The sequence below is a fragment of the Panthera tigris genome, chromosome A3 (assembly GCF_018350195.1).
Source record: "Panthera tigris isolate Pti1 chromosome A3, P.tigris_Pti1_mat1.1, whole genome shotgun sequence".
Classification (NCBI taxonomy): Eukaryota; Metazoa; Chordata; class Mammalia; order Carnivora; family Felidae; genus Panthera; species Panthera tigris.
The window spans coordinates 31272011-31343011 of NC_056662.1; the positions used below are offsets into that span (position 1 = coordinate 31272011).

Here is a 71001-nt window from a genome sequence, read left to right on the forward strand (position 1 = left end):
ATTCTCGATTCTAGCTGCCCATTAGAAACACCTAGGGAGCTTAACAACAACCAAAAAGCCTATTTCCTCTAGGCTCCATCTCAGAGATTCTTATTTAGTTGGTCCAGGGTGGGCCCTCCATTAGTATCTTTTAGAAGCTCTCCAGGTAATTCTAATAAATAATGAGGCCTGAGTAGTACTGTCTCTCACCATGTGTGATCAATAGATGAATATTTGCTTAAAGCTTAAAGCTCCTCCATGTAGACTGTTGGTTTGAAAAAAATCAGACCTACAATTTGCCGAGAGGAAACTGACATTATAGTTTAAATGGACTAATGATTGACTAAGTTTGTGGGAGGGCAGGATTTGCATTTTTGAAGCTTTAAGAAGTTTGACAATTCTGCAGAGTGCACTCGTAATTCCATTTTGCATGTTACCTCATTATACTGAGTAAGGTTTCCCTGAAAACACTCGTCAGGCTAAGAACTAGAAAGGCGATATGGAGGGCAAGATAAAAAGCAGATAAAGCCTGTATTTGTTTATTGACAATTTTTAAAAGAAGTTACTGTTTAAAGAATTATTAATTCTTCCGATGTAATAGAAGAAAATTCTTCAGGTAACTGAAGAATTATCTTGCTTGTACCAATGTAGTTTTCAAATATCAGAAAGGGGGGAGGTGTTTTTATCGTAGAATAATAATTATAGCAATAGCTGTCCACTTACACTGAGTTCACAGTCAGCCTGAATATTCGGGGGGGGGCGGTTTAAGAATCTCTTGTTAGTGACCTCAACTAATTTAAGTAACATCTAAAAATAATGGAACTAATGAAGGAATGCAATGAAAAAGTCACTGTAAACAAGATATGCTACAAGCCCAGAAGAAATGACCCTAGGGAAAGAGCTATTATGAGGATTAGAAAAGAAAAATCAGGAATAGAGGAGGAGGTGTAAGGTAATGTAAAGGAACAAAATCTTTCTTCAGGCTGGAGATAAGGGGAGATTTTTAAAAATTTCTTTATTTTTTTATTAAATTTTTTTTTAATTTTTTTTTTTTAACGTTTATTTATTTTTGAGACAGAGACAGAGCATGAACAGGGGAGGGTCAGAAAGAGGGAGACACAGAATCTGAAACAGGCCCCAGGCTCTGAGCTGTCAGCACAGAGCCCGACACGGGGCTCGAACTCACAGATCGTGAGATCATGACCTGAGCTGAAGTCGGCCGCTCAACCGACTGAGCCACCCAGGTGCCCCTAAAAATTTCTTTCTACAGTTAAGAGAGAGCTAGACCCTAAAGCTTGCCTAAAGGCCTATTAGTATGACTTTCAGAGGTCTGAGTACCTGTTCCCTGCTCTCTACAGCACTGATTTCATTAATGTACTTGGTCTAAGATCAGTTAGCCCGGCAGGGCTGAGAGCAATGGCTGAGAAGTTTGTTCAGGCCAAATTGTAGGGGCTTATCTACCCTAGTAATCATACTGTCCATTCTGAAACTCTGATTTGTATGCACAGCTCTCCAGCCTCCTTTATATTAGGCTGGGTTTGAAAGGCAACAGCTGAGCTGGAAGGACTGCTGTGATGCTTACTTCTCAGTTGTGACCTTTCAATTATGTAAGTACCCTAACAGTAATGATCTGGATACAAACACCTGCTGTCTCAGAGGATGACCTTGTTGGCTCTCTGTGTTGACATCCTTCTACATCCTTTAGATAATAAACCTTGGTTAATTTACTCAATACGTGTCTGATGTTTAGATGAAGAAGTAACCGCTGACATTGGTCAAAATGGTGGTCACACAGTCCTCAACAGATTAAAAGAGTTTTAAAATTACCATTAGTATGTTATTTACTTTTATAAGTAATAAAAGACAAAATACAAAAGCAAATTTTTTTTAATGTTTTTATTTATTTATTTATTATTATTTTTTTGAGACAGAGAGACAAGAGTATGAGCAGGGGAGGGGCGGAGAGAGAGGGAGACACAGAATCCGAAGCAGGCTCCAGGCTCTGAGAGCCTGACGCGGGGCTTGAACCCACGGACCATGAGATCATGACCTGAGCTGAAGTCGGAGGCTTAACCGACTGAGACACCCAGGCGCCCCAAGCAAAGCTTTCTATAAAGTATGGCTTAAAAGGAGTGGTCTGTTTCTCCCCTTCCCCCCCCCCCGCCCCCCCCCCCCCCCAAAAAAAAACCCACCAAGTATTTGTGCAACACTGTTGGTAGAAAACAAAGCACACCTAGGAGCGCCTGGATGGCTCATTCGGTTAAGCGACCAACTTTAGCTCAGGTCATGATCTCGTGGTTGGTGAGCTCGAGCCCCGAGTTGGGCCCTGTGCTGACAGCTCAGAGCCTGGAGCCTGCTTCGGATTCTGTGTCTCTCTCTGCCTCTCCCCTGCTCACGCTGTCTCTCAAAAATAAATATTAAAAAAAAAACAAAACACACCCGGATTCAGTATTCCTCCATACCTATTTTACTGTCACTCTCAAGCACTGTTAACAGGAGCTTGGGAATATACTTATACAAATCAAGGAAACAACGCCTTTCTCAGAATTTTGGCTACTTCATCCAAAACTAAGGTCAAAATTGCTAATACGAAGTTGCAACTCCTACGTGTGCAAGTTTCTCTCGCTAAATTACAGTATATTTATAGGAAGGCATCCCATTTCATACTTGTTTTACATCACTTACAAAGCAGAAAATAGGAACCGCTGAAAGAAATGTTTGAACCACACAGGTATGAATGAATTTAGGAAGGCAGGCAGTATGTACAATGGTTATCGTGGACTTTGGTAACAAATAGATCTATATTCTAATTCCTAGTGGGCACTTTCTAGCTGTTGAGACCTTGGTTAAATCATTTTTCTCTAGAACTTTTAAATCCATTCAAGTACCAAGGATGTGTCAGGTACTTCGGGGATGCACTGTGAACGAAGAAGGCAGCATTCCCGTCCAAGAAAAGGTCTTTCAACAGTCCAGAAGACAGAAGTTTGAAAAGCCGTGTAAGAACTCTGTAAAACGAAAATCATATCCACTTCCAAGCAGATTGAGATAGATAAGGCGATTACTTAGTTCAGTGCCTAGCATAATTAACACTCAATAAGTACTAGAGACAGCTTGGAGAGGCAAAGCCGACTTAAGTTTGGGTTTTACTTCCTTATCACGTGAGTCTCTCCTACACAGGTGGGCTCCGCAGGCCTTTCCACTCAGGGCCTAACAAGTATCTGCTTATACGTGTGAGGGACGCGCCCCGGTTACAGAGGACGCGAAACTAAGATCAACAAAACACCACCCACACAAGAACCTCGAGGCTCCCACCTCTAGCCCCCGGCTACCAGTTTTACTTCTAGGATCCTGGGCGCCAGCGCCAGTCGACCAAGGTCAGGCCCGAGCTGCCATTGGCTAGTCTCCTTCGGAAACACACGCCTTTTCCCGCTTCCTCACGTTGATAGTCCAATGCACGCCTCTCCGCTCCTCCCCGGTCCTCTCGGCCCCGCCCCTACCGCCCCGCCTCCCTGGCGGATTCACGCCATTGGTGGGTCTCTGGGGCCGTGATGGCGGCGGTGCGCGTGCGCGCTCGCTCCAGGGCCGCCCTCTCGAGAGGAGCTAGCGGGCGGGTGGTGGAGCAGGCTGACCGTGCTTCGCCTGGGTGAAAGGGCGGCGGCAGCACTGGGCGGGGCAGAGTTCCACGGCGGGCGGCAGGGCTGTGGTGGGTCCTGCAAGCGGCTCAGGCGGGGCGGGGCCGGCCCAGCGGAGTCCGCGCGCGCCCGCACTGAGCTGCCCGCTCCGGCGGCTGCGCTGCTCGCCTGCTGCGGCGTCGCGCCGGGGTCTCCAAGCATGACCGAGCTGAGGCAGAGAGCGGTCCGCGAACCGGACGCACCGCCAGAGGACAAGGTAGCGGCGGCGTCGGAGTGGGCGCGGACGGGCAGCGGCGTCCCCCGCAGGTTCGCGGGGCGGGGGGGCGCGCTGGGGGTCGTCTGGCTCTCTGACCCTTTGTCGTGGCCCACGGCGGCCCCGGGCCTGGGTAGCGCCCAGGGTCTTTGGGTGGGGGCCCCGGCGGAGCGCGCATCAGGGGGCGGAAGGTCCGGGCCCCGGGATCTGGTTGGGGGGGTGGCATCTCCCGGGCGCAGGAGGGAGCGCGCGGGAGGTTGCGCGCGGCCACCTGCCTCGCAGGGTTGGTTGGGGTCCCCCTCCAGTCTCTCACCTCCCCGAGGCCTTCCTGGTGTGGAGACGTCAAGACCCCGTAAAGCCTTCTTTGGCAGGAGACTCCCCTGAGTTCGTCTGAGGCTCTCTCCTCTCCTTTAAAATGTTATTTGGGCAGGGAGGCGGCTATCAAGACAAGGCCATGGGCTTTGCTTCTTAGGAGATTTAAATCCTTTCTTGAAAGTTGAATCCCGTGGCTTTCAATTAAGCAGAGAAGTCTCTTGACTCACGTCTTCAGCAGGGGATGGAAGGTATACTCCCCGTATATCTTCCTTCCTTCGAGAGTGGGCATTGATGGGTTAGAGCAGGAAGGTAAAAAAAGAGGCCATCTTGGTGGGGATGCAGCTGGTTGGGGGGTGAGGGATGAGGGGAGTAGACACCTCCGACTGAAGTGCAAGATTTGTGTAGGGGAGCTGAGGAAGGTGGAGAGTGGTTTGTTCTGTGGAGGTGGAATGACAGCCTAAGGATTGGGACTTCGCGGTAGTATTTCGAGCTTCAGGAGCAGTGTATTTGGTAAATTCATCTGGCAGTGATGTGTAGAATGGACCGAGGGAGCCTGGCCCGGAATCGAAGACACTGGTTAACGTGGAGGTTGCCAGTGTGTGACCTGCACATGTTTGCTTTGGTTGACGTGCTATTTTAAAAACCAGAAGGTTTCTCCCAACTTTCTGAACTTCGGGCCTATGTGGAGAGTTGGAGGGTCTGCCGTCATATTCCCACCTGATTAACGTGGGGCTGGAGCTGAGAAACAGCAGTTCCCACCAATCCCTGTTGCCCTACACCATGCCTACAGCACCCACTTATGTATGTTGCTTGCCTGGTAACTGGAGGAAAGGGGCATTAGGGAGACGCCAGGAAGGAAGAAAACACAAGATTTGGTGACAGTGTTAACAGAGCAGTTACACTAGGAGCAGTGTTTTGGGTGAAAGATAATAGGGTGTTAAACAAGTTTTTTGTTCTTGACAGTGGATCGTCCAAGGGCAGATTTTGGAGAAAATTTAGGGCTTCATCAGAAGTTTAGGAGTCACTTGCAGAGAAACGGTACTTTGAAGTCTCTTTACCTTCCCATTAAATGTTCTGGTTGGGCCTAAAAGAACTCTGTGCTACCCTGCTAGTTGGTGAATATTCAAATGTTTGTAGGTGTGTAGCCCTGTTTAAGCGTGAGAGATCAGACCTCATGTTAATGGGACTTTGTGGCCTAAAAGGTGGGAAGAGAGGGAGATAAAAAGAAGGCATGATAGCCAGTGGGTTATAATTTTTGAAAAGCTATTTGTAATAGACATACTTACTGGTGAAAACAAAACCGCCTACCCATGACCCTTGGGATTATGAGGTGAAAGTTTTTAGCCTCCCCACCCAACTCCTTGGGTCCACCTCTCAGAGAAAAAGTGCCGGTTGAGTCTTAATTACTTTCTCCTTCCGTGTTTTTAGGTAGGGAGGACAGGAGGAGCTGTCCAGCTAAAGATACCTTAAATTTTCACAGCTGCACTTAAGCCACTTATACAATGACAATGCCTGGGGTGGTGAGCTCCACTAAGTGCTTGTTCCTAAATCACAGAGGCTACTGCATTCAGTTAAAAGCTGATTGATGTAGTCCATTAGCCCAGAACAGGGCACTCAGCATCTCACCCAGTCGCTCAGTATTTCTGAACTATCACGTATGGTATTTTTAATAATAAAGGTACAGTTTAACAACCGTGAAATGTTTTCTTTGCCTTTGATGAATGCATATAGTAGAGTCTTTAATAATATTTACTCTATTTCAGAGTTTGAAACACCTATTTCCGTGACTCTGGCTTTGCTGACATTCTTGTGTTAAAACAAAATTAGAAGTAATAAAACAAGTATATCTCTTTAAAAAAAATTGAATTGTGAAATGAGGACTTTCTTATTTCATGGTAGAAGAATCCAGAAAATAATACCAGGTCAATTCATTAAAAGAACTGGAACAAATTTAAAAGGCTCTTTAAAATGTTCCAGTTGCTTAACGGTTGTGGCAAAATTGTTTTGTAAATAAGCAATCATTAGTTTCAAAATAATCTGGAGAATGTGTTTATTAGAAGTCAGAAGGTATTTTGTTATATTTAGCATCCTAGAATGGAATTTTCAAAGCCAATTGCTAATAAAGGAAATGTTTTCCTCTGGGAGCCGTGCTTATAATTTTAAAGTCCCAAAAGCACAGTATTGTTGCCAAATTTAAGAAACTTGGAATTTAAGCTTTGGGAATGATCCTCTTTCCGACCAACCACGTTTTTCCAATGGAGGTTAGAAAAGAAAAGGATGAAACGTGGGCCAATGAAAAGGATGAAACGTGGGCCAAAAGATTGGCATCTTACAATTTATGTTTGGGTTGACATTTCAAGAGACTTTGTTTTGAAGGTTAGAGTGAAGGCTGCTGTATTTAGGTGCTAGAGTGCTACTTAAATTAGAGCTTTACTTGTTTCAAAGCTTCCTTTGATGGATGAAACCAGAATGGGGAGGAAATAGTGACATCATTTGGAAAGGGGCTGTGCCACTTTGAGCACAGCAGGGTAACTCTGAGCAAGGCACTTGTATAAACACCTCAGTTTGTCCATTCCTAAAATGGGGGTGATAAAATTAGTATGTGCTTCATAGGATATTCCTGTGGATTAAATGAATATGCATGTTAACGTAGGGTAGGGCAGGAATTGTCACATTGTGATAATGGGTTAGCTAATGTTGTCTTTGGCTAAAATACAGTTTTATAGAAAAAATAATCTTCACCTTCCACTCTTGTAAGATAATTAAACCATCAAGTTATGACTTTTTGGAGTAGTCTTTCCCTATTCATCACTTTTTAAGGAAAGTGTTACAGACAGGGCTTGGCCTTCCTTGACCTATCTTTTTGACTTCATTTTCTTGCTGAATTTTTCGGTGCTCAGAAACACAGGCTGTAGAAGCAGCATCGCTATATGCAATTATCTTCCCTTTACTGCACTAACTATAATATGTTTTAGGACAGTGGTTAGTAATTAAAAATGTTTTATTGATTTTTAAAAAAATGTTTATTTATTTTGAGAGAGAGAGCACGCAAGCGCCCTTGAGTGGGGGTGGGGGTGAAGGAAGGAGGGTCAGAGAGAGGGAGAGAGAGAGAATCCCAAGCAGGCTCTGCGTTGTCAGCACAGTTCCTGATACTGGGCTCGATCCTACAAACCGTGAGATCATGACCTGAACAAAATCAAGAGTCAGATGCTTAGCTGGCATGCAGGCTCCCCTGTTTTTCTGATTTTTAAGAGTGAACTACTGAAATAATATCTTATTTTAAGAGCTATAAAACTACAGATGTAGGAGAAATGCTGTATTTCAACTTTCTTTTTTTTAACATTGAGAAATACTTTGGTATTGAAAAATCAGTAAACTTTAACTATGGTTCTTCTTTTTTTGTTTTTTTTTACGTTCATTTCTGAGAGACAGAGACAGAGCACAAGTGGGGGAGGGGCAGAGAGGGAAGGAGACACAGAACCTAAGCAGGTTCCAGGCTCTGAGCTGTCAGCACAAAGCCCAGTGCGGGGCTCGAACTCACAAGCCGTGAGATCACGACCTGAGCCGAAGTCAGACACTTAACTGACTAAGCCACCAAGGTGCCCCTCGACTATGGCTCTTAAACAGGGAGAGAAGGTGCAAGATTTGTCATATAACCTGCCATTTTAAGTTTCTTATTTATGTTGATCAAACTGTAATTTTAAAAGCTCAATTACCTCCCATTTTATGACTACTCAATATTAATTTTTTTTAAAAAGCTAATTTTGAGGCACTTAGCTGGCTCAGTAGGTAGAGCGTGTGACTCTTGATCTCAGAGTTGTTAAGTTTGAGCCCTACTCTTGGTGTAGAAATTTACTTAAAATCTTTTTTTGTTTAAAAAGCTAATTTTGGGGGCGCCTGGGTGGCTCAGTCGGTTAAGCGTCCGACTTCGGCTCAGGTCATGATCTCACCATTGGTGGGTTCGAGCCCCAAGTCGGGCTCTGTGCTGACAGCTCAGATCCTGGACCCTGCTTTGGGTTCTCTCTCTGCTCCTCCCCCACTCACGCTCTGTCTGTCTCTCTCTCTCTCAAAAATAAATAAACATTTAAAAAAAATAGCTAATTTTGTTTGAAATGTTTTGTGTTTGCACACATTTGTGATATTTCATTAGAAGAATTTATATCTTTTAAAAAGTTTAAATTATTCTCATCGGGTGTTAGAACTAGAAGGATCTCAGGGGTCATTATTTTATACAAGAGGATACCACATCCCAGGGGGTTTACTTGCTGAAGAGCACACTGCTCGTTAGAGGCAGAATGGGTCCTAGTATGAAGGTTTTCTAATTTCTGTTTTTTTCTCATGTTGCATATGCTGCCTTCACAGGTATAGACTTAATTTACAGACTTTAAAAGCTCTAATACAGATTGGCTTTGATATAAAACATGCCCAGATATCACCTGTTTTTCTTATGTGGCTATAAAAATCAGAAAAATGGCAACATTTTTCGATGTGTGTGTGTATATGTATATATATGCATGAAAATTCTCAAATGTGGAGATTCTGAGGGAAAAAAATTGGCAGAAAAAGTTGATTAGGCCTAGTTTTCCCCGTTACTGGATGACTGGTGATTTCTAGATTTTTTTTTTTAATTTTTTTTTTTAACGTTTATTTATTTTTGAGACAGAGAGAGACAGAACATGAATGGGGGAGGGTCAGAGAGAGAGAGGGAGACACAGAATCTGAAACGGGCTCCAGGCTCTGAGCTGTCAGCACAGAGCCCGATGCGGGGCTTGAACTCACCGCGAGATCATGACCTGAGCTGAAGTCGGCTGCTTAACTGACTGAGCCACCCAGGCGCCCCGTGATTTCTAGATTTTGAAGCCCATCCTTTGGGGGAGCCATTTGGGTATCCTTGGAAGGAGCTCCCGGTGTGGTGTGGGTTTCTCCTTCTGAGCTGTCTATGAGCCTGCTTTCCGGATGATGACTCATAGTATTGGAACTGTCTGTTCCAGCAGTAATCAGTCACTCAGTATTCAACATACCTTCTCCTTAGAACATCCCCTGAATCCAGGGTCTGCTGTGTTCAGTCTTTGTTGTCTCCGAGGGAGGAGGGCTGGTGTCTGTGTTCGTGAAGAAAATGTTCAGGATTTTATACCGGTTCGGGCTCCAAATATTTGGGGAAATCTAACTTTGCCCCCAAATGAATCTTGTAACTAATTTCACAGTTGCAAAAGGATGCAAATGATCCTCCTTTAAACTGTTGGAAAGAATGTGAGCATCAGTACAGTAGCCCCCCACCCCCTATCTGCAGGGGACGTGTTTCAGGACCCTAGTGGATGCCCACAACTGCAGATCTCACCGAACCCTGTATATACTGTGTTTTTTACTATACATACATACCTATGCTAAAGCTTAATTTGTACATTAGGTGCAGTAAGAGATTAACAACAGTGTTAAAATAGAATAATTATAGCCATGTACTATAATAAAAGTTATGTGTGTTCTTTCTCTCAAAATACTGTTCTGTACTTGCCCTTCTTGTGACAATGTGAGATGATAAAACGTCAGCGTGATGAGGCGCAGTGAGGTGAACGATGTAGGCACTGTGACTTGGCAGTTGGCTACTGTTGACCTTTTGACGATACCTCAGGAGGATCGCCTGCTTCCAGACCCTGGTTGACTGCCGGTAACTGGGACCTGGGAAGGCAAAACTGCAGACTAGGGGACTACTGTGTTTCTGATTTGTGTGCCCTTCCATCCGTTCTCGGATCCACACAGGTGGAGTATGTTGAACTTGTTTGCAACTTGCAGAGTAACTTCCTGCACACAGCTTCTTGTTCCCTGTGCTCTGACAGCCTCCCTGACTTTCCTGACTGGTGCTGGAGGCTGCTGGGTGTGAGAAAGCATGGCCTTTCATGTGCTGTACTGCCTCTGGTTTGTGAAAGAGACATAGAGACCCTGACTCTTGACTGGTATTTTTGCCAGGGTCTTTTTGGAAAAATACGAATTTGTTCCCGACATTGGGCAGAGTTCTTGCCTTCCAGGCCTTGTCACGTGGTGGTGCAGTGCCAGTGATGGTAGGCTGGTTCCACTAGGCAGCTCGCCCTGCTGGTCCCTGATCTTTGTTCTTCTGCTGTTTGCCCCAGCAGTGGGGATGGCATAGGGCCCATTCAGTTGAGTGACCTTTTCAAGACCTTATTGTGTCATTTTGACTGGACAGTGCATGGTTCAGAATTCAAAAGGTGCAAAGGGTACACTGTGACTTGCAGCTTCGCTCCTACCCAGTTCTCCGCAGAGGCAGCCTCTCGAGCCAGGTTGTGGGGCTCCTGAATGCCTGCTGTTGGTGCGGGACCTGATCAGTCTTTCCAAAGTCGGATGTCCTTTGTATTAGGGTCACCACAGGGCCAGTCTGGGGCTTCTCTGGGGACTCCGCTGTGTTTTTGAAAGAGCCCTTGAGTCTAGGATTTCCTGACAATGCTCTCTGCTCCTGGGTCTCTGATGTTGAGAGGATCTCTGTCATTGACCCCAGATTCCTCAGTGGGTGATTCTCAGAGCCTCCTCCCCACAATCTGTGTCCTGCTAGTCCTGGTGGTTCCAGGGGCTTAGAGGACATTCCCCAGTGCACATCCCTTAATCAGTGACTATCTCAAATCTGACTTGTCTTGTTCTAGACATTGACCCTCTTTCTGTCTCCTGTGCAAGTAGAATCCTATCTCTGAGTTGCTCCAGCTTAAAACCCGTTGGTCCCTGTGTCTCTGCTCCCTCACCGCATCTAGGTCACAGGTTCTACCCACGTGTTACCCAGATTCCTTACCTGTTGCTCTTGTGCATTTCACATAATTCAGCACTATTGTGAACCCTTCTAATTGAGCTCCGTTCTTCCAGAATTTGCATGGTCGGTTCTAGTCCATCTGTCCTTTCTGTCCTCTGACAGCTCTGAAACCATCCTGTAAATTACAGGGGAAAAAAGAATTCTGGCCCCTTTTTCAGCTCTCTTAAACTTGGTCCTTCATAGCCTTCTCTCTTAACTGGTCCCTCCTCTTGCTTGGTGACCCTATGGTATCAGTCTTGGCTCTTGCTGTCTCCGACCCCTGAATTGTGCTCTTTCTCTACACTCTACCTATTTAAATCTTATTTTCTCAAAATCCATTTTGGATCTTCTCCATCTCAATACTTTACCAGGCATATATTTATTGTAGAAATCACAGAAATGTATACATAGGAGAACAAAATCCATCTGTAATCCTGTAATGCAGAGAAACAACCATTGTTCAAATGCATGTTGCTACACATGGCTGTAATTGTAGTTACCATGTATGATCTGATAGCTTCCCTTTTTATGCTGTCAGAAGCATTTTCCCACATCGTTAAGGTTCATTAAGTTCTTTGTAAACAATATATCAAACTTTTTCTCATTATGAAAGAAACAGATGGAAATAAAAAGATATTCATTGTAGAAGCACCAAAAAGAAAAGAAATCACCTTCAGCCTGCCATTCAGAGATAACCAACCACTGTTGGTGTTTTGGTGTATAGCCTTTCTTTTTATACACATTGCACCTTCCTGTATTATATATACTACTGTTTTATAACTCCGTTTTACTTAAGAATATGCCGTAAACATTGTACGAGTCTTTAAACAATGAACCAGTGTCCTTTCTTTGGCCATGTGTCATTTCACTGTGTGGCTGTACCTTAACTTATCGAACCAATCAGGCTCTTAAGTTGTTTTAAATGTTTTTGCTATTGTAAGCATGCTGCAGGAAGTACCCTTGTTAAAACAAAACAACACAAAAAACCCTTTCTGCACTTGCATAAAACCCTTTCTGCACTTAGATAAGTTCTATGTTTAGAACTGCTGATTCAAAAAGGGATGTACGTTGTCTAAGCTTTTAACACAATGTTTCCTTCCTGCAGTAAATTTGTAGCACCCTAACTTCATGAGAGTGTCTATCTTTGTGGTCTCTCCTCTCCCACAGAGACATACGGAGTATTTATTTGTTTCTTGATCTTAGAAGAGGCATTATAGCCTAGTGATTATAAGCACTGACTCCTAGTTGGACTGCTTGGTTTATAACTTGGCTCCCCCAATAATTTGACTCAGTTTTCTCATCTGGATAATGGGGCTTAGAATGGGGTTTGAGGCATTATCATGCTTTTCCCATAGGAACTGTACCTTAGAGTAACCAAATAGTTGGTTAGAAGTTTCTCTTTACAGGCCCCCCCCCCCCCCCCCCCCCCCCCCCCCGGGTGGCTCAGTTAAGCCTCCGACTTGGCTCAGGTCATGATCTCATTGCTTTGTGAGTTGAAGCCCTGTGTCAGGCTCTGTGCTGACAGCTCAGAGCCTGGAGCCTGCTTCAGATTCTGTCTTCCTCTCTCTGTGCCCCTTCCCTGTTGGCACGTGCTCTCTCTCTCAAAAATAAATAAGCATTAAAAAAAAAAAAAGAAGTTTCTTTTTATTGGATAAATAAATGGAAAAGGAGTTATAGAATATTAATATATTCAACTCCCCATTGAATTGATAGAATGAGACCATAACCATCAATGCTGCTACCATGACAGAGACAGCCAGACATTGTGGATCTCCTGATGGAAGTACACAGTACTACTGATGGAGGAATCTTGTCCAAAAATCATACCTGAGCCTGATCAAGACTTTAGTTCTAAGTGCTAGTTGACAGGAAATTCAAAGGACAGGAGAACACGTTGAAAAACACCACTGGACAAATGACCTGGTTACTTTAAAAAATACATGGCAAGAGACATCTTGACCCACTTAAAAAAAGGGTGTGTGTGTGTGTGAGCAATAGATATGATAAAACCTACAGATTAGAAGACTTGAGGCATGTTAATGATTTCTGGACCTCATTTGGATCCTGATTTAATGAAACTGCTATGAAAAGAAAAGAATTGAAAATTTTCTGTAAATATGAATATTGGAGATTTAATATAAAGGAATTATGAATTTTTATAGGTATGATAATGGTATAGTGATATTTAAAAGTCCCTAATGAAAACACTATAAAAGAAACAATCTATAAATAGAGCTACCTTAAAATTAAGAACTTCTGTTTATTAAACTAAATGAAAAGGAAGTCTACAGATAAGAAGATATTTATAAAAAAGATACTTGACACAAGAGTCATATCTAGAATCTGTATAAATAATTTCTACAAAATGAACATGTAAAAAAGACAACTCAGTTTTAAAAAGGCTCTTTAGACAGTCAATAAATATATGAAAATGTGCCCAACATCATTAGCCACAATGAGATTTCCACTGCACACCCACCAGCATGGCTGGGATTAAGAAGACTGAAAATACTAAGGGACGGCACGTACGTGGAGTTCATATACTGTTTGGGATAGTATAGACTGGTACAATTACTCTGGGAAACTGTTTGGCAGATATTTACTAATGCCTATTTTATACACAAATCTTACGAGCTAGGATAGATCCTAGGTGATTACCTGATAGAAATCTGTATATAATGTTCACTAAAAGATAAATTCTAGAATATCGAAAGCAGTGTTCTTGGTAGTAGCCCCAGCCTGCAAACCACCCAAATTGGGAATAATGCTGCCATAAACATGGGTGTACAAATATCTGTTGGGATCTCTGCTTTCAGTTATTTTGGGCAGAGACTGCAAAGTGGAATTGCCGGATCATATTGTAATTCCGTGTTTAATATTTTTAGGAACCGCCACATTGGTGTATTCTTATATTTTAGGGATTTCTGTTTTAATTTCCAATAATGGCAAATATTGATGCATATAACCTACATAGAGAACTATTGAGGTCCTCAGTAATTAAGAGTGTAAAGAGGTCTTGAGAATTAAAAAAAAAAGCAAAAAAAAAAATCAAGAACTGCGGCTTTAATGAACTGCATTATTACTCACCAAGGAAGAGAAGGATTGAAGCAGTCTTTGCTAATGGATGTAGATGAGGTGGGTGACATTCTCCTTTGCCCTACAGTGTCCCAGTTTGGAGGATACGTTATATGGTCACCCTAATGACGGGATCCATTATTAGGTGGATGGTCAAACTGGGCAACCCACTCACCTTTGCCTGGTGTTGTAGCGGAGCTTCCTAAACTGGCCAGCTTTCATCTTCTTGTGGACCGTGCTTTAGGATGAAAAAACTACAGAATGTAGCTACATTACATTCCTGGTTGTTACATTAAAAATTTCTTTGTATGATGCTGTAAGACATCATGTCATTTTTTTTTTTCTAAAGGAAAACCTCTTATATATTCACAAAGCATATGTTGCCAGTGCGACTCTAAAATTCCAGTAATTCTGGAGACTGTACATTCCTTTTGAATTTTGACTAATGACTTGAAATTTATCTAATGATTCTGACCTCCTCCCAGTGTTATTTGGAATGTAACTTGAACATTTCCCCATGCACTGTTTTGTTTCCTACTTCAGCTCAGGTCATGATCTTGCAGTTCATGGGTTTGAGCCCCACGTTCGGCTCTGTGCTGACAGTTCAGAGCCTGGAGCCTCCTTTGGATTCTGTGTCTCCCTCTCTCTCTCTGCCCCTCTCCCGCTTGTGCGCGCTCTCTCTCTCAAGAATAAATAAACATTAAAAATATTTTTTTAAATGCCAAATGGATTTCTGAGACATAAATATACATTTGTTTCTTACATAAACATTGACTGAAAACCTCATGTTGAAGATCATGTGCATTGTTTGAAGTTTGCATATTAACAATCTGTGCCTATGTTCCCAGGCAAACACCAACTGGGGAGGGTTCGCAGGGTGTGCTTGCTTGAAACAGTCTCTTCTTCCGGCCTGCAGAACACCTCACTTCCTCCCAAGACAGGCGGCACCAAGCCCATCCAGTTGTTAGTCCTTCTACGCAGCCCAGAGTTCCGTGTCACCATTTTATGTCCAATGGTCTCACTGGGTCTGGTGACTACGAACTAAAGGTTATCTTCCATCCCTCTCTTCTTCAAGGACAGCTGGGACAGGAGGAAGGAGGCAGGATAATCCAAATAAGTTTTCCCATTTGGACAAGGAGAGGATGAGGAGGACACATAGCAATGTCTTGGCTCACCTCTCTCCAGACTGGGAATTTGTCTGAGACTCTGTTGTGCTTAGATGGGGCCTGTTGTGCGATAGACTTCATTTTAGGTTGAGCGATTAGGGAGTGGGACCTCCTAGATGCCATCCACCATCCCATATGTCAGATCTCAATCCAGAACCCTCCAGGGTGGTGGAGGGCAGAGGGCTTCTACTTTCTCTGCAGCCTTCCTGAAGTGTATACTCTTGTCTACACTTTGTTTCATTTCCTCCATCTTTGTTCTTCAGTTTACTTTGTTATCCAGAAATTTGTTAAAATCTCACATCCATGGATGGTCCCAGTCCCCTACTATTTCTGCCTAAAAGGCCATGGTTTTATTCCTTACTGTGCTTAATGACATTCATTTCAGTGGGATATGGAGGTCAAAAGGCATGTGCTCTGTCTGCTTTTACCAACAGGAAGTTTTCAGTTTTGAGAGACTGAGTTGATCTTACATTAGAAGCAGGCTGTTGCAACCCTTTGTTGTTCTGTGTTGGGGGCGAAGGATAAAAATGGTTGCTCTTGACTGATGACACCTGTGAATTCCGGGCTTCTGCTCTTGACATTAAGAAGGGCAAGAGCTGACGAGCGACCCTAGGAAGGGCCTGTGTTTGACTGGAGTTGGCTGGTGGAGGAGATGAGACTGGGCAGGGGACCAAGGAAGAGTCAGGAGAGAGGTGTGCTACCAGATCCTGAAAGAACAAGTTTTTGAGAAAAAAGAAACACAGCTTTTCAAGTAGATCAAGTAGAATGAGTAGTAGACAAGGTTTTACCTTGCCACCATTGTTTCCCACAATGGTCCAAAAATCCTTTCATGGAAGATGGTATCTCAGAAGGTGATGGGGCCTAAATTTTTCTGAACTGCAAACTTGTATACATGTATACAAATATAAAAGCTTTATACGTGGCCCATTTAATGGATTTTGTTAAACTTTTATAATATTTATTAGCTTCTATCATCTTATGAAATAACCAATACTGTGTGTGTTTATAACCTATTTCTTTAAGCATTACCACAAAGTCTCTGGCTTCTGTACCAAAAAGTAGTTGCTGCCCTGTTAAGCTACACGTGACTGAAAACCAAAAATGATAGTGGCTTAAACAAGACAGAAGTATAGATACACTTCTTCCTCACACAAAAGAAGTCTGGAGGTGGGCACTCCAGCAGCTTCACAGTGTCAAAGATTCAGGTTTCTTCTCATCTTGCTGTTTACCATCATGAGTCGGGTGACTTCCACTCCTGGTACAGGATGGCTGCTGGAATTCCAGCCATCACATTCATATTCCAAGAGGAAGAAGGGAAGGAGAGAGTCCTTTCCTGTAAGGACTCTTTCTAGGAAATGCACTATTTCTGCATCTATCCCATTGGCCAGAACTCTCACATGTCCTTGTCTGGCTGCAAGGGAAACTGGGAAACGCCCCCTCTTGGTGGTTGTGTGCTTGACTAAACCTTGGGGTTCCTATTACAATGGAAGGAAAGGAGAATGGATGTTGGGACAAACGGAGAACTGTGAGCACTTCCATGGGCCTGAAGATGCCTATGAAAAATTGGCATAGCAGTGAAGAAGCAAAGCTGTGGGAGGACGAAGGTAGAGAGTAGAAAAGTCCAGTTTTTGTGGCTCAGGGTCTCCTCTGGTGGTGGTAGACAGCCGAGTCACTGACAGCCGGACAAGGAGAAAAGAGGGGCTGTTTCACAGGTGTGGGAATGCGAAAGAAGGGCCAGGGGATCAAGCACAAGGAGCTGCCTGCTGCTTAGTGGGAGAACCGTCCAGGCACAGGCCTTGGGTATTTATTGGTGAGTGGTCCATAAATGTCTGGCAAACAAGAGTAATATCCAGAAAACTCCCTGCATCCCAGTAGTTCCCAACTATGTCCAGCAACATTTTTTCTGAAGGTAGAGGAAAAAAAAACAGGCTCTCAGTTTCATATCCCTCCTCTAATTTATATCTTGTGATCTCTCTCTAGGGAAGAGCAGTAAATGTTACCTAAAATGACAATCTTCTTGTTCTTTTTTTAAGTTATCTCTCTCCTCAACGTGAGGCTTGACCTCACGACCCCAGATCAAGAGTTGCATGCTCTACCGACTGAGCCAGCCAGGTGCCCCTAAAATGATGATCTTAATTCTTATGAAATTGTACCTGTTCAAGATAGCCAGCGGTGGTGCTGCTTTAACAAGATGGTTTCAGAGAAAAATGATTATCGCACATGTAGCCTCTTTCCACCATTGCAGCGGAAATGTATGTTCCCTAGATGTTGGAACAGTCAATTGCTGGAAATCCTGGCAGGGCTGTCTTGCTACCTGAAGGGCCTAACAAGCATGCCATGGTTAGGGTCTTAGTGCGACATGGCAGTTTTCTTTGGAGAAATGAATCAGTTACTAATAAGTTCAGTCTTCAAAATAATAATAGTCTTCTAAATAAGAGGTCATTGGTGGAAAAATAATCAGTTGAGAAAGGGTCCCATTATGTCGCATGTGTAAGCAGGCTCAGGGGGACTGACCAGCCAGCCTGCATTCTGATTGCCTCTAGCCAGTTTTTTTCCAGGGGCTTACCTCCGAAGGCATAAATCATGAATCTTTTCTGTTCCCTTCCACTGTAGGTGTATAGTGTCCCATCCTACTCTGAGTATGAGGGTAGTTGTAGAAGCCCAAGGACCTTCTTCACTGGCTAGTTTAAATAGAATCTCCCACTACAATCTGCTCTGTGCTGTGTTGAGACTGATGTCTGTCATCTCCTATAGTGTTGGGCGAACAAGAGCCACATGGGCTTTGTTTTCTTACAGGGATGTCAGCCAGACTCTCAGTTTTCCAGAACAGTTGCCATTTCTATCTTCTGTCTGTTCCATAGAGTTCCCTGTACAGAGAATTTTCAGTTTTCACATAGTGGTCTGCTGAAAACACGCCATGGCAGAGTAGCTATTTTGAGCACTTCTGACAAAGGGCCATTTCTTCCAGAGATATTCGCCTTTCCTAGAGGCTTTTTATCAGACAGGTGGCATCTCATCGTTCTGCTTGAGGGTCTTGCTTGAGTCCTAGGAGAAATGATTAGACATCCTGTTTCCTGGATCTCAGGAAGAATTATCTAGAGTGTTGGGTTTGGCATTCTAACACGACTCTTACATTTCTCATTGGTCTTAAAGTATCTAAAATAGGAGCTCTCTGTCTTCTCTGCACTGGGCACAGCTCTCCTGCCACAGCCCCTCGTCCCCTGAAAATGTACACCTGGGCAGAGTTTGTCTCCACCCCTTCTTTGTCAGGAGCACTTCTCAGCTGTTGAGCAGCGGTGTTAAAACCACTGAAAGTTGAGAGCCTTATCAGCTTTGGCAGTCCCATGCCTTACTTATTCCCAGCCACATCTTCCAAACCAGTGCCATTTCAAGGGACGTCCACACAGTAGCCAAGTTCATTGGGGCTGGGGCTGCCGCAGGAGGGGTGGCTGGCTCTGGGGCTGGAATTGGGACAGTGTTTGGTACTTCCATCGTTGGTTATGTCAGGAACCCTTCTCTGAAGCAACAGCTCTTCTTCTGTGTCGTCCTGGGCTTTGCCTTCTTGGAGGCCAAGGGGCTTTTTTTCCTGATGGTGGCCTTTCTCACCTCCTTTGCCATGTGAAGTAGCCGTCTCCACCTCCCATAGATCTTTCTCCTGAGTCTCATCTGCCCTGTATGTTCCTTTTCCTATACCTCCCCAGGCAGCCTGTGGAAAGTGGTTGGCTCAGGGTTTGACAGAAGAAAGACAAATACTGTATTAATAAGATTAAAAAAAAAAATGTCCAAAGTACGAGAATGAGCCACTATTTGAAGTTGAAAACAAAGACTTTTAGTGTCCAGGGGACCAAAAAGGGGATGGGAAACCAGGATGGTTTGAGATTTTTCAGGGCTCCCCTTTTTTCCAGGGAAATTTGGCCTGGGATGTCCATCTTCATTCATCACAGATCTCTCTTAGCTTTGATGAGTTCAGTATAGGTGATGTGGTTGTGGAAGCTGACCTCAGGGGCTGGTTGTTTTGGTTACTTTTGAAGAATCTTATGTTGCCTCCTGTGGTCATCTGTGTGGGATTCTAGGGCTCGCTCATCATTCTGAAGTGTTCAGCACTGCCTGGGCGGGGGTGGAGGAAAGTCTTGTGGGGTGGTGACATTTGAGCTGGAGGAGCAGGAATGTGTCTGGAAAGATGCACCAAGAATGAGTCAGGGGTCCCAATGGGAAGGCCTTGAGGGCCAGACCAGAGAGTTTAGGGGGAAGCCAGTAGAGATGTCAGCACAGAGGAATTGAGAGGCTTAGATGTATCCATTTAGTACTTTTTTTAAATTACGGAAGCAATACTTGTTTGGTGGAAAATGTGGAGGTGATGAGAAAGTATTAAAAAATTTAAATTACCTTTAATTTTACTACCCAGAATGTAGCTGCTGCTAACATTTTTATCACGTCCTGCTGATCTTTTTTCTATGGCTGCTTGGTGTTTTTCCCTATTTTTGTTAAGTAGATCATATAAATTGTTTCTTCTTATAATGGTGTGATGCACATCCTCATGTAAATGATACATTTCTCCAGATACTCATTTTGGATATATTTCTCATCAAGGAATGGCTAGATCAGAGGAGATGTGAATCATTTAAAGGCTCTTAATACGTCTTTCCAAATTGCCTTTCAGAAAGGTGGTACTAATCTATATTTGTGTGAGCCCTATGTGAGTGTACTGGTTTTCTCCAAGCCTCGTTCACAGTGAATATTCTCTTTATCTATTTACTCACCCTGATGTGAGAAGATGGCTTCTATGGCCATTTTCTTTTTTATGTCATTGATTATTAGTGAGGTTAAATAAGTATACAGGTTATTTGTATTTGGCAAATTGTCTCTCCTGATTTTTTTCTGTTGGCATGGCTGTATTATAAGAGTTTTTTTTTTTTAATAGTTAAGGGAGCTGAAAGAGCCAAAGTGATATTGTTCCTAAAGGATTTTTTTTTTTTACAATGATAATTTGTTTTTCATAGACATGGTGCAGTGATCACCTGGCAGGTATTTGAGGGCCAGGGGGCGCTGTTCAGTAGGGCTGTGATGTTATTATACGGCCTGACTGATCATGCAGCCACTAGCTGGCCACTTGTATGTATATCTAAAGGCAGGCTTCCTGGATTATAAGTATTGGTTGCAGGATGCCTGGGTGGCTCAGTTGGTTAAGTGTCTGATTCTTGATTTCGGCTCAGGTCATGATCTCACAGTTCGTGGAATCAAGCCCTGCGTCCGGCTCTGTACTGACAGCATGGAGCCTGCTTGGGACTCTCTCTCTCCCACTCTCTCTGCCCCTCCCCTGCTCACACACACGTACTCTCTCTCCCTCTCTCAAAATAAATAAATAAACTTAAAAAAAAAAAAAAAGTATTGACTCCGATTTTACAGGGATGAGCTAAAAGGCCTGAAATTCAGTGAGAATTTGAACCCAGGGAGGCTGAATCTGAGTTCAATGCACTTTGTTTTGCCATTCTGCCTTCCTGGCTTCCTGGTCTCCCCAGTCATTTTCTTCTGTCGTTTGGCCAAATTGGCCCTAACACAGGAAGACCTGTGAGTGTCTCAGTGTTGGCCAACAGGGCCCCATGGGGGTGGGAGAGTACTTGCCTCACTCTGCAACAGTCTTGGAGAGAGGAAGTGGGGGCAGTGGCCCCAGAGTTCCTTGGGGCCTGCATGCTGGAAGCAGGGGCATCTCAGCACAGGCCCTGCAGGCTGCAAGGAGGCTCGAGCAATGTGAAGCACGCGTGGCATAGAGCCCTCATCCCCTGATGCCCACCTCAGCCCCAGCTCCTCTGTGGCACCCTCTCTATTCCTGCACCCCATTTCTTCATCTTCCTTCCTTCTCCAGTCTCCTATGGAGATTGTTCAAATTCTGGGTAGGTGCTGTCTCATCAGCAAAGAAAGTCTCTGGAGTTGGACTCCTTGTCTTAGATTTGTGCAGGTCCCATGAGATTCAGTAAAGGCACAGCTCTCCTGCCGACTTGGTCATAAGCTCCTTGGTTGCTGTCAGACTTAGCTGTCCCTAGCACATATGGTTGTCAGAAGGTGGAGTGGTGTTAAGTCAGCTGTGAAGATTAGCAACTGGCCAGGCAGTGAGAACCAGGGCTCTGGTTGCAGGAAGAATTTGTTGAGCGTAGTGACTAGAGTTGTTGTAGAGCAAAAAGAAAATATTGGCATGTCAGGATTTATTTCTAATACTGAAGTGCCACATTATGTTAACATGACGTGTACCCCTTTTAGGAGTAGCTTGACTTCTGGCGCCATATTTGATTTTATTTTTTGCTAGTTGTGATCCACTGAACTGATTTTAAGACCCAGTAAGTTTCAATCCACAGTCTGAAAAACACCTACCTTATTTTATCTCCTCAATACCCCTGAGACAAGAATTGTTTCTTTCTTATAGGTGAAAAAGCTGAGGCCCAGAAGGTGACGTTATTTCTTCTAAGATCACACAGCATATACTGGTTCCCCCTTTCCCCATGCCTCTGAGATCTCTTCTTGAGATAGACTTGTTTCTTTGGAAAGTCGGTTGCAGCCTTTTTGTTTTTGTCTAGTTTATCACTCCCTCTTACTTGTGTTTACAGGATTGATATTCATTATTAATGTAGCCTTAGTGAATTCCAGTATTCTTAAGTACCGCAAATGTTTTTGTGAATATGAATGGTATACATTTGCTCACTGTTTTGGAGGTTGTGTGGTTTGGAGGCTGTCATGGCTTTCATCCTCTGCCTCCCCCTAATAGAATGAAACTCTGCTGGTGTATAGATAGCATGCAGGTATGACAGATGAATTGGACGAGGTGTAGACAGCTCCTCCCTGTCACCTGCCACAAAGCACTGTGCTGACCTGCATTTCCTTCTCTCTGTGTAGAAGCCTACAGATAGATAATTCTTCTCACCCCATGTCTCCCTCAGGCTGCAGGAAACCTACCTGCAGGGCCTAAGTGTCATGTGGTCCTGTCATTCTCAAGCCTTTCTGATTGAGAGATTATTGCTCCCAGCCACGACCTCTTGGAGTAAATGCTTTGAGAGCAGCAGGGGCTGGTGTCTAACAGCGCGTGCCTAGAAGTCCTTGATTGGGCACTGAGCCTGAGGACCCTCTTGAGCTGTGAATTACTCACGCCCTGTATCCATTCTCAGGTCAGGCCTAGTTCTAAGAACCTGGGCCATCTGAGTTCTCCATCCTTGATAGAGTTCTCTGGGAGAGAGGCAGCTTGGAAACTCTCTCAAGACAGGTCTGCAGCTAGCCAGTGGCCTGATAATGAGGGAGGATACTTTGGGATTCAAACTTAAGCACGAAGCACAGGGTCTGTACTATTGGGGCAGGCGGCATCTTTATTCACTAGCCCCTGAGTCCTGCCCAGCCAAAAGAACAGTAGAGATTTCAGGTGTTGAAAACAACATAGCTGGTCCAAAAATGGAGTCACTTTCGCTAAGCATTACATCACCAAACTGAAACTTAGTTTTGGCTCTGGCAGAAATGGAATCTTAAACCAGTCAGAAGTCATCTGATAGCACCGGTTAGGTAATCTGCCTTATAGACCCCTGTTGTCCCCTAAAGGAAAACGATCTCACAGTAACCAATCTGCTTGGGCCTAGCGTGACTTCCTTATTCCTACTCCCTTCTGCCTATAAAAGTCTTTCATTTTGTACAGCTAGTCAGAGCTCCTTTCTGTCTTCTAGAGGGATGCTGCCCTATTCAAGAATCATTCAAAAAAGCCAATGAGAGCTTTAAAATTTACTCAGCTGATTTTTTTTTTTTTTTTTTTTTTTTTTTTTTTAACGAAGGAAACCTAGAATGATGCCCTGTTAAATAAGTGTCCTCGTTGCAGAAGTGCATAATAATCTTTGGGTAGAAGATTTACAATCCTGAACATAAAAAGCCATTTTTTGTTGATGAAGTAGGTACATTTTGGTTATTGAGAAGTTTCACTGTGGATTCGCAGATTTCTCCTTAATGCCAGATTACTGAGGTGTTAGAGTTTTTTCATCAAACCTCAACTGTCAGCTGAGACAGAATTGGGTGGGCACAAGAGCCAGCCTGTCCACAGTGCAGAGACTGGAGTGGCCGTCACAGCTGCACCTGTTGCAAAGATGGTGAGTGATTTTCTTGGTTGTTGCATCTGTCTGGGGCAACAACCAGTTGGACAGGGGCTTAGCTTCTAGAAGCCCGAGCTGCAGGAAGCAGGTATTTCCCTTTTGCAAGATTGCTGGACAGGAAAGCAGTCAGTAGCTGCTGGAGATTATTTTCTCATTCTCCTACCACCTTTATTCTCTTGGATGTTTGATGCCTCATCCTTAGGACATTCTTAAAAATTTCCCATTCCTTCTACTTAGGGAATGTGCAAATCTGGGGGAACACAGTGAGACGGGACCATTTCGTGCAGAGCGGCTGGTTATGTGAGAAGTTATGCTTGCTGTTTTAACCTACAGAGTCAGAAATGGAGAACTGTTTAATTGTTCCTTAACTTGTCATCTTCCCACTCTTCCTCCCTTTCTGAAGAAACCTGTGCTGGGGACCTCAGATATATCAGACAGTGTTGTAGGCCATGGGGATGTAGCAGTGAATAACCAACGTCCCTTCTTTTTTTTTTTTTTTTTTTTTTTTTATGTTTATTTTAACTTTTGTTTTTTGGGGGGGGAGAGTGAATGGGGGAAGGGCAGAGAGAGAGGGAGACAGGATTTGAAGCAGGCTCTGTGCTGAGAGCAGAGAGCCCTATGAGAGGCTCGAACCCATGAACCATGAGATCGTGACCTGAGCTGAAGTCGGAGGCTTAACCGATTGAGCCCCCAGGCGCCCCCCAAAGTCCCTTCTACCTGGAGTTTGTGCTCCAGCGGAGGCAGACAAATGTGTAATAATTTCAGGTGGTAGTAGTGTTATGAAGAACAAAGTGGGTGTTTTTTTAATAGGAGGGTAGCATTTTGAAGTGTTAGTGTTGGAAGGGCCCTTCCACTAATTAGTCCGATCAGCTCAAAGGACAAATGTGTTCTTACTCTTCCTGGAGCATTTCCCATTGTTCAAGGGAAATGTGCACAGACCTACCTTTTGTAGGGCAGGTCTGAACCATTCAGGGCCCTAAAAGGTTTTACTCTGCCCACTTATTCATTATTCCTGGCAACATTATGACTGTCTGGAAATATAGCTCATTGCCACCCTGGGTTTTATGGGCGCCCCCTGGGGCATCCCAGTCATTTTAACCTTTGGGAAGGGTGAAAATGCAACCCTTTTAGTCACCAGTTGGATTTGTAGCGCTGTAGCTCTAGGGTGGTCTTCCCCAAAGAAATGCTGGCCTGCCATGATTCTAGGCTTTGTAGATAAAGATTGATGAATTTGATTAAAATTCAGTGAGTTTTTAAAAAAACACTTATGTAGCTTTTACCAAATTCAAGGCAAGGAGCATTCAAGATAAAGATGAATAGTGCAGTCCCGATTTTTGAGGAGTTCGAAATCAAATCAGATTATGGAAAGTTCCCTCTTGACATAAATACACTTGGGCAACAAATGGTGTGAGAGAGGTGTAAGTAACATCCTGTGGGAACTTTATTTGTAGGAGATAAAGCTGGTGGGAAGGATGGGCTGTTTATTTCCTGGGGCTCTTCTAACAAATTACCACGAACTGGGTGATCTGAAACAACAGAAGTTTATTCTCTCACTTCTGGAGGCCAGCAGGCTGAAATGAAAGTGTTGGCCGGCCTGCACCCCTTTCAGATCTAGGGGGGATCCTGTGCCTTGCCTCTGCCCTGCTTCTGGTGACTATTGGCGTTCCTTGGCTTTTGGCCACATTGCCCCTCCTCTCTCAGATTTTTCTCTGCCCCCCTCTTATAAGGGTACAAGTGACTGCATTTAGGGGCCAGAATACACCTCCTTTCAAGATCCTTAATTCAGTCACGCCGTTTGCCATATGAGGGAATATTTACTCTTCTGCAACGTAAGGTAATATCCACAGGTTCCTAGGAAGTCAATCTATATTGAGGGAGGGAGCATTTTTTTATTCCTACTACAGATGAGAATCAGGGAAGACCTTCCTGGAGTCTCGGTGGCTTCTAAGATGGGATTTAAGGGATGAGCAGGGAGGAGAAAAGGCAAGGAGCGAGGGAAAGAAGGAAGAGTGGGATGTAATCAGGGCCAAAGTGTAGTTAGTTGTGTTTGGTGGGAGCATGTGGTGTGTGCAGTGTGGAGGCCCCGGAAAGGGAGGCAGTTGGTCTTTAATTCACTAGGCAAAGATGAGTGGAGGCGGGGTGTGATCAGAACTGTGCTTCATGAATATTAATCTGGGAGTGTGTGCAGAATAAATTAGAGAAAGGAGGAAATGGTGGAGAAAGCAATTGAGAGACCAGCATAGTAGAGAGAGGTTGACGTGCAGACTTCAGCAAGGGTACTAGCAGTGGGAATGGGAATAAGGGAAGACCCTGTGAGTGAGAAGGTCACACGGTTTGAGAACTGATGAGGTGAAGGGTGGGTGGGGGTTGTTACACAACAACAGTTCAACTAAGTGAATTTTAAAGACTGAATTGGCTTTTCTTAAATGATTCATGAATCAGGCAGCATCCCATCTAGCAAATAGAGGGGAGCTCTGAGGAGTTGTATAGAATGGAAGGTTTTTTTTGGGAAGGGGTGCGGGGGAGAAAGTTACTAGCTAAAGAAAAGGATTGTTCCAGGCAAGTGGGGAGAAGCTGAAGGTCTTCTCATGCAGATTACTTTTCTTCATTTGGGGGATGAAGAGGGCCATGTGGCATACTTACTGCCACTGACCAGAACTTCCTGACTGCACAGTTAAGACTACATTTCTGGGGGAGGTTGAAACTGCAATTAGATTAGGTATTAAGCTCTGGTATGGGAACTTGGTGTAAGTGACACCATTTGGGGTCTGTAGTTTTCACCAGGGGGTTGGAGACAGTGATGAGGATGTGCTTCCCATGGAGTACATCTCAGGTTGATTAGGGTATTGAAGGAAGACAGAAGAGCTTGTGTGGGTTGGAAAGGAGGTGATAAGTTTGGACCTATTGAGTTTGGGGTGCTGGTCAGACATGAAGGCTGAAGTGTAGTGCTGTAGCTTGGGGGAGGGGACACAACTAGTGTTATGGAGGTTGAGTCCATAGAAGAGAGGCTGATGGCAGTGGAGTGATCATTAAGGATATGGTGTAGAAATACAACCCGCATTTAGGAAGTGTGGGGAGGAAGAACAGAAAAGGTGTGATCGGAGGGGAAGAAAACTAAGATGGTTTTAGTTATAAATGCAGGAAGCTGCTCAAATTTGATCAAAATGGAAAAAGGAATCCATTGGCTCATGTAAACTTAAAGACCAAGGGAATTCTAGCTTCAGGTCTAATTTAATCTGGGGTCTCAGATGTCACCAAGCCTTGGTTGCTGTCTTTCACATTACTTTTGTTTTGAGGCTTCACATGATTGCAAGATTTCCCAGCAGATGGAAGTCCCATGGACAAAGTCATGCCTTCTTCCTTGGGGCTCCAGAAGAAGTACAGGAAATCACTGTGATTAGTTTGTGTGCCCAGTGAAAAACATACAAACCATGACCCAAACATATTTATCAATATTATCAAAACATACTGGCTCTTGAATGAGATCATTTTGTCAGTAGACTAATGGTTTAAGGCATGTACAGTGGTAAGTAGTAGGAATTTGAGAATTGCTGGTAGGGATGGATGATTATTTTGTCCAAACCAGGGTTCTCTTTGTATTGAGCCAACAATTATTAGATTTCCAATATTGTTTTTCCCTCTCTGGGGCCAATTGTTGGGTATCTCCGGTCACTTTTCCCAAATTATCGTTTGGGAGAACATCCTTTTGGAACATGACAGAGGTTAGGCCATTAGTTTCCTTGAGAACAGTGTTTTTGGTGGAAATACCAGCAAGGTGTTTAATTTGGCCTTCAGGGAGTGAATCTGGAATGCACGGTAATCTTAACAGTAGCCAGAGCAACCAGCAGAAGTATGGCATCTGATAAATTTTGGACATAGGAACCATACTTGATTTTGTCCCCATTGCAGGTAGGGACACCTGGTTATTTCCGTAACATTCCAAAGTCACGAGTTACCCCAAAGGCATAGCAACTATCAATATAAACATTTACTGTTTTACCTTGGGCTAAGGCATAAGCTCAAGTAAGGGTTTATAACTCTGCCCTTTGGGCTAAAGTAGCTAAAGGTGAAGGTGCTGTTTCAGTGGCTTCAGAAGGAGTCGCACTAGCATTCCCAGCACAGGATTTACCATTTTCACCCTATAAATAAGAACTATCAGCGAGCCATGAAAAATTTGCATTGGTTAGAGGAGTTTCCTGTAAATTTCACGGAAATCAAAAGGTAAATCTGTCAGTGTTAAGCAGTCATGAGGAGTTTCATCTGAATGCAAAATGTAGTTTTGGAATGGAACTGGAGTTTGAGCAAACCGAAAAAAAAAAAAAAAAAAAAAAAAGAGAGAGAGAGAGACTTTATGTCTCTTTAAGGCCAAAGTGTTTTTTTTTTTTTTTGTATTTTTTAAAAGATATTATTATTTTTAAGTAATTGCTACACCTAGTGTGGGGCTTGAACACAACCCCGAGATCAAGAGCCACATGCTCCACCGACTGAGCCAGCCAGGTGCCCCTAAGGCCAAAAGTTTGAACAGGTGAATGCTGTCTCCTGTGAAGAGGTTTGAGAAAGGGAGCAGAGAAGCAAGTCATGTACATGTTGTAACCAACCAGAGCTTGCAGAAAACTTTATATCTTCCAAATCAGTTTTTAAGGTTTGTAAAAAGTTAAGGATTATCTGTATAACCCTGGAGCATTACTGTCCAGGTATAGTACTGTTCTTCCCAAATGAAAACAAGAAGATACTGGCTGTCCTTATCAACTGGAGACTAAAAATGCACTGTATAGAACAGTTATAGTAAAGAATTTGCTTTCAGCGTAAACAGATGTCAGTGTGTGGGGGTTAGGAACAACAGGGCGCCGAGGGATAATGTTGTTATTTATTGCTCTGAGGTCCTGGACTAACCTCCATTCTTGGCTACTGGGTCTTCTCACAGATAAAATTGGGGTATCACAGGGACTAGTGCAGGGGATAATAAGGCCCTGAGTCCATGGTGCCGTATTATGGGCTTGATGCCTTAAAGGGTTTCTCTTTTTAATATACTTTTGGGGAGAGGTGTCGAGGGATCTGTTTGAATATTGATGGGAGGTGCACTGTGAATTTTGCCAGTATCAGTTGAGGAATCTGCCCATAAAGGAATCTATCCCTACTGATCCAATAGGGATAAGTGCTCAGCGTCCCCAGACTCCTTTATAGTGACATTAGGGATGGAGCAAATAAAAGATGTTGAAGGGTCATTTAATTCACCTGGTTGGCAATTTGTTTTTAAGTTTATTTATTTTTAAAGAGAGAGAGTATGAGAGGGTGAGAGGCGGAGAGAGAGACAGACAGACAGACAGACACCCAGGCAGGCTCCATGCTATCAGTGCAGACCCCAATGTGGGGCTCAGTCCCACAAACCATGAGATCATGACCTGAGTTGAAATCAAGAGTCAGTTCCTTAACCTACTGAGCCACATAGATGCCTCGTGGTGATTTTGATTCTAGAATTATTTTTCTTTTGGGAGAAATTCTGGCATGATACTTTCCTAAGAAATCTTGGCCTAGTAAATGAATGGGGTAGAGAAATTAAGGAAAAAAGGATGGGAATCTCAAAGGGCCTAAACGGGAACAGGTGCAGAGACAGGGACCTGTTGAGGTTTATGAGAGACCCCCACTATTTGAACTGTTTTCATGCTGTGAGACAGGACCTACTTTATAGCAGTGCTGTTGAGCCCCGAGAATGCAGCTCTGGGGTCACTAAAACAAAGAGATTCATTCTTAGTCTGGAGAGTGGTTTTTCCAAGCTGATTAAGAGGGAGAACTGGGGGGAAAAAAAAAGAGGGAGGACTGGGAGGAGCCCCTGTAGGTCCTCAGAACCCCGTCACTGGGAATTAAGAAGACATTGGAAAAGCTGGCTAGAGGGCTGAAGGCTTCTGAAATGCTTACATTTGTAACGATCTTTTTTCCAGTGCCCTGGCCCTTTGCAGTGATAGCAGAAAGCCAGGGGGTTTTGGTCTGTTAGGCCCTTCATTTGCCAGAGTAGAAAATTGAGACGGGGCGCCTGGGTGGCTCAGTCGGTTAAACATCCAGCTTCAGCTCAGGTCATGATCTCACACTTTGTGAGTTTGAGCCCCGCGTCTGGCTCTGTGCTGACAGCTCAGAGCCTGGAGCCTGCTTCAGATTCTCTGTCTCCCTCTCTCTCTCTGCCCCTCCCCTGCTCATGCTCTGTCTCTCTCTGTCTCAAAAAGAAATAAAAACATTAAAAAAAAACATTAAAAAAAAGAAAATTGAGAAAATTAGTGGTTATTTTTTTGTAAATTTTTTTAACGTTTATTTATTTTTGAGACAGAGAGAGACAGAGCATGAATGGGGGAGGGGCAGAGAGAGAGGGAGACACAGAATTGGAAGCAGGCTCCAGGCTCTGAGCCATCAGCCCAGAGCCTGACGCGGGGCTCGAACTCAGACTGCGAGATCGTGACCTGAGCTGAAGTCGGACGCTTAACCGACTGAGCCACCCAGGCGCCCCTAGTGGTTATTCTTTGAGGTGACTCCTCTAGCGTGTGAGAGAGCTGGTTTGCCAAGCTAGCTAATTCTGGAGTGGACACAATTTCCCATTTCATGCTGGTCCTTTAACTAAAAGATCTCAGTAAACAGAGTTAAACTACACAGGTGGATTCAGCCTCTAAAGGAAGACCAGAATCTTCTTTATAGACAAGCTGATTATAATGGTCATGAATAGGTTCATCAGGCTTTTGTGTGCAAGCCTGAGTTTTGTTCCTCAATCAGCAGGCTTGGAAAAAGCTACTGTAATTTCCCAGTGAAGATTTCCAGTGACTGTTCTAGCATCTTGCCAAAAGTTAGGGGTTTATTTCTCTAAATCCTTTAGGATGTTCTCATGGGGTTAGTTTCATCCCACATTAGGCCTGGTTCTCACCAACAAGCACATGGCCTGACTGATACAAATCTGAGAAAGCAGGGTGGTAAGTTGGAGTAACTATGTTAAATTCTCTAGCAAACATGGGTCCTGAGTCACTTTAGGAAACTCTAACTCTGGCTTGCAGTTTGGCCTTGGTCCAGGCAGCATAAGAAATCTGGGGTTTATTCAGATCTTCAGAAGACTTAACTTTAAATTTTAATCTTTTTTAATGTTTGTTTATTTTTGAGAGACAGAGTGTGAGTGAGAGAGGGGCAGAGAGAGGGGAAGACACAGAATTCGAAGGAGGCTCCAGGCTCTGAGCTGTTAGCACAGAGCCCCATGTGGGGCTTGAACTCACCAAGGGTAAGATCATGACCTGAGCCAAAGTCAGGCACTCAACCAACTGAGCCACCCAGGTGCCCTGTTTTTTAAATTTTAATTTTTTTAATGTTTATTTATTTTTGAGAGAGAGAGAGACAGAGACAGAGTATAAGCATGGGAAGGGCAGCAAGGGGAAAACACAGAATCCAAAGCAAGAAGACCTAACTTTAAAGAAGCAGGTTTTATTAGGTTCAGGAAAGGAGAGAGTGGGGAGAAGTTCAGAGGAAAAGGGAAGTTCAGTAAAAGGGTTAGTATGGGAGGGGGGTGATATAGAGAAGGTAGGGACTGAACATAAGACACATCCTGAGACACAAAAGACAGGAAGGGAAAAAGGAAGCCACAGAAGCCCTTCCCCTCCACCCCCTTTGCTTTCTTCCACTAGTCTAGAAATTGTATTTTGCAGAGCAGCAATTTGGGACTCCTGGTAATGTTTGGAAGCTTCAAAATCCCAAAAGCCTATTCAGTTTTGACAATTTTAGAGCCATGGCTATCCAATTCAGTTTTGAGAAAGTAAGTTTAGGGAGATTGAAAGATGATGGCCATTGAAGTTCTAAATTACTTTTAAGTTGGTCCATTTAGTTAGAAAAAGAAGCCTCAGAAATCATTTTGACTTCTTTAGATGATTTAGTTGCCTCAGTTAATTTAGAAATAGTGTTTTTGCAGAAAGGCAAACTTAGAATCTTGAAAATGTTTGGAGATCTCAAGAATCTTGAAAATGCTTGGGGGATGCCAATTAAAATAGGCATCCCAGGGTGCCTGGGTAGCTCAGTCGATTAAGCATCCCACTCTTGATCTCAGCTCCAGTCTTGACCTCAGAGTCATGAGTTCAAGCCCCATGTTAGGCTCTGTGCTGGGTATGAAGCCTACTTAAAAATAAAAATAAAATAAAATAAAATAAGCATCCCATTGAGTTCTGTCTCTAAGGAGCCACCGTTTTCTTCTTTTTTTAATATCTGAATATCTTTTTTAAAAGATTTTTAAAGTTTATTTTATTTTTTTAATTTACATCCAAGTTAGCATATAGTGCAACAGTGATTTCAAGAGTAGATTCCTTAATGTCCCTTACCCATTTAGCCCACCCCCCATCCCACAACCCCTCCAGTAACCCTCTGTTCTCCATATTTAAGAGTTTCTTCTGTTTTGTCCCCCTCCCTGTTTTTATATTACTTTTGCTTCCCTTCCCTTATGTTCATCTGTTTTGTCTCTTAAAGTCCTCATATGAGTGAAGTCATATGATATTTGTCTTTCTCTGACTAATTTCGCTTAGCATAATACCCTCTAGTTCCATCCACGTAGTTGCAAATGGCAAGATTTCATTCTTTTTGATTGCCGAGTAATACTCCATTGCGTGTATATGTATGTATGTGTGTGTGTGTATATATGTATGTGTATACACACACACACACACACACACACCCCACATCTTCTTTATCCATTCATCCATCGATGGACATTTGGGCTCTTTCCATACTTTGGTTATTGTTGATAGTGCTGCTATAAACATGGGGGTTCATGTGCCCCTTCGAAACAGCACACTTGTATCTCTTGGATAAATAACTAGTAGTGCAATGGCTGGGTCGTAGGGTAGTTATATTTTCAGTTTTTTTGAGGAACCTCCATACTGTTTTCCAGAGTGGTTGTATCAGTTTGCATTCCCACCAGCAGTACAAAAGAGATCCTCTTTCTCCACATCCTTGCCAACATCTGTTGTTGCCTGAGTTGTTAATGTTAGCATTTTGACAGGTGTGAGTTGGTATCTCATTGTTGTTTTGATTTGTATTTCCCTGATGATGAGTGATGTTGAGCATTTTTTCATGTTCCGGTTGGCCATCTGGATGTCTTCCTTGGAGAAGTGTCTATTCATGTCTTTTGCCCATTTCTTCACTGGATTATTTGTTTTTTGCATGTTGAGTCTGATAAGTTCTTTATAGATTTTGGATACTAACCCTTTATCTGATAGGTCGTTTGCAAAGATCTTTTCCCATTCTGTCGGTGGCCTTTTAGTTTTGCTGATTGTTTCCTTTGCTGTGCAGAAGCTTTTTATCTTGATGAGTTCACTTTTGCTTTTCTTTCCCTTGTCTCCAGAGACGTGTTGAGTAAGAAGTTGCTGTGGCCAAGGTCAAAGAGGTTTTTGCCTGCTTTCTCCTCGAGGATTTTGATAGCTTCTTGTCTTACTTTTAGGTCTTTCATCCATTTGGGGTTTATTTTTGTGTATAAGAAAGTGGTCCAGGTTCATTTTTCTGCATGTTGCTGTCCAGTTTTCCCAGCACCACTTGCTGAAGAGACTGTCTTTATTCCATTGGATATTCTTTCCTGCTTTGTCAAAGATTAGTTGGCCATATGTTTGTGGGTCCATTTCTGGGTTCTCTATTCTGTTCCATTGATCTGAGTGTCTGTTTTTGTGCCAGAGAGCCACAGTTTTCTAGTTTAATTCAAGAAAAACGAGTTTGGGAGATTGGAAGTTCCTCATAGTGGCCATTGGTGCCCTAAATTACTTCCCATTAAGTCAGTCCATTTGGTTATAAATGTGCATATGCAGGGACCATAGTTTTTAAATATGAAACTCACTGGAGTCCCAGAAAGGGGGCACCCTCAAAGCATTTTGATGACTGGAATCCCATTTCTTAGAGGTTTTTCTCTAGAGCACAGAAAAAAATTCCTAAAAGCACAGTTTCAACAGGAACAGCTTTGTTCCAGAAGGAATCAGACCAGAGGCCAGCACAGTTCCAACAAGAAGTCTGACTCTGAAAAGGAGTCAGACTGAAGGCCAAAAGAGTATTCTCATAAGAAACAGGCCTTAAAACTGATCTCAAAGCGTGGAGAGCTTGGACACAAAGTGGAGCTTGAAATCTAGGAAAAACTTACCTTCACACTCCAGAGGCAGCAAGAGAGCAGCGAGCCCCTTTGGCTCTGTGGGTACCGGCATCTTCTACCCACCAGCCTTGGAGTTTTGGGGGATCTTTTCTGGATCCCACTTCTTACCACCAAGTAATGTTAACATTAAAAATAAAAGTCATTTTACCAGTAGAAATGGGTTTACTTGGGAATAACAGAGACATGCAGTCAGACATAAGCAAGCTACTGGCAAAACCACAGACAAGTCCACAGAACAAACCAGAGGAATGGTCTCTTATAGAGGAGATGGAGGGAAGGTGGGAAGGTTGTTACAAACAGAAAGGCCATTGGAGTAAACTGGGGATTCAAAATATGGTGGCTTTTCATTGACTGAGTTGGGACTTTTTCTCATTGGCTGGGCTGTTGCCGGGGAGGAAGAGAACCTTTTTTCCTCCTGCTGAGGTAGTAAAGTAGTAGTGATTTGACTTGCTGACTTGCAAAGTAGTCTCTTCTTATTGGGTCTGCCCTTGACCAGGAGTGGTAGCGCATGAGAGCTTCTCCTGGCCTCCTGACTTCCTTGTGAACAAGGTTTCCTTTCATTAGTTTTCGCAAACTGATAGGCATCTTAGAAAGATCCCTGGCTCTGAGTGACTGCTGAGATATGAAGGATAGATTTGAGATCTGTTTTGGCTGTGGAGTCAGCAGGATTTGGGTTCATTGTCTTTCAGTTGCAAATAATCATGAAATTCATTAGCTTAAATCATTCTCTGTCCTCGCTTCTCTGTGCCTTTCAGGTGTATGGTCATCCCAAGGCTCTCACGGAGATGCAAGCCAGTGCTGGTAGCACCTGATTTCCTTTTTCCTCAGGTTAGGGAGGGAAAGAAAGCTCAAGTGGCTCTCCATGGTCTTCTTACCAGATTCTGGAGCTATAATTCGACTGTACCATCTGAGGCCAAGTGCCCACTCTAATAAAATAACCATGGCTTAGGCTGGGGGTAAAAATGCCTCTTCAGGAACCTGTCACTGTGAAAAGGGGGGGGTGCAATTAAAATAATTAGCTTGTACAGGCTACTGTGTGCCATCGAGGAGGAGTGGAATGGATTTTCAGAGGGAGCCAACTGCTGTGTCCAGTACTAGGGGAGGCTGAGGAGAGAGAAATTAAGCATGACTCCCAAGTTTCTGGCTTATGCAGGATACAGATTGTGGTGTCATCAACTTGTCAGCAAGGTGAGGCCTCAGGATCAACAGTTTTGAGGACAACATCTGTAGTTCTGTTCAGCTAGTTACGTTTGAGATGCTTATGAGAACTTTTTGGTGGAAATGCCATGAAGTATTTGGAAACAATAGTTGGGTCTGGCAGTGGGGGAGGGGTTGAGGTTGGCAATATAAATGTCAGAATGTTTGGCATGGAATTAGTAATTAAAGCTAAGGGGTTGGGTGGTAATATTTAGGGAGAGAATGTAATGGGTCTAGAATTGGACCAGAATTGGTCCAACATTTAGAGGTCATGTGGAGGGAAAATAGCACAGAGACTGAGAAAGAGCAGCCAGTCAGATGGAATGAGAACCCGGAAGGTAATGATCGTGGAAGCTAAGAGAGAAATGTTTCAAGGAGGAAATGGTCAACTAGATCTAATATTTAATATTGCCAAGAGGTACAGCAAGATTAATACTGGAAAGTCCATCCAATTTGGCAGCATAGAAGCTATTTACTTCATGTGTTAGAAATTGAGGCCGTGTTGCTTTTCTCTGCTGAGGTACTGGATATCTCAAAGTCACTTGCAGTTCAGCGGTGACCTTTTTTTTTTTTTAATTTAATTTAATTAAAAAAACTTTTTTTTTTTTTGGGGGGCGCCTGGGTGGGTCGGTCGGTTAAGCGTCCGACTTCGGCTCAGGTCATGATCTCGTGGTCCGTGAGTTCGAGCCCTACATCGGGCTCTGTGCTGACCGCTCAGAGCCTGGAGCCTGTTTCAGATTCTGTGTCTCCCTCTCTCTCTGACTCTCCCCCGTTCATGCTCTGTCTCTCTCTGTCTCAAAAATAAATAAATGTTAAAAAAAAAATTAAAAAAAAAAACACAAAAACTTTTTTTTTGAGAGAGAGAGACAGATCGTGAATAAGGGAGTGGCACAGAGAGAGGGAGACACAGAATCTGAAGCAGGCTTCAGGCTCCGAGCTGTCAGCACAGAGCCTGATGAGGAGCTCGAACCCAGCAGTGCAAGATCATGACCTGAGCTGAAGTGGGACGTTTGACCGACTGAGCCACGCAGGCGCCCCTAGCCTGTCTGTATTCTAGCCAGCATGAAGGAAGAATAGTAGAAGTGCACACAACTGCTAATGACTCATTGGCCAGAATTGGAAAATGTAGTCCTGGTTCTAAGCCCAGCTAAAAATCAGGGCCTCTGTTACAATGTCTTAGGAAAGAAGAGAAGATGGACAGTGGGGCTACAACCCGGTGATACTTCATGTAGTGCTTGTTAAGAGCACAGGAAATGAGTTGCTGAGTCACCCAGCTATTTGCCAATTCAGTAAACCCCAGATCCTCTCTGACACCTTATGCAGATGTGGTAAGACCTGCTTACTGTCTTCTCTGTTGCGGGCCCCATGCCAGATATTGGGATACTGTGTTGAGGAAGTCCACAGGAGACCACGCTGTATGGTGTGCTCTTGAGAAATGACAGGGGCCACTGGGGCACATAAGCAGTTAGGGAAGGTTTGGAGAGAAAGGGATCTCTTAGCCGAGATTCAAAGGCTAAGTTATAATTGACCAAAAAGAAGAGAAATAGGTGTCCATAGAAGTGATTTGTAGACTGCTCTGGGTAGGAGCAGAATGAACAAAAGACCTAAAGGTGACAAAGTACAGCTGACTGTACTTCAGAATGGCCGCAAGGAATGAGGCTGGAAGGGTGGATAAGACTCGGATCTCAAAGTGGCTGGTACAACCATCTCAAAAAAGTGTAGATCTGTTCCATAGTTCAGTCTATCCTTTAGATTACCAGAAGTGGCAATTGCTCCATTTATACCGGTGCTCCAGAGGGAGTTCACAATAGGGAGCGACATGATCAGATTTTCTTGGTGCAGCATAAAGAGTAGAGGGGAGGTAGGAGTGGACTAAAGACTGAGGGTGAGGTGGCCAGTTGAGCTGCTGCAGGTACTCAGCAGAGATGGTACTGGCTTGAATTAAGGGAGTGCCAGAGGCGACAGGAAGTAGATGCAGCAGAAAGCCTTTTTGGAGCTGGCATTAACAGACTGGGTGATAGATAGTTCTAGGGGCTGAGGGGGGAGCCATGAAGGATGAAGGTCGCATTTCTCACTTGAGAATTCAGGAGAAAGGAAGTAGTTTGGCTTTGGACACGTGGAGGATTTTAGGTGTGGTGGGGACATCCAAGGGGAGACATCTAGTACATTTGGATGAATGAATGTGAAGCCCAAGGAGAGGCAGTTGGAGGCATCAGAGTGAACGAGGCTACTCACGGAGAGTGGGTAGTACAAGAACGAGAGCCTCAGAAGAAACCTGGCAGAACCCCCAAATTAAGAGCCAGGAAGAGGAAGCTGCCAAGGAGAAGACTGCCTAAAGGAGGCCTGGCTAGAGAGGCAGCTGGGAAACAGGAAGGATGCGCTGGAAGCAAAGAAGGGGTGTGTCTCTTGCATTGGCTGATGGAAGGGAGGGACTGGGCAGAGGACAGAGAGTGCAGGGTTTAGTGATTAGGTCATTGGTGAGGGGAGAGCGCTTCAGCAGAGTGGCTGGGCAGGCAAGGCAGGTGGCTTGCCATGGTTGAAGAATCATGCGGTCAGAGAGGGGGATGGGGTGTCCGCAGCTCTTGCCAAAGGTTCATTTGTGAACTAGGAAGGAGAGTGCATTGGGTGGATGAGCTGTCAAAAGTTTTTTATTGTTGAGCCTGCTCACCTGGTTGTAAGTAAGGGCCTGTGATGAGGGGGAGGAGAGGACTCAAGAGGGAGGGAGAGAGGTCAGTGGTGTGAGGTCTCAGAGGAGGCCGTAGCAAAAGGGATGTTGCATACTTGGGCGTGTGTGCAGCTGTCCTGGGAACGACTGTCCTTCAAGGGATGTGTTCTCTGCAAAGGTCCCTGGAGCTCCTTGTAAGAAGTGTTGTCTGGAGGTGAAATGGTTCATAGCCAGAGTCAGGTTTTAAAAAGCTGAGTCTCCCACGTACACGTTGTTCCATGTCCTTTCTCTGAGGTCTTTGGTCTGGGGTGCAGTCACCTGTAGAGGTAGTTTAGGTGAAGCAGTCCATCTGGAGTAGCTGAGTGCATTTTCTGTAGATCATATTATTATTATTATTATTATTATTATTATTATTATTTTAATTTTTTTTAACGTTTTATTTATTTTTGAGACAGAGAGAGACAGAGCATGAACAGGGGAGGGTCAGCGAGAGGGAGACACAGAATCCGAAACAGGCTCCAGGCTCTGAGCTGTCAGCACAGAGCCTGACGCAGGGCTCGAACTCACGGACCGCGAGATCATGACCTGAGCCGAAGTCGGCCGCCCAACCGACTGAGCCACCCAGGCGCCCCTGTAGATCATATTATTGATAGGCTTTTGGAGGACAGAGGATAGCCATATTGGGGATGATCGTGAACTTGCAGACTAGGACTTCTCTTTCTTGATCTTTTGTTCAAACAATTGAACTTGTCAAATAGAATTAACATTAGAAAAAGCTAGAAATATTTGCTTTTCCTAACACCTCCCCCCCCCCCCCCCCCCCCCAGCTACTTGGCTTTCTCAGTGAGAGGGACACTTAGGTCTCTGATATTAAGGATAACCTGTCTCTGATAGTTTCTTTCCCCGGGGATGGGTCTGTAAGTGGGGGAGTGGATTGCCCTGGCAGCTGCCACAGGGTTGAAAACGATGGCAAGCCCAATATTTAGCAGAAAAGTTAGGCTCAGCCTGATGACTTTCTTCTAGGGCAAGGTTTGCGATTTGCATCTAAAGTAGTGCAAAACATAGTTTGTGTGAGTTTGGAGTCACCTAGTAAATGAAACTTATGAATCTGAATGTATTGCCAGTGGAAAGGGCAGGGTTGTTGGAAGCATAACCAGCCAGTGCACTGAGCACTACCTTTTAATGAAATTTCTCTGAAAATGAAAGAGAGGAGAAAGGGCCTAGTGGATGGTACCGCTTATTTTCTTTCCTTAGTTTTTTGCTCCTCATGGGCAAATGTGAACAGAATATTAATATATTTTCTTTAGCAAGGTACAAAACCGAGTTGGCATCTGGTAAAGAAATGGGGTATGAGGTGGGGTGACTACCGTCTGCCTGGAGCCTGGTCGATACAATGCCAAGGGCTCCTGTTCAGCTTGGCCACAGCCACACTTTTTTTTTTTTGGTCGAGCTCTGACCATCACCACTTGTGGGTGTCACTGTGGAGTCTTGAGGAATAGCAACGTCAGAGGGTGGGCACTGACACTAACTGACCACCAAAAAGGAGCCTCAAAAGGACACTGCCTAGTAAGCTTTTGTAAGCCCAAGGCAGGCCTTCAGGAAATACTGGGAATTAGGAGGGAGTGGGAAGAGGTAGGGTTGTCTACTTAGAGAATAACAATGAGAATGAGTTTTTTGAGTGCTGGTCCCTCCCCAGGCCAGGAAACACCAGGCCTCCGCCCCAAGGAGCTTCACCTCCCACCCCGCAGCTCCCCATAGGCCCTCCCTCACTGCCTTGTCCTTTGTTGAAAGAAGGTTCTGTGCTGTGCTGTTTTGAGCCTTAGGTCAGGACTGGGGTTGCTTTTGAGCAGTTGTGGGTGCTGGAAGGCTGGTAGGGGAAGCCTTTTGAGCGTCTATTTCTCCAAAAATGTCAACAGGTCTTAGCTGAGCCCTTGGTACCCAGGACATTACCTCTGTCCGTCATTAGACAGGCTTTCTGCTTTCCCTTCAGGGTCTAAGTGAATCAGAAGGGCCTAGGAGGGAGCTTTTTTCTTTCCTTTTGAAACATTCTTTTGCTTCCTGTTTACATCAGCATCAAAGGCCCCTTGGGGAATGGCTAAGGGACTGTGGAGGATGGCTGTTGATTGAGATCAAATTGGAGAGATAGGCTATCCTCCACTTAGCCTTTGTTCTGGGCCCTTGGGTTGAAAAGGAAGGAGAGGCCGCCTGGGAGCTAGGCTGAGACAGTCTGAAGCAACAAAGCGGTCTCCCCCTGCTGCCCTCCTTGCAGGGAGAAGGCCAGAATGGGACTGGGCAAGTCTGGTCCTGCCGTGAGGGCCATTGGGAGGCAGGGGGGTTCTTGCACACTCTCGGTGCAGTCCGGATGCCTTGGCCTGTGGTGGGTCAAGTAGACTTCATTAGCTCATTGGGTCAACAAATCTTTGGGTGCCTGCTATGATCCAGGCACTGCTCAGCACAGTGGGAAACGAGCCTGTGGCCGCTGAGACACTTTTGTCTGACAGTGTGTGAGGTTTTAGCCACGTGTGCCAGCTTGCACGGACTTACTGAGTTACATACGTGTGCTGCTGGGTCCATCATAAAGCATGCACAAGAAAGAAAAATACAAAGGAGATAGAAGGAAGTCCTAATATTTCTTCTCACGCTTCAGTGGATTGTGTCGCACACATCCCACTTCAGAGAGCACTAGTATGTACTGCTGCCTCCGTGTGCCAGGCCACCCCCTAACACGGTAGCTTTGGGAAGTGGATCATTTTTGAGTTGAGGGGCCGCCTATTGGATGAGTGGAGGGTGCGAAAGAGGAAGCAAAGCAGGCTGGTGCTGAGCTCACATAATTGGTCACACACAGGCCCCAGCACGGCCTGATGGCTCTTGTGCTTTCCACTCTACCCTCCTCGGCCAGGGTACCCAGGTCGCCTGAGTTAGGTGTTTAAGGTTCTTGTGCTCCTGTCCTGTAAGCCATGGTCAGGGTACTGTGGGGCGGGGTGGGGGTGGTGTTGCTCTTTAGTCCCTTTATAGTTTTCATGACTTTCATCGGTATGACATTTGATCATTCCAAGTTGTTCAGGATAAGGGATCCTCTCTCCACTGGAATACCAGAGATCTGAGGAGTGTAATGAGCATCGCAGCTAGGTCCTGGGCCCCTTCTCCCTGACTGGCTGCCGCCTCCTCCTGCAGAAAGTCTTCCTCTCCATCTGCCTATCTTGCCATCCCCTGGAGGAGCAAGGCAGTGTACCTCTCAGCACCTCTGACTCTTGGTCCAACATGTGCCACTTTTCTCCTGGGCAAGAACTCGAGCTCCAGGTTCCTGCCTCCTCGGCCTCCCTGTCCACTATGGGAGCCACCACCAGCACTGGGCTTCTTTGACTTAGAGGCATAAGCAGCCAAAGAGGTGGTCTTAGCGGTTCAAGCAAAAGGCTTTTGCCCATGGGGTGGGGAGGAGCCAGAACACTATAACTTCCAAGTTGTCTTAAGCTTCTGTTCCCTTGGCCTGCTCTCTTGTGACATCTATACCTCAGGGAGTGGGGGGGATGGGGACTAGGGTTCAGGAGCCCACAGAGCCGGCTCTCTTGCTCCCTCTCTGTCCATGTCTTTCTGGGTTGTGCCCTTGCCCCTTGCACAGGATTTGCCCTTCTTGTCCTGACAGTTAACAGCTATCTCGTGTTCTACTTCCCATCTCAGGGTATCTCTCTGCACCTCACCCCTTCTAGCAAGGAAGGAGGGGAGTCAGGGCTATATTGCAGCACACAGTGCTGGGCTGATGCTCATAAAAGGGCATGGAAGGTCCAGAGAGACTCGGCACCCAAGTCTCTCTACCCTCCCCTGCAGAGGCTCTGCCTAAGCTCCTTCCTGCCCTTCCTCGCCTGGGGAGACCAGCAGCCTTTGTGAATCTCCTTGACAACAGGATGGATAAGTTAAAAATAGCCTTGTGCTGGGGCACGTGTGTTCGCACATGCGCTTGTGCCTGGATACATGCCCTTTCCCATGCTGGGCTCCAGCTCAGTCCCCGTGGCTTCTGGATGCTCCTGGTGAGCATCTGTGGGAGGCCTTGGTAGAGCCCAGGTGGTCACGTGCTGAAGCTCCTGGGCTTGGGGGTCAGATCTAGATGTTACTTCGTATCATTGATGGTTGCTGCTGGGACGTGGGTGTTAATGTTAACATAAAGAATGGGAAGCTTTTCTGAATGCCTCGGTCTTCAGTCTAACTGGAGAGGGGTAATCCCGGAGGCACTGCCCTGTTTCGGAACCTCAGATGGTGGAATAAGACATAGCCCTGGGTGGAGTTTGGCTGGATCTCTTTAGGGAACCCTCACAAGGAGGACCTTTCCTGGCCCCCTTTTATAAGGTGAGGACACTGAAGTACAGAGGCACCAGTGTGACTTACTGAGCGCCACCAGGCTCAGCTGTGGCAGAGTAAGGAACAGTGACCCTGTCGTCAGAAGCTGTGGCTCTGTCCCTCACATCCTACTGAGGAGACCATCTCTACGTCCTTTACCAAAGTCAGCTGTCTTTTTTTTTTTTTTTAAGTTAAAAATTTTTTGTCCAGGAAAATCCCCTGAGATGGGTGATTCTTGTCCATCCCGGTTCCCCCCATCCCCAAACCAAGGCTCCTCACCCATAAAGTGTCGGGTGTCAGGAAAAAAATGGATTCCAAGATACTTAAATAAAAGGAAGTCTAGTGGGATGAACACCTAGAAGTCAGAAGACCAGGATTAATAGGGGATTTGGGGCCAGCCATTGGACTTCTCAGAGCTCCTGTTTCTTCATTTGTAAGTAGGGATCTTCCTGTCTCCTTTCCCTTCCTTCCAGAACTCTGAGGTTCGCAGGTATGGGAAACATTCTTAGAACTGTTGAGGGCCCTGCAAATACGGAGCAGTGTTGTTAGACTCTAATTCGAAGTGATTTGATTTCTCTTCTGCCTCTCCTCACGGCAATGATTCTAAATTTCTGTAAGAGAGAAATGCTCTGAGTAGCAGTAGGGTCCCTAGGATTCAGAGCAGCCTGCTCCTTGGTACTTCGGATAGAGAGCCTATTGCTGGCATGGCTCTGGTCCCCTCACAGGGGCTGGCGAGCAGGGTGACTGCCTGACTTGGCCGGAGCCTGGATGGCAACTCTGTGAGTGACATCGCAGGGTCTGCTGATGCCCAGGACCGGGTGACAGGGAAAAGACAGCAACATGCCCGTCCTGGTGAGCAATACTGTGCGGCCTCTACACTCGTTGGGGCTGGCCTCCTCTTGGGGTACTCTTGTGAAGTCTGGAAGTAACATTGTGGACTTTGGGGAGTCCAGCGGGGAGCAACAGCCTGCGCATCCAGCCTTTCTCTGAGAGAGCCTGGTTCTGGGGCCACTCCGGTGGCTCTGAGAGTTCACGGCATGTTGTGGCAGAGCAGGGACTGTTCCCTGCATGATTCAGGTGTTGGGGGAGAGGGGTTTTCAGAGGTGGATATGTTTTCCTGGGTGCCAGCAGCCGAGCCCTTATAGGTAATGAGCCTGGCATTAAGGGCAGGGTCAGGAATGAGGTCCTGATGAAATTCAGGCCTGACTCCCGTTTGCCTTCTGTGGATGCAAAAGAACCCCTTTCTCCCTGTTCTGGACTGTTCCCTCCCCTGCCCCCAGTAAGGCAAGGGAAATTGAGCAGGTTGTGGCTGTCACTCATCCCCCACCCCGTGGTGCAGACGCATGCCTTACTTCCAGCAGAGACGGCCACCTCAGCACATGCCAGAACAGTGTTGGGATCGCTGTGAGTCCCATCTGTTCTGTCACCTGACTGTGCTATGTCCCTGAGCCCTGTTGGGGGTCTTTTCCCACAGATCTCCTATGATATGCATATACTTCTCGGCGTGCTACTAGGCATTTTTTTTCTTTTTCTAACCTTTCATCTGTTTTTCTGCCATGTAGGAATCGGAGTCAGAAGTAAAGGTAGATGGAGAGACTGCATCGGACACTGAGAGCCGAGCGGAAGCTGTTCCTTTATCCACCTCTGCAGACGATACCCCAGAGGTCCTCAACAGGGCCCTTTCCAACTTGTCTTCAAGGTAACCTGGCTTAATGTTGCAGATGCCCATGGGGGCTTCGCATCGGGTCCAAGTGCCGTGGAAGACCCGGAGCCCTCAGACAGCCTGCAGTCCTGTGGCACGAACCCACTAATGTTAAAATGTGCAGGGTGGGCCTGTTCACTTGCATTGGCCACAGTCTCCCTGCTTCTGCTCAGGGCTCCACTGAGTGTAATCTAGGGCTTAACAGCAACTACATCTGGCCCTTGAAGGGTGCTGCAGGTTGGGCTGGGAGGTGCAGTAGCCCAAGGAGGAGGAAAGTGTGGACAAAGGGGTGGTGGTGGTGGGAATGCAATCTGGTGCAGCCACTCTGGAAAACAGTATGGAGGGTCCTCAAAAAGCTAAAAATAGAACTACCCTACGACCCAGCAATTGCACTGCTAGGCATTATCCAAGGGATACAGCCTGTGCTGTTTCGAAGGGACACATGAACCCCCATGTTTATAGCAGCACTATCAACAATAGCCAAAGTATGGAAAGAGCCCAAATGTCCATCGATGGATGAATGGATAAAGAAGATGTGGTATATATATACCATGGAGTGTTACTCGGCAATCAAAAAGAATGAAATCTTGCCATTTGCAACAACGTGGATGGAACTGGAGGGTATTAGGCTAAGTAAAATTAGAGAAACAAAAATCATATGACTTCACTTATATGAGGACTTTAAGAGACAAAACAGATGAACAAAAGGGAAGGGAAACAAAAATAATATAAAAACAGGGAGGGGGACAAAACAGAAGAAACTCATAAATATGGAGAACAAACTGAGGGTTGCTGGAGGGGTTGTGGGGGGGGATGGGCTAAATGGGTAAGGGGCACTAAGGAATCTACTCCTGAAATTGTTGCACTATATGCTAACTAATTTGAATGTAAACTGTAAAAAAATAAAAAATAAAATATAAAATAAGATGGAAAAAAACCCAAAAAACAAAGGGGTGGTGGTGGGCAAGATTGCTGACGTAGCATGTGTAGGGCTTTGTGACTGATGGGCAGACTGCTTTCCACAGAGGAACCCAAGTTTCATGGTCAAAGTTTAGTTTTCCCTCTCCCACACATCCATTGTGGACATTCCTGAGATTCTTCTGGAAGAATTAAGAAATCTCAACTTGAGTGAATCCAGGGTTAAAGTGTTGGTCCCTTGAGACTCTGGTCCTCCAACACCAGCTATGTGTGTAGACTAAAAACACAAACTATAAGACCCCAAGACATTATCTAAAAGGGTTTCTATGTGTGTGTCCCATGCACGTCTCTCTTTGAAAGGTTCTGTTGTGGTCAAGGGCATGGGTTCTAGAGCTACACTCCCAGGATTCAGATATCCGTTTAACCACATCACAACTATATGATTTGTCCAATTCTTCCACTGTAAAGGCTAGTAGTGTTGAGTGTTAAATGAATTAATATATGCAAAATCCTTATAAGTGTGCCAGATGCATATTTGTGATAGCTATTAATCACTGGTTAATATTGTTATCACCATAATGATGCAGGGGCAGAGTGATGTAGGATTGTGCTGCAGGATAAATATGGAATTTTTTCTTTGGATAGAAGCCATCCAAGTAGATACAGAAGTAGGCACCACATTTCCCTCAGGATTTTTGCCTGATTCCTTCGTTAAGATAGAAGCTGGGTGTATTTTTCTGTAGGCCGTGAGCACCTGCTGAGTCTGGTGGCAGTGAGGTGATGGCTCTATTGGCCCTGCTTCTGCCAGCCTGTGGCTAGTACCTCTGTCAAGGTGAAGGAGGTGTTCCTAGAAGGGATTGACCTCTCCTGCCAGAAAGAGCCCTCCCCCTTGGGTTTGTGCTTTGCTTCTTTCTGGGCTCCTAACATGTTTTCTCCTTTCTGTCTTCTCTAACTTAGATGGAAGAACTGGTGGGTGAGAGGCATCCTGACTTTGGCCATGATTGCATTTTTCTTCATCATCATTTACTTGGGACCAATGGTTTTAATGATCATTGTAAGTGCCATTTGCATGCTGTTTTAATTTTGTCTAATTTAATCTTGAGTATGGGGTTTGTGGTTGGTTCTGGGAATCAGCAGCGGGCCTGGCTCCTCAGACCACATCTGCCTTCCAGTATCTGTGACTTCTCCCGTCAGGAGCCAACCAGAGGGGCACTGGGATAGGCCAGTAGTATGTGGTTAAAGATCTCCCTTCACTTAAAAATTTGATGATATTATTTCAGCCATTTGATGAAACTGTGACCCCAGCTGTGACTCTGTGTGACTCTCGGGTTTGTTTCTGGTTTTCCTAGGGCCTCACTCTGGGGCTTAGGACTTTCATTTAAAAATCCCAGTCCACAGCACTGCTCTTGCAGTCTTCCCACTGTCATGGACAGGGTCAGATGACTAGCAGCTGACTGCTGAGCAAAGCAGTTGGGGCTTTTCAGGTATTCCTATTCAAAGTCAAAGGGAAGGGATTGAATCCAGGGAGGTGCAACAATAAAAAGTTAATTGAAGCTTCAGGGGTTTGTTTCTATTGTATCTACTCTGTGTGACATAAAGGACTACATTGCCAAGTCCTGCGGTGTGAGTGAGAGTGAGGAGGAGAGCGGAGTCCCTGTAGGACTGACATTCTTTTTAAAAAAAATTTTTTAATGTTTATTTATTTTTGACAGAGAGAGCATGAGTGGGGGACAGGCAGAGAGGGAGGGAGACACAGAATCCGAAGCAGGCTCCAGGCTCTGAGCTGTCAGCACAGAGCCTGATGCAGGGCTTGAACTCACAGACCGCGAGATCATGACCTGAGCCAAAGTCGCACGCTTAACTGACTGAGCCACCCAGGTGCCCTGTAGGACTGACATTCTTAAATGTGATAGTTTTTCTTGAAGGCCCATGACCTGTGTGTGGGTTTCTGTTTCCAAAGATGGTAAGAACTGGGGAATCAGCAAGTATTTGGATTCTTTTGTGTCTTGCAGGTGATGTGTGTTCAGATTAAGTGTTTCCATGAGATTATCACTATTGGCTACAACGTCTACCACTCCTATGACCTGCCCTGGTTTAGAACCCTCAGCTGGTAAGCCGTCTAGCCCCACAGGGGCCCCACAGATTTGGATGAAAAGTGTTTTGTAGTGGGTATTTACAGGCATGGTGGTTGGGTGGGCGGGGAGGGATGGCCACCAGCTCACACAGTACCTTTGAGACCCAGGTATTTTATGTGGTTGGCCTATGAGGAGTGTTTATAATAGTTACCTGGGATCTGGAAACTTCCGCACTGGCTGTATCCATGAACACGTTGGCCTTGGTATTTGGATCCGTCAGACTTTGCACAGTGACCCCCCACTTCTAGACTAGCATATATTTTTTTAAATCTTTATTTATTCTGAGATAGAGCTTACACACATGTGCACACGAGTGGGGGAGGGGCAGAGAGAGAAGGAGAGAGAATCCCAAGCAGGCTCAGAGCCCAACCAGGGGCCAGGGGAAGGTTCTGAGACAGAGCGTAATTAATTGCTTAGTGAAATGATGAAATACTATATACTATGGAAATAAATGTGGGGGAGACAGATACATGTTAGGTTATATAAAGGTTTTATGAAGAAAATGGTATTTGAGCAACAAGTGAAAAAAATGGGTAAGCAAAGAGGATATTCCAGGCTGGGAAAGACAGGAACAAAGCAGACGGTGGCAAAGCCAGAGTCAACCATTGTGATAGGTGCACAGGGTTCCTGGAAGAGTGGAAATAGGATGGGGAGGCAGGCTGAGGCACACTCTGGAAGGTCGTGTTATGGTTTGAGTGTTCTTACATTAGGCGTGGAAACTGGACAAAAGGAGCAAAAACTGAGCCCCCAATTTGTGATACATGGAGAGGGAGTGAAAGCTGCCACAAATTCCCAGATAAACTTCTCACCTACAGGGTCACCAGTAAACAGGGAACCCTGGTCTGCTTGTCCCTCTGCAAGCTGCCACCAGGGTCTCGAGGGGCAGGTGGACTGCCGCTCTGATCCCGGGAACTTTTTCACGGCCTCACTGTAAAGGAGCGGACACATGTGCCCCTCACAGCAGTGACCTGTCTTCCTTTACAGGTACTTTCTACTGTGTGTAAATTATTTCTTCTATGGTGAAACCGTGACGGATTACTTCTTCACTCTGGTCCAGAGAGAGGAGCCTTTGCGGATTCTCAGTAAATACCACCGGTTCATTTCCTTTACTCTCTATCTAATAGGTAGGCATTCAGTGGTTTACCGGTTCTTGTGTTTGTCTTGTGTTTGTATGTCCGTGGAGGAGAGGTTGGGGAATTTCTTGGTTCACGCAGTTTCGATGGTGTTAACTCTGTTCAGGGCAGCAGAGCTGAGGGCCCTGTAGCAGCTCCTGCCTAAGAAATGGGACCGAGGGCCTTGTGTAGTTGTGGGGACTTCAGTCTGTGCCATCTGACCTTGTGTCCCAGCCTCCGTCAGAGGACAGCATAACACGGTCCTGTCCTGACTCTCTTGTTGGCAGAGATTCTGCAGTGTGATCAAAACAAAAACTGTCCAGGAAGTTGGGTATAATAACAAGCGGCTATCGCTAGGGGCGTGGCCGCATGGGGGACATTGCAGTGTAGTGGAAATTTTACCGACCTGGGTTTAAAAAGACTCTGTGACTTCATAGGAGCTGGGAGCTTAATCTTTGAATCCCTTTCATAATCTGGAGCTAAAACAGCAGGGGTACTGTGAGGGTTTAGTCAGATACATTAGAAGTTGACAAACAGTCAAACACTGTGTCCATCTAACCTCAGTCTTATCTGAGTGTTAAGTGTTCATGCTCCTGTTTTTTCATAGTTGCCCTCAAAGCCAGTTTGAGGCACATGAGAAATTTGTTCTGACCTAAATTTCCGTCTGATCTATTTTTGATCAGCTTATAGCAATACTTGTCTCTGTGAATGACACCTGGCTGTAAAATAGAAAATCCACTGCCAAGAGGTCTGCTGGGATTGAGCACAGTCAGAGAGCATGCCTCAGACCCTGAGAGTGACCCCTCACAGAGCCAGGTCAGGGGTCTAGAATAGCCACATGCTTTCTTCTGGGCAGGGCTGTGTTTGAGGGGCCCAGCACTCTCATGGGTAAAAGTCTCTTTCCTTCCTGAAGGAGGAGGGGGAGGGCGGCTGCAGACTGTTTTGCCACCATTTGGGTCAGTGTGAGAGATGCAGGGGCGGCCTTGACTCCACACCAGGTGGGTCTCCCTTAGCCAGACCTATAACTTTGGACAGGAGGAGTCAGCAAATTTTTTCTCTTTTTTTAAAAAAAAATTTGTTTTAATATTTATTTATTTTTGAGAGAGAGTGCGTGAGCGAGCGTGAGTGGGGGAGGGGCAGAGAGAGAGAGAGGGAGACACAGAATCTGAAACAGGTTCCAGGCTCCAAGCTGTCAGCACCGAGCCCGACGAGGGGCTCGAACCCACAAGCTGTGAGATCATGACCTGAGCCGAAATCAGACGCTTAACCGACTGAGCCACCCAGGCTCCCTTCAGCAAACCTTTTCTTAAAGGTCCAGATAATATTTTAGTCTTTGGAGGCCAAAGGGTCTTCACTGCACCTCCTCTGTTCTGGCCTTGAGCATGAAAGGAGAAACCCAGACAACATGTAAACAAATGGGCATGACTGTGTTCCAAAAAAATTTGATTTGTAAAAACAGTCAGCTGGCTTGACCTTTGTTTGTTGACCCTTGCTCTAGGATCAAAACATTCCTATCTGGTGAACAGTGTTCTAAATTGAGTGTAGTCTGCAAGATTTAAAAATATTGCCTTCCTCTGACTGTCTTGAGGGAGTCCATTATCCCTGCTGTCATTGGAATGACTAGGATTATCCCCCTAGGCTTTGGAGTTGTACCCGGGTTAACCGCTGCCAGGGGATTGGCCAGAGGACCACTTCATGTGTCTAAAGGAAATGACTAGGACAAAGATAATGCAGAGTCTGATTCATTTTGCCCCTTCTTCTCTTCCTGCTCCTCAAACTAGGATTCTGCATGTTTGTACTGAGTCTGGTCAAGAAGCATTATCGACTGCAGTTCTACATGGTAAGGAAAATGTATATGTGTGTCAGAATTCTTGGCTTAAGGGAAGTTCTGCAGAAACTCGGCAGGCCTTTTATGCTTTCTGTGACAAATCAACAGTCTGGAATGCAGGCTGTTGTGTTTGCATCTAGAACCTAGAGCACGAAGGAGTGTCCCCATTTAAGTTAGGTGGCTCTGCTTCTACCTAGACCCAATCACTGTTACTTAATACACCCCAAGCAACCTCTCCACCAGGACCTGAAGGTGGCCTTCAAGTAAGGCTCAGGGTGAAGCTTCAGGCAATGCTCACGAATATCCTACCAGCTACATCGCTCCCTCAACTTGAAAACATCCCGTCACTGAATGTCCCAAGCACCTAGTAAACACTTATTGAGAAAATGAGACATACCCAGGCTTTTGGAGCGTAGAAAGACTTGCTCACTAAGTGGGCCCTGTGGTTTCTACTTTTGGTGGGGATTGTAGCTGGGGGACAAAGTTACTCCCAAATGCCTGTTCTGTATCTTTTTACTTCCAATAAGACAGGTACAGAATCAGACATTTTTTCTACGTGTTTTTGTTATTGTTGCTGGCAGTTTTCTATTTGTTACTGGCAGTTATTTGAAGTTCCTTTCAAGGTAAACATACAGGTAAAATGTAATCTATATCTTCTTTTGCAGTTTGGCTGGACACATGTAACATTACTCATTGTTGTAACCCAGTCACACCTTGTTATCCACAACCTGTTTGAAGGAATGATCTGGTGAGTGATGTCAGTGAGGGAGGTTTTCCCTTTTATTTTGTGGGTTTTCTCATGTACAGGTAGGCTGAGAACCCCCGCTTACAGTCTAAGCCAGGGGTTCTCACCTTGAACTGCATCAGAATCCCCTGCCGGGCTGGGTACAGCACAGATCACTGGGCCTCACTTCTGAGTTTCTACTTCAGTAGATTCAGTACTAAGAATTTGATTTCTAATACACTCCCAGGTGATGCTGATACTGTTGGTCAGGATCTATATTTTGAGAACTAATGTTCTATTTAAAAAAAAAAAATTTTTTTAATGTTTATTTACATTTGAGAGAGAGAGAGCAAGTGCAAGCAGGGGAGAGCAGAGAGAGATGGAGACAGAATCTGAAGCAGGCTCTAGGCTCCAAGCTGCCAGCACAGAGCCCAATGCGGGGCTCAAATTCATGAGCTGTGAGATCATGACCTGAGCTGAAGTCAGACGCTCAACCGACGGAGCCACTCAGGTTCCCCAAAAACTAATGTTGTAGACATTAGACATGTGCTTGTTAGCATATGGATATTTTTAATTAATTAATTAATTTTTAAAAGTTTTCTTTTTTAAAGTTTATTTATTTTGAGACGGAGTGCACGTGAGTAGGGGAGGGGCAGAGAGAGAGAAAGAGAGAGGGGGAGAGAGAGAATCCCAAGCAGGTTCCACACTGTCAGTACAGAGCCCAACGCCAGGCTTGAACCCACAAATCATGAGATCATGTCCTGAGCCAAAATCAAGAGTTAGACACTCAACCACCTGAGCCACCCAGGTGCCCCTATACATGGATATTTAAAGAATAAAAGATAATGCAATTGTATAGCAACAGGTTTGAAAACAAAAGGAAACTTGCATGATTTGGCAAAATGGAAGCTACCAAAAGTCATGAAGAAGAAAACCTGAAAAGATCAATAACTATAGAAGAACTTTTGATTGCCTAAGAATCCACACCTGGAAGGAAAAAAAAAACAACCAATGATAATCTCAGAGTTTTATCTAACCCTTCATACTAAAGCTAATAAGCATGGGGAGGTAGAAAGAATGTTAAGCTGATTTCTTTAATGATTACAGATAAGCCATTATAAATAAACTATTAGCACATAGAATCTGGCAATGTGTCAAAAGAATGATATAGTTGTTACTTAGTAGACATTATTCCAGAAATGCAGTGGTTTCAGCAGGAAATCTATCAGCATTTATAGAAGTCTGCAGGCTGGCTAAGGAAACTGGATGATCTTAGTGAAAAGGTAAGGCATATCCTAGTTTATATTAGAAGTGTTGAGGAGTTGTGGTTAAGATCCCAGACTGTGTCTGTTTCCAGATCTCAGAATGAGGGTATAATAGTACCCACCTCCAAGTTAGTAAATATATGTAAAGTGCTTAGACCAGAGACTAGCTCAGATAATTGGCAGCCTTAGGCATTATTACGTTTAAAACAATGATAGCAATGGCCTGGGGAGACACACAATCTTTCCTTTTCAGAGTTTCAGGTAATTTCGAGGAATGGCTCATGATAAGTCCTTATCTTTAGGGCCAAACGTGCCACTCGGTTCTACAGTGAATTATATTAAAATCTCTGGTTGTTGGTTTTCACACTCAAACTACAAGATTTAATTGTAGATGTAGAAAATATGTTGAGCAGAGAATATGTGCTAGAAGCCTCGACGAAGTAAATAATATCGCGTGGTGTTGAGAGGATACAGATGCTCCCTTAACAAACAGGAAGTCAGAAAATACTGCCTGTAGTTTAGGGGCCAGGAAGTCAGAGATTTCTGTATGTGAAATTCAGAAATTTAAATAGGAGAAATTTTAAAAAAGTGCTGGCCAGAGAGTGGAGAGTGAGGAGGGCAGAAAGATGTTACAAGTGTGGGAACAGCCTCCTGTTTCATGGTGGGGCTGGTGGGAGGGGGGGCGGCTGTCGAGAAGGTAGCCAGCTATATGGGGTGTGGTTGTGCACTCAGCCGAGCACTAGGAAATGTAGGCCTCATCAGAGCTAGTCATAAATAGTTAAAAAAAAAATAGGTAAATTATGAAACATATTGCATAGAATTATGGAGATGACCTCTAGAAGAAGAGAAGTCAGAAGTCATTAAAAGCAGTTATTTTGGGGAATGGAGATAGGGATGGGAGAAACAAGGAAAACTTTCTTTTCTTTACAGTTTAAATTTGTAGTATTGTGTGCCTATATTACTTTGTAAGGATAAAAAGAACAAATGGCATTTTAGAGAACACCACCTCCGTTTACTCGGGAGTCGTTCAGTAAACACTTGAATGTCTGCTGTGTGCCAGGTACTAGGTATGGCTTATCTGCTGTTTAATTTCTTTTAGCTTATTAGTTAGTGGAGAACAAGTACTTAGGGGTTATTTTGGTGCCAGAAGTGATGAATGGCAGTGTTTTATAGACATCTGAGGTATTGTCATCTTAGGAGGTTGATTTCTACTTTGGTTTATTCCCTAGGTTCATTGTCCCCATCTCTTGCGTCATCTGTAATGACATTATGGCCTACATGTTTGGCTTCTTCTTTGGTCGGACCCCACTCATTAAGGTAAGTGGGTCACCCTAACATGAAACACCACTGTGAGGCAACGGTGAGGATCAGCTTGGCACAGAAGAAATCTCACTAGCGTGTATTTCTTCGTGTCATCTTGGAGAAAGTCTTGCAATAGTTTAGTCTCAAGAGAAAAGCCAGACTAAGACATTTGACAACTATTCAGAAAGGAAGAACAAGTTCCTAGAGAAGATAATTGTATAGACTATACAGGCACACTTTGGGGGCTCTGATCTGAATTTGAGTGTTGTTATTTAATTAGTATACTATTTTATAATATAATTAAATTATTTGAGTGACTAATTGGGACAGAAAGGAAACTGAGGGATATCAGGCTGGGAACAAGGAAACCAAGCTTGGGGTTATTTTTAGAAAGGGAGGTGGTTAACAGAATGAAGGTTTTTTTGTTTATTTTTTGTTTGTTTGTTTTAACAGTAGGGAGGTTTTAAACAAGTAATCATTGTTCCAAAGCCAGTTATCAAAATGACCTTTGTTAAGATTTGCTCTCTGTCCGTAGCTGTCCCCGAAGAAGACCTGGGAAGGCTTCATTGGGGGCTTCTTTGCTACAGTGGTGTTTGGCCTTCTGGTAGGTGGTGGTTTCCCGCTGGGTGGGAGAGGGCACAGAGACCTCAGCCCACCTTCAAAACTTGTCCAGGGCTAGAGAGCTTGTCTCCCGAGGCCAAGGACCCTGTCCCACTGAATGGTAACCTTGCCCTGCAAGGGGCATGAGCCTGGCATGCTCCGTAAGTGGCCCGGGCAGAGCCAGCTGTCCTTTATCTGCCAGATTCCAAACAGGGTCTCGGCAGTTGAGCAGGGCCGTGTGAACCTGTACTCCCCCCATGTCAAGGCACGGTGACACTCAGCAGGTAGCGTTCTTGTCACTTGATATTTCAAGATCAAGTGATTGGCAGCTAAGAGTAGGAGGTGAGGCGAGCCATGCCACTCTGGCCAAGGTTCTCTCCCATTTGTGCCCTGCCTGTGGGTGGTTGATCTTCCCACCCTTTCTGGAGCATTCCCTGCTTCTGACCATCAGGCCAGCCTCTCTCCTTTCTTCAGAGGTGTCCAGCCATCCTCCAGTACTGATTCCCTTACTTCATTATTCTTCTTCCTTTTTCCTCTGGACTGGCTGTCTCTCACTATATCGCTCCCTGCCAACCTGCCTCCCATTTGAATTAAATTAAGAGATGCTGAGAAAAAGGGACCGTAGCTTCCCTGAATGGGGGGAATCTTCTTGTAGTTCTTTGCCCAGATTCCTTCAGGTCTGTCCTGGATTTTGGCCTGGATGTTGGGGTAAGTATGTGTGAAGCCTCAGCAGGCCGTGAACCTCTTTTAAAATTTTTTCCCAGATTCTGGCAAAATACTCACGTGGGGAAATATGAACCTCTGATTTAGTGCACAGCTTGCAGCGAGCAGGCTAGGCGCTGTGAGGGACACAGCCAGGCCCCGTGTCTGCCACCCAGGCAGGATGACTGGGACTGGTCTCCTCTGCCCGTCTCTGCTCTTCATCCTCAGCTGTCCTATGTGATGTCCGGGTACAGATGCTTTGTCTGCCCCGTGGAGTACAACAATGACACCAACAGCTTCACTGTGGACTGTGAGCCCTCGGACCTCTTCCGTCTGCAGGAGTACAACATTCCTGAGGTGATCCGGTCGGTCATTGGCTTGGTACGTGCCATTCACATGGGGCAAGCTATCCCTGGTTAGATAGTGACCACTCCCTCAAAACAACAACAACAACAACAACAGCAACAACAACCACCTAGCTTCCTCCCTCCACAACGCTGCAAGCCCCAGGACAGAGAATTGTTCAGGTCAGTTCAGGCTGAAAGCAGAAGGAGACACTTCATCTGACTTCTATTCATTTAGACCAGTGGTTCTCAAACTGTGCTCTGTGGATCCTTGGGGGACCCTGAGATCCTTTCAGGGGGCCCGTGAAGTCACGATTATTTCCATAACAATATAATGACATTATTTGCCTGTTTACGTTGTTGAAATTTGCTGTGAATGGTAGGGTACACAAGCAGTGATGGGTAAACTCGCCTGGCGCATTAGTATGAGTGGGGGCTCTGGCCCCGAACTGGACCGAGTCATTGGATTCTTCGTGCCACACACACGCAGTGAGAATAAGAGAGTTCCTCCGAAGAGTGTCTTTGATGAAACAGTAAAACTATTCATTTTATTAAATCCTGACCCTTGAATACATATCTTTCTAATACTCTTGTGTATGAAAAGGATGCATAAAAGATTTCTGGTAAATACTGAAGTACAGCGTTTACCTAAAGGAAAGCACGCGTGCGCCTGTTTGAGATATGAGCTCAACTAGCTGCTGTTTTATAGGGACATCATTTTTACTTGAAAAGTCCGACAAGCTATGGTTTTTGAGACCTGTGTATTTGACAAACATTTTCCTTGAAGATGACGAAAGTGAGTCTGTCACTCGAAGGAAAACACCTAACGGTGATTGTTACCAACGATAAAATTCACCTGCCAAGTGAAAATTAGTATTTTGGAAAGTGTAATAGGGTTTCCACCAGAGCTCTTAACACTTCATAGCTTTGCTGATGAGAGTTGTGGTGATTCTTTGTAAGATTTTTATAGTGATTTTAACATATGATGACTTTAACATAATGATGTTTTGACATTATATATAGCAAAATGTGTCCACATTTGGAAGATTTACATAACTTAGTGAACTATTATTTCCTAAATAGTCAGTGCATGGTATTACAGCAGTCACGTGTGGGTAAAAGGTCCATTCAAAGTTCAAGACAGACCAATGGATTCTAATGCTAAGAGTACAAAAATTTCATTCCTGGATCTCAAATTCGACAAATTTTTAAGAAACTACCATTTGTCAAGTTTTGGTGCAGTATCAGAGGAGAATACCCATAAGCATCTGAAAGACAGTGCTAAAATACTCTTCCTTTTTTCCTTTCTTTTTCTTATTTAAAAAAAAATTTAATGTCTTTATTTTTGAGAGAGAGAGAGAGAGAGAGAGAGAGTGAGTGAGTGGGGGAGGGCAGAGAGAGAGGGAGACAGAATCCGAAGCAGGCTCCAGGCTCTGAGCTGTCAGCACAGAGCCTGACATGGGGTTCAAACTCACAAACTGTGAGATCATGACCTGAGCCAAAGTTGGACGCTCAACCAACTGAGCCACCCAGGCGCCCCTACTCTTCCTTTTTTTCAACTACCTAATTTGTGTAAGGCCGGACTTTCTCCGCATATGTCAGCCAAAACATATTGCAACAGACTGAATGTATGATACTTAATGTCCTCCATTAAGTCAAATATTCGAGATTTACAAACACAAAATCCACTTTTCTTACTCATTTTGATTTTGGAGGGAAAATATAGTTCATTTGATAAAGAGTTATTTATGTCAACAAGGCATCTTGACTGATTTTCCCTTGTTCTTCTCAGACAACAGTCTGGATGTACCCCTTCCAGATCCACAGCATCGCCCTGTCCACTTTTGCCTCGCTCATCGGCCCCTTTGGAGGATTCTTTGCAAGTGGATTCAAACGAGCCTTTAAAATCAAAGTAGGAAAATCGTCTTCCCTATTCTTCTGTCTCCCAGCCCAGTCTCCTGTCCCACCCCATCAACCACCGCCCCTTCAAAATACCAGGCTATAAACCCTGACTGTTAATGTGTGCTTTCCTTCACTCGTGCATGAGATTTAGGTAGGTTAAATAAAAATACATTGCTTTCCAAGAAAATTCAGTATAGTTTTGACCCTTGAATAATGCAGGGGTTAGAGGCACTGACATTCCCCCCTACCACATCCTCCCATGTACTAGAAAACTCACATGTAACTGTTGACCAGAAGAATTATTGGTTGATTCACACCTGTTTTGTATGTTATATGTATTATATACTGTATTCGTACAATAAAGCAAGCCAGAGAAAAGAAAATGTGATTAAGAAAATCATAAGGAAGAGAGAATACATTTATATTCCTGTACTATATTTACTGAAGAAAATGATGTGTAAGTGGACCCTTGTAGTTCAGACCCCTGTTGTTCAAGAGTCAACTGTAGTTGGATTTTCAGTTTATTTGTTAATATACCTTGTATCTTTCTTCAAAAGAAACATTTTATAGTAAGATTGTGTGGTATTATACCCTCAGCATTTGGGTCCATACTTCTTACTTTCTGTTGCCCTCAGCTACTCAGGATAGTAGCTGGACACTGAGGTGGGACCACAGGGCAGGGTTTGATCTTGGCCTAGCCCATACTTACCAGTCCTTCCCCTGCCTCTAACAGGACTTTGCCAATACCATTCCCGGCCATGGCGGCATCATGGATCGCTTTGACTGCCAGTATCTGATGGCCACCTTTGTCAACGTGTACATTGCCAGTTTTATCAGGTACGATGCCTTTCCATCTGAAGCCAGTTGTTGGATTTTTGAGTGTGGTGAACATCTGGGATTTTAGCTACACCTCAGTTGAAGTGAAAAGCATCCCAAATATGAATGCAGTTTTCAGTTGCTGCTCTTAATGGATTCTTTGAGGCCCCCTGCCCTCCATGAGTAGAGAATCCACAGGGAACAGCAGCTATTTGTATAATCAGGCCCTAGAAGCTGCTGAGTCCCCCCACTCAGAGCTGTTTCCTCACGTTCTCCTCCAGGGGCCCGAACCCAAGCAAGCTGATTCAGCAGTTCCTGACCTTGCGTCCAGATCAACAACTGCACATCTTCAACACCCTCAGATCTCACCTGGCTGACAAGGGGATGCTGACAGCCGGCACAGAGGATGAATAGGGGCCCCAGGGCCGAGAGAGCAAGAGTGAGCAGAGCGAGGGGCAGGGCCCCAAGGCAAGCCCCACTGGTGTGTCTCAGACTATGACAAGGCTTCAACTCACTGGTGTTTTGTTTTTGTTTTTTTTTTTGTTTTTTTGTAGAGTGTTTTTTATTTGTGGGATTTAAAAACAATCTGTATATATACAGTCTATGTGCTTATGATTTGGGTTGTGGGTAAACCATAGCTTTGAGTTGGAAAGAAGTCACAAGGGTAAGACCATTTGGGTCTTTTATGCAAAAGTTTTAACCTGGAAGGCAGTGTTGTGCCCACCTGGGGTGGTTCTGCTGGGTACTTCTAGCTCCCAAGCCAGAGCTTCTGTTTCGGTGCTCCATCAGAGAGTGGAGACGTTCGTCTGTGTCTGACCGGTTCAGAGGACCCCCTGCCTGCCTTGTAGCTGCCCCCCCAGCAGGGAAGAGGTGCACAGCTTGGATGCCTTTGCTACCCAAGAGCTTTCACATGGGCGTCTTGAAAACACCTGCGCTGGAGTGACGGGACGGTTGCCTTCTGTAGGCTGGAGGGACACAAGCTTATTAATCAGAGGAGCATCCTGCCCACAAAGCCCTGGGGAGCCTGAGCTGTGCGTTACGAGAAGGATTCACCTTACTTCATCACAGACTGAATGAAAGAAGGCTTCGTTTGATTTTTTTTTTTTTCCAGAAAGCACGAGAAATTATTTATAATAGTCTGAAAAAATACACTGTAATATCTCAAGTGTACGCAGTAGAATGTACTGTAACTGAGCCCTCTCCCACAGGCTGTAGGCTCTGGTGGCTCTGACTAGCTGTGTCTGTTCAGGGACGATGCTGTTCACGTTTGGGCTGTAGACTTGTTGCTGCTGAATCCTTTCTGGGGGCTTTCCTGTTAGGGAGCAGGGGGGCTTCCTGTTCACACACCCTTAGCCTGACCGACCACCCACGTAGCTGCTGTGTTGTGTATATACTACTCTTAAGGCAAATGTGTATCTGTGTGTGTGTGTGGTTTAAAAATCACTTATCCCTTGCGGTGATTTCAGTTGTACCATGACTTCTCCACTGAAACCACAGAATCCTGCTTACAGCTCTGGAAACCTAATCCGATTAGAGGTTTGACTCTTCTGAAGATTCAGTGCACATTTTTTTTTTTTAATATAATGTGACCAGTTTAAATGTAGTGTGTATTTCGTTGAGGGACCTTTTTCCTTTTAAACTGTGATTTATTTTTTTTTTCCCCTGCCTGATTATAGGAGTGAGGTTGACTTTGGGAAGACAAGTTCTTTGTTAGGACAGCAAGCAGGGGAGAATGGGAGAGAGAACTTGGTGCCCAAAGGTGTTTGCTTATTCTGTGCCACGGCTGTTCTCATTGCCAAATGCAGTGCAGAGACCCGCTTCAGCACCTTGGTCTGCGGCCGGTTCATTCTGTTTCTGTTTAAATCAGCCCTCCTGCTTCCCTGAAAGCTCACAGTCCGCCCAGATGGCTGCCATGTGCAGCACAGGGCAGGCCTCCCTCAACATTGCAGCTCTCAGTCACTACGTGACTTTTTCTTCTGAGCGTGTACTTCTGTTTCAGCACATGGCTTTTCTTTTAAAGGTCCAAGGCCCCCTTAAAAACAAAATGTGTTTTTGCTTGGGGTTTCTGTTGTGGCTCTGTGACCCTGGGCAGGACATAGCACTCTCCGGGGCCTCGTTTTCGGAGCTCTCTCCTAAGTCCAGTATTCTGTGATTTCTGGCTGAGCAAGTTCTTGTCACCAGAGGCTACTTATGGGTATCGAGTGATGTCCTGGGCACCCAAAAAGCAACAGCTTTCAGGCCATTTCTAAATGCTGGTCCTTGAGATGAGTCAGTATCTCACCCACAAATCTTAGTGGAGGTAATTAGTAACAAGTCCAGTTTTCACATTGAAGAATGAACTTGGTTCCTGAGACCAGAGACAGAAGGGGTAGTCTCTGTTGCCTTATTGTGGGCATATGGCGGGGTGCTTGGTGGCTGGGGCCTAGCAACTCCTGAATAAGGCCATCTTTGGGATCGAGGTGACTGGCACATTCCTTTGTGGAAGTGGTCACCAAGTGGGGAGGGTCCTGGCGTCCCAGGAAGCTGAAGCTGGGTGCTCATGAGAGCTCTCAGCAAGAAGCCCAGAGGGTCAGCTCGGGTTTTATCTTCTGATTTCCCCACGTGCTTTCAGGTCAAGTAAGAGGAGCTTCCTAGCCTAGTAGCTGGGAAAGCGACACCACCTCGTGTGTATTTATCTATATCTATATATATGCACATTGTTTTTCTTTCTCCCATTTATTGAAGATATTTCACTGTACAGACGAGATTCAAAAGACTATTTTAACATATACCTGTGCATTCTTAATGAATGGTATAACTTGCTTCAGATCCATTTTTTGTGTGAGAAATAAAATGTGGCTGAAACTGTATGCTCTCCCTTGTGACTTCAGTTTCTTCTGTGTGTGGATGTGTTTCCTACTTGTTTTGCTTCATAAATATCATGCAGTCCTTATGTCAAGATTTTTCTTTTTTCTTTTCTTTTCTTTTCTTTTCTTTTCTTTTCTTTTCTTTCTTTCTTTCTTTCTTTCTTTCTTTCTTTCTTTCTTTCTTTCTTTCTTTCTTTCTTAATGTTTATTTATTTTTGAGAGAGAGAAAGAGAGAGAAACAGAGCATGAGCAGGGGAGGGGCAGAGAGAGAGAGGGAGACAGAATCGAAAGCAGGCTCCAGGCTCTGAGGTGTCAGCACAGAGCCTGATGCAGGGCTCAAACTCACAAACCATGAGATCACAACCTGAGCCAAAGTCAGATGCTCAACCGACTGAACCGCCCAGGTGCCCCAAGGTTTTTGTTTTCTGCTCTGAATCTTATAGGTTCTCACAGCAGCCTCCTGAGGGACCTCGGGCAAGAGTCCTGAGCGCCTTGCCTGTGAGGACGCTGAGGGCAAGAGCACGTGGAGTGCTTCCCCAGGGTCGTGGGGCAGAGGCAGACCTCACTCCAGCTTGCCAGGACAGGAATCAGCCCTAGTTCCACTTGCTTTTGTGAAAGTGGTGTAGGTGTGCCTGAAATTCCAAGAATTCTGGAATATTCGTTCCTCAAGCCGAGGAGGTCAGCCTGTGCACCAAGTTGGAGCTTCCCCAGGGAGCTGACGGACACACGCTGTCAAGGAGAGCAGGGCTCATCTGCAGAGGGCCGGGCCTGAGCCGCCTCCCTGTGAGCCCTACTTGTGACCGCTCATGGGACACCTGGGTCTTTCCCCTTTACGAGCGGGCACACCTAACTGCCACCCCTAACTGCCCTCAGCATGGGGAAAGTCCACGGCAGCTTGGGTCCTGTTTATGTTTATTATTATTTGCCTGTTTCATGTTCTGAGCATATTAGTAGCTATTGTGTAATCATATTTAAAACATATTACTCTTAGTGTTTTCCATAGTGTTTTCTGGGTTTCTAATTCTGCAGTGTATGTTTGAAATTAGTGTCTCTTTTACTTGTAGAAGGGGTGAAATGTAACATTTAACTTTGCCCAGGTGGACTTTGAAGTCACTCTTATGGTATTTATTTTTCCCCAGTGGGCTTCTTCTCCTGTAACTTGATTCATATTTTTGGAATCTTCCTGTATGATATATTTTAAAGGCGATTAAACAGACCCTGTGATTTGAGTCTAAGCGAGTTGCTGAGTTGGCCAGAGGCTGATCCGAATGGATCCTTGAATTCAGATCTTCAGTGTGTCCATGAGGTCCCAGCAGGCTCAGAAGCACCCTGGATGTTGATGGCGGTGGGCAGGGGAGGATGTGAATGGCTCAGGGCAAAGAGCGGCACTGCTTGGAAAATTAACAATGGCCTTGCTCCATAAGGAGCCTGCCTTAGGTCAGTTTCTAGGCAAGTAGAATTTTGTTTCTCTGCCAGATGTGATCTGTCCTTGCTGGAACCTCTTCCTGTGCTCATCATATCTTAGGCACTGTCAGTCTTTCGGAGTAGCAGTCTGTGCCCGCCTTGCTTGCGCATTGTGATGATGTGCTGAATAAGGGTGGAGTGGGGAGGGGTTTGGTTTCACCTGGTCCCAGGGTTCCTGTTCCTCCAAAGTCAGGGTGGGGAGGAAAGGCTAGAGGAGGATGTCCAGGTGGCTGTCTAGACACATCACAAGAAAATAAGCGTGGACCCACTCACTGTGCTTGTCTGCAGCAGGGGCTGTGACAGCAGCCAGAACAGACCTCCCACTCCCTGCAGAGAGGGGCTAATTCTTGGGCAGTCTCGTTATTCTGTCCTTGTCTTGGTGAAAACAAACTTCCCTTTCCCTCGATCGATCTCCAGTTGACCAGTTTCCAGTTTTTGAAGAGATTTGCCACTCCCACTGCCTGACTAGGTTTCCCTTGTTGAGGGAGGGCCTGATGGCCTAATCTACAGAGGGTGCTGCAGTTTGGACCAAGTGGTGGTGAGTGAAAGGTCTCTTCTGGGCCCTGAAGGATCTGTGAAGGATCTGTGAAGGCCCTGGAGGATCTGTGAAGGCCTGAAGGATCAAGGATCTGTGAAATTCTCGAGCCAAGGGAATGACGGTAACAGGACTACCAATTGACCTTTGTCTGTTTCCTGGGTGTTGGTGGGGAATGGAGACCAGACTCAAAGGCCCGTTGTATTTAAATAATGGCCTCTCCCCTTCAGTTACCCAAAGAAGGAGTGATTATGACAGGAATCAGGAGAACAAGGTTGTGGAAGTGTTTAGTAAGCAGCTGCTGTGACAGCTGCTGATCCTGGCTTGCCCTCACGCCCTCCCGGACCTGTGTTTGCCAGACCTGGCACTTCCTCCCTCATTGTTGCATTGGATGGACCCAGGCTGCTTTTTTCTGTAGAGAAGTGGGGTCTAAACTGGGGAGAAGGGCCCTCTAGACATTAGGCTGAAGATGCCTCTGTGTCGGTCTCCAGGCATTAGGCAGGGCCTAGCTCCTTACAGCCTCCTGGGGGCTTTACCTACATGTAGCGCTCAGACGGATTAGCTGGGCTTAGTCCCCTGGTGATTCTGTTCCGGGAGAAATTGTATCTGATATCGTCCGCATCACTGTCTTTGTCCTTGGCTCCTGGAACACGTCTATTTCACATCTCCATTAGGTTCATGTACTGGGCTTGCCGCCTTTGTGCCTAGAAACGCCAGAATAGGAAGGGAGTTCTAGCGGGCAGAACGTGCATACCTGTTCTTAAAAGACGCCCTTTGTGTGCTGTTTCATTTAAATCCTCCATACACAGAGCACCGTGTTCCTGCCTTAAGTCACACTAGCTGGGTGCCTGGGGACTGGTTAGAAAGGGGAAGAGCTGAGCAGACATCAGGGCCAATAAAACTAGAGGACTTGGAGCCAAGAGAACAGGTGAGGGACAGGACACAGAGAGCTGCTGTTGTCCAGCCAGAGGACAGCCGAGAGACCACAGGAGCCAAGGAGAGGCCAGGAGTCCTGCAGCTGAGGGCAGACTGACAGAGGCCGGCTGTGTGTTTTGTGGGTGCAGGGGTCAGGAACAGGGCTCAGAAGCCCATCCGGGGAGAGGCAAAGCTCATGGATTGTGGACTACCTTCTGGAGCTGATGCTGATACCAAATTTTAATTTTTATTGATGTTTATACTTTCCAGGAGAGGAGGGGGAGATCAAAGTGGTAGAGGAAAGAGTCCCCTCTGTTGAAGCCCTGGGAGCCCTGTGCCGTTGGGTGAGTTGGGCACAGCTATGGGCCTCCTCCTCAATTCTGTCTATTCTGAGGATCTGTTTAAGGGTAAAGTTCCCCCAAACAGAAGTGGCCTCCCTTGGGGAGTGCCAGGCAGTCACATGTTGCCTATCACTGCCTGTGTCTGAGCCACACAGAGGTTAGCCCATATATACCCTGCCCCCTCAGGGTCACTTTCTCTGCCTCTCCTCTTGTGTGGGTGAGATTTGGTATTCTTGCATGGATATACAGGGTATTGACATTCGGTTTTCTTGACCTCAAACACGGGTGACCTTGGAGCAGCTCTTGGGCGTGTGTGGAGCCCACCCGACAGTCCTAGGGCCTCCCCCAATAGGTGTGAGCCCATGTGCTGCCGCCGTGCCCTTTACCCAACTTAGTGGTTCACAGTCCATGTGTGTTAGCCACCGCTGACCTTTCTCCGCGTGCTGTCTGATCCCTGTTGAACAATACACGTAGATTCTTTTCCAGCACGGTTCCACAACATGATATATTGTCCATTGGGAAGTATTTACCTTATTTATATACCTGAGTGTTCCTGTTACACAAATAAACATCTATTAAATTCTGTGTCACTTGTGGTTTCTGTTGGGGGAGGAGTGCCTGTTGAAGACCAGGGGTGCAGCAGGGGCGGACGCACTTGGCTCGAGCTTGGGGGGGCTGGTTGTGTGGAACCAGCGTCCCTTCCCAGGATGCTGCCAACAACTGCCTGCTTCTAGAGACACTCGGCCCTTGGCCTTCACAACCTGCTCTCCTGGCTTTCCTCGGGCTTCCTCAGCTTCTCCTCCATGCCACCTTTTTTTTTTTTTAATGTTTGTTTATTTCGAGAGAGAAACAGTGAACAGGGGAGAGGCAAAAAGAGAAGGTGAGAGAGAATCCCAAACGGGCTTGTCGGCGCAGAGCCCAACGCGGGGCCTGATCCCATGAACTGTGGGGGTTATGACTGAGCCGAAACCAAGAGTCAGTCGCCTAACCAACCGAGCCACCCAGGCGTCCCTCCTCAGCCACTTTTCTGAGTACCTGCTTCCGCCCGTCCCTCAGATGGTGGCATTCTGCCCCAGGCCCTCTTCCCCTCCAACTGAACTCCGTCCTGGGTATTCTCCCCCACTCCCACGGCTCCCATTACCACACTCATCTCCACGATTCCCAAGTCCACATCGCTAGCCCACATGGGCTGTGAGGCCCCTTCATGTGGACTTCGCACGACCAAACCCAGACCCTGGCCCCTTTCCCACACCTGCCCCAGTCCAGTGTTCTGTTCCCCAGCCGGTAACTAGTGTTCTGTTTTCAGTAACCACAGCTGCCCATCCTACCTCCACCCTGCCTGCCAGCCAGCTTCCTGCAGTCTGGCCACCTCTACCAGTCAGGCTCTACCAGCCCACTCCGGCAGGGACAAGCTTTCTCAGGTGGGTGCTTTCCTGCGGCCTTAGGTCCAAGTTGAGGCTTGTTGGTGTGTTCCCAAGGCCATGCCCTCTGACCCCACACCTGGGCCCTGCTCTCTCATAACCGTGCTCCGTGCACGTCCCCGCTTTGTCCCAGGCACTCACTTCCTTGCCTCCATGCTGTATCCTCTGCCAGATTTCTTTTCCTCCTCCCCCGGCTCCCCCTGCCTGCCTAACCCCTACTTACCGTCCCACCCTAAGATTCTGCTGTCTCAGCAAGACTGTGGGCCTGGTGGGAGGGTGGAGGACACCCCGAGTCTGCAGCCCTGGGATCATGTGGGCCAGCGCCCCCCACCCCCAGGCTAGCACCTCGGCCCCGCGGGAGGGACCATCAGTGTTTGCATTTTGCAAAGGGCCTCTGCCTTTCTTGCCCACAGGGACCCTCAGTGGGGATCTTCTGGTAGAACTGCTGCCCGATAGTCAAGGTGCAAAATAGCCCGTATTTACTTACTTTTCTTAATCCAACAAAATCTCACTGCAAGCTGTGGGTTTCCAAGGTTATTGAGAAGCCCAGCGTTGGTTGTTTTCCCTGGCTGCCTGCCCCCCTGTTGTACTGGGAGCCAAGGCTCATGTGGTGCTGGAGAAATGGTGGGGCCCCCGGTCCCCAATCCATGTGCTGAAGGCTCTTGTCCAGGCCCACGAGGTCCTTCTGCTTGCTCTGAGGAGGTCCCCAGTCAGTGGTATCAGGGCCCATCCCCCATGACACCCCCTGCAGTTGTCTGCACCTGGTGTCCTTCGACCTCAGAGCCCCTGTGCTCTGGTCTTGATGATCTCCACGCATTCAGCACACGCTCATGGGATATCTGCTCTGTGGTTGGCCTGTCTGGACACTGGGGATGCAGCCACAGAGCCAACAAAGTCCCTGTCCTTGTGGAGTTCATTTTAGGAGTGGGTGGCAGACACCTGGAAAAGGTAGTATGTTAGTTGGAGAAAACATAGCCAGGAGAGGGGAGGGCTGGTGGGGAGAGATTACAGCTTTAAATAGGGCCCTCGGGAAGACCTTGCTACCAAAGGGATGTTTGGGCAACTGGATGCACTGAAGGGTGTGGGGGATGTGTTTGGGCAGGTGCACAGCAACGCGTCCTCGAGGAACTGCAGTGGGGGTGGAGCAGGGTGAATGGGGAGGGGGCGGTGGTGGGAAATGAGGTCCCAGAGATAGGGGGTAATTATGGAGGCCAAGGCCATGGGCTTTTACTCTGTGAGAGATGAGAAGTTGTTGGAGGGCTTGGAGCCAAGGAGTAACTTGATCGGATGTTTTCAAAGTCATTCAGCTGCTGTGCTGAGAACAGATTTCAGAGGGGTTGGAAGGAGGACGACCAGAGAGGGGGACCCAGTGGCAGTCCAGGCAGGAGATGGTGGCTCAGTGTGGGTGGTGTCGTGGGACTGAAGGATTCTATGTGGCATGGGAGAGAAGAGAGGAGTGAAGGGTGGCTATGACGCTGTTGGCCTGGGCAACCAGAAGGATGGTGTTGCCATTTTGGGGGGCTGAAGAAGGCTGAGGGAGAACAGATTTGGGTTGGGGGGTGGAGCAGAGAGGGAAGATCAGGCATTTGGTTTTGGACACAATAGGACTGATGTGCCTGTGAAATACCCATGTGGGGTTGTCCAGTCCAGAGGGGTGGCCAAGATGTAGATAATATTCTGCGCCAGGAGCCAGGATGAGACCATTGATGGGGAAGAGTTGAAGTCCAAAGCTAAGCCCTCTGTTCGTTGTTCTGGACTTGGGGATCTGCTTTTCACCTAGGGCCTCTCCCCTCATCCCTTCAATGAGACAGTGTCTCCTTTCTCAGGGAGCCTCGGACCATCCAGCTACTCGGATGGGACAAAGGCCTGGATGGAGTTTGTCTTCAGGTGGTCCCACTCCCACCCGACAGCCACAGCAGCCGTGGCTGCTAGCTTCCTTCTGGAGAAGGGGGCCAGAATTTTGTAGGCTTGGGTGCCCCTTCCTTGAGAAGGAAGGGTGCCATTACCTTTTTGGTCTCCCGGGGGAAGGTGGCAGAGGGAAACAAAGCCAGAGTGACTTCCGTATTTGGATGTTCAGAGGACTGGCAGTTGGAGTAGAAAGCCCCAGAGAATGGACTGATGGCCTCACGGTGACATAATCACAAGCCATTACTTCCCCATATTTGCCAGAAGACAGTACCAGTTCCAAAATCAACCCAAACCCAGGTTGCTCTCAAATGCAATAAAACCATGCCGCCCTTCCCTTAATGTCTCTTCTCAACTTTAACAAGACACCTAAGCACATTTTCAGGCTCAGATGCACATCCATCAGAGACTAGGTTCAGGGTTCATACTGATTTCTCTTTGAGGTGATTGAAGCTGTTATTCCTACAGCAAAGATGGGCTCTCTGATCTTGTTCATGTGGTCCTGATTTCTCTGAGATTCAAAGAGCCTTGGAAGGTAGTGCCTTCTAAGCCAGTGATTCTCAAGCTTGCCTGCACATTAGAATCACCTGCGGAACTTAAAAAACAAAAAACAAAAACCCAATGCCCAGGCAGCACCTTGGACCAATTACATCAGAATCTCTGGGGGTGGGACTCAGGCATGGGTGGTTTAAAGAAATTCCCGGGTGATTCCAATGTACGGCCAAGGTTGAGAAGCAGTGGTTGGAACTCCCTGAAGTGAGTACATCCCCTCTCAGACACCCCCTCCCCCTGTAGATGGTCAGCACCCTCTTGGGGGAGCGTCCCCAGTGGGCACCCCAGGGTGCCCTGAAGTGAGCTTTCTGGATTAATCATTGGATGGCATTCTGCACCATGGCCCCGGTGTAGAGTGACCTGTGCCTCCCAGCACCTCCACTCAGTGCTCATAGTGTCTTCTCACATCTCACAGACGGAGTCTGCTTCTATTTTGCTGGACAGAGATCCATAGTGTTCCCTATGTGCCCCCAGGTAGCTCCTTTCCTTGTCACCCAGCTCTACTCTTCCCAAGCGCCCCATCTTATGCCCTTCATTCTACCTCACGAGAAATGCCTTCTGGCCCCTTCACTATGCTGACCGGTATCCGGACACACACAGGCTTATCCTTTTTGAGGGTCTCCCCTCGTTGCCTACAGTGACAAATTCGTGTGTGCCTTAGTAGGGCTGCACATGGGGTCCTGTGGGAAGTGAAGACCCCTAGTAGCTACTGCCCAAGAGGTAGCTTCTTCCTCCTCTCAAGGGTCCCTGTACTCCGGACCTACCGTGGTGGTTGTGCTTATTGTCATGAAGAAGGGCCGAGGAGGGAGCCCCGTGGCTCAGAAATTTGTAGTCTCCTACAGACTCCATCAGTAGCTAGAGACTACTCTCAGGGGAGCTGTGGTGGGTGGCTTCCTGAAAGTACAGTTTATTTGAAATAATTTCAGACGAACAGAAGAGTAAGAATAGTAAAGAATTCCCTATATACTTCCCCCAAATCCCCCAAATGCTAACATTTTCCCAAGTATTCTCTCTCTCTCTCCGCACACACACTTTTCCAAATTGCTTGAAAGTTATAGACGTGATGTCCCTTTACTCGTATGTAACCTTATTCAAACGTCACCAATTATCCTAATACTGTTCTTCATAGCAAAATAATATAGTTTCTACTGATGCGATTTGAGGAGCGTTGCCAGTGGCTTTGAGAATGAGAAATATCATCCCTGTTCCCCGCCCCCCCCCCCCCCCCCAGGTCCTCCTCAGGTGGGATCACTCTGGACACCGTGTTCTGGAAGCGTAGGTAACACGTGGTTACAGCACATCAGGGAGGTGCTCTCATGAGCCCAGCAGAGGGCAGCCGTGGGGCACAAGTGAGGCACAGGGCTGTGGTGTGAGAGATAGAACTGAGCAGAAATCTGGTCCAGAGGTCGCTAGCTTCATGGCTTGAACAAAACACTCAACCACTCAGCTTCCTCCTCTACAAAATAGCGATTCTCGAGGAAATGTGCAAAGCACCTCCTAATCCCCCATCAGAAACTTATTTGTGCTATTCCCACCTTGGTCTGAGAAGTGAATTTCTGGGGGATGCTGGGGAAGGAAGGAGCTAGCACCATGCTCCAGGGAAGGTGGGAGCAGGGCCGGACACTGAGGCTGGTGCACAGACTAGGAGGGACACTGCTGGGGAGGGAGGCAGGGGGAACTGAGGTTAGCGGCTGGATCACTTACCTTGGGCATCCCAAGGTCAGTTAGGTCGAAAACTCTCATTGGATGCTGACTGCGCAGATTCCCATGTGTGCTGCAACCCACCACCCTCCCTCCACAGAATCCTTAACGATCCACAAAGGAGGAGTGCTGGTCTTCTCTTCCATTTTGGTTGGGAGAGTGCCCCTGACTTTGTCTCCTGGCTCCATCGTTTTCTGGCATGACCTGATATGACCTGGTAGCTTCCACCTAGTTACTTAACCTTTCTGTGCTTCCGTTTCCTTATCTGTGAAATGGGGGTAACGACAGTGCCCACCCCGCGGTGTCGTTATGAAGGTTAAATGAGTTAGGACTTGGAGAGACCTTAGACCAGCTTCTGGCACACAGTAAATTTTCATAAATATTAGCTATTGTTATTTTAGTGTTTCCCTCCCCACCCCCCCTTGCTTCCTGATCTGTATGCTTGGCCTTTTCATATCACCCTGGAGACGACCCTATGGGAGTGGAGGAGTTAGTGTTGGGTCTGGGCCGCCCTCTCTCTAACATACCTGTTGTATGTAAATGGCTGCTCACACTGAACTCCCCATAGCCCCCAGTCAGGCTTGTGAGATTTTAAGCTGCCCAAGGGCTCCCTACCTGCCCATTACCTATTGCTGCAAACGTATTAGAGAGCAAGGAAGCTATAAAAAACAATAGGGTCACGTCCAAATGACTCAAGAAGAAAAGGCTCCCAAAGATAGGACATTCTGAACATCGGTTGGGATTAATAACTGCAATTGACTGAAATGTATCAATTAGGTTTAAATACATGAATTCTGGATGATACTTAAAGTCAATGGATCACCACTGAAGGATGCTGGTAAATTAAAACTATTTCTAAAACTTATAAACAGTGGTGCCTGGGTGGCTCAGTCGGTTAAGCGTCTGAGTTCGGCACAGATTATGATCTCACGATTCATGAGTTCGAGCCTCGCCTCGGGCTCTGTGCTGACTGCTCAGAGCCTGCAGCCTGCTTTGGGTTCTGCATCTCCCTCTCTGTCTGCCTCTCTCTGAAAAATAAATAAAAACATTTAAAAACATTTTTTAAATGTTTATTTATGTTTGAGAGAGACAGAGTGTGAGTGGGAGAGGGGCAGAGAGAGAGGGAGACACAGAATCTGAAGCAGGCTCCAGGCTCTGAGCTGTCAGCACAGAGCCCGATGCAGGGCTTGAACTCATGAACCTTTGAGATCATGATCTGAGGCCAAGTTGGCCACTTAACTGACTGAGCCACCCAGGCGCCCCATAAATAAACACATTTTTTAAAAAATTAAAAATAAATGAAACTTATAAACAAAGGGGCAAAATCAAGCATTCATCCTGCCTTTTCTAAATAAACTGTAGCAAATTTTTTATATCTGAATAAATACCTGACGCATGAAGACGAACCAACTAGCAGCCTAGGTAGAAACTGGTGAATAAAGGGAAAGAATTAAGAGCAGGGAAACAGACCTGCACATATATGACCACTTGGTTTACGACCAAGGTTAGTGCAGCAGGGAAAGGATGGGCTTGTCCGTAATTGTGGATGGGGTCCCACTGTTTCCTGGTAAGAGTCTCATTACTTAGTATAGGACAGAGGTGGTTACGGAGATGGGGAGAGATCCGAGGGAGTGGGAACATAACTGGGTAAAGGTTGTGAAGGATGTTTCCGAGGAGAAACACCTGAAACACTTTCCAAATTGGGACTTCTCATGGTGAAGTCACGTTCACCTGGTTGTCGATGGCGCTAGCCAGGGCTGACTGCTTTGGTGCGTTCGTATCTGTTATCTTTGTTTTGACAGCCTCTCTCTTTCTGGCATTTTGCGGGCGTCAGCATATTTAGGTTTGCAGAAATAACAGCGGTTCTTATTCTGCCCACTGAGCGGGATTGATTTGACTGTCATTGTGTACGTTCAATTCCTCTGTGAAAATTACTCCCCGTCTACACTGGAGTCTGAAAGAATTAGAAGAGCTGAAGGAAGAATCAATATACTTAGTCCTTTAAACAGCTGCTTGCAACTGGGCTTCTCCAGGAGCAGACCCCGAGACAAGGAGGTTGTTTGGAAGTACGTTCAGGACGAGCCTGCAGGGTGGTGTGGAGAACAGACCGAGAGATGTGTATTAATGAGAAGCTCCTGCCAGGGGCATCTGGGGCTCAGTCCCCCTGCAGGAACTTGTGACACTATGAAAAGCACATTCTTCAGAGTTGTCACCCCCAAGAGGTGAGGAAGGGCCTCCAACCTGCTTTGTCACCAGTCGAGGAGAACTTCGGGGGACATCAAATCCTCCAGCAGACCGTACCCGTGGTGCAG

General features: G+C 45.8%; 1 protein-coding gene and 1 pseudogene across 1 annotated transcript; both read left to right on the forward strand.

Annotated features, from left to right (window-relative positions):
• Nucleotides 1–3619: 3619 nt before the first annotated feature.
• CDS2 (CDP-diacylglycerol synthase 2) lies at nt 3620–59856 on the forward strand. The gene is made up of 13 exons (XM_042980877.1): nt 3620–3867; nt 43222–43358; nt 45237–45333; nt 46292–46389; nt 47399–47538; nt 49308–49366; nt 50020–50102; nt 52573–52660; nt 53181–53249; nt 54176–54328; nt 56084–56203; nt 56927–57030; nt 57291–59856. The coding sequence occupies exons 1-13, from the start codon at nt 3811–3813 to the stop codon at nt 57421–57423; spliced, it is 1338 nt and encodes a 445-aa protein (XP_042836811.1). The 5' UTR covers nt 3620–3810; the 3' UTR covers nt 57424–59856.
• LOC122237252 lies at nt 14793–20425 on the forward strand (annotated as a pseudogene).
• Nucleotides 59857–71001: the final 11145 nt, after the last annotated feature.

What these genes read in the sequence shown, in the direction of transcription:
- CDS2 (XM_042980877.1), top strand. Translation starts at nt 3,811, where the DNA reads ATGACCGAGCTGAGGCAGAGAGCGGTCCGCGAACCGGACGCACCGCCA. An exon ending in TGGTTTAGAACCCTCAGCTG is followed by an intron (nt 46,390 to 47,398) that starts GTAAGCCGTCTA and finishes CTTCCTTTACAG; the next exon opens with GTACTTTCTACTGTGTGTAA. An exon ending in TCCGGTCGGTCATTGGCTTG is followed by an intron (nt 54,329 to 56,083) that starts GTACGTGCCATT and finishes TGTTCTTCTCAG; the next exon opens with ACAACAGTCTGGATGTACCC.